This window comes from Salmo trutta, chromosome 3, assembly GCF_901001165.1.
Source record: "Salmo trutta chromosome 3, fSalTru1.1, whole genome shotgun sequence".
Classification (NCBI taxonomy): Eukaryota; Metazoa; Chordata; class Actinopteri; order Salmoniformes; family Salmonidae; genus Salmo; species Salmo trutta.
Genome location: NC_042959.1, coordinates 52,811,731 through 52,869,056, shown reverse-complemented (window position 1 = coordinate 52,869,056; position 57,326 = coordinate 52,811,731). Strand labels below are relative to the sequence as shown.

Sequence of the window (57,326 nt, the reverse complement as noted above, 5' to 3'; positions counted from 1 at the left end):
ATAGCTCCTTGGTCATGTGACCTGGTGACTTCAAACAAAGTTCAGAATATCCAGTCAGTGGGCCTACACATTGCACACCCTTTAGTTTGTCCATTTTCACCTCACATGATTTTTCATGAATTCTTCAAAGTTTAGAATTTCAATAGCTCCTTGGTCATGTGACCTACTGACCTCAAACAAGGTTCAGAATGTCCACTGACTATACCTTCATATTGCACATTCTGATGTTTGTCTACTTTCATCTCATGCTATTAGACTTAAATCTTTAAGCTTTGCAGGCCTTCATTTTACATGGGTGTTAAAAAAAATGTAAGTCAACAAATGTTCCATCCTCGCAATAACTATCTTTCACATGGACACTGAAAAGATCCGCAAATGGCTGTATGTGGTATGGATCAAGGACAGGAGAGGTGTTCAAACAGAGGTGCTTAAAGGAAGGCGCACAGGTAGGCCTCATGAAAAGCAATGTTTCATATGCTCTTTTTAATCACAGTAATAGGCAGGGATTTGTCAGTCAGAGTGAGCTTGATAACGTGAAAGAATCCTTTCCATAGCATCACTTTCATATCCTGTACATTAAGACAAATCCTTCTACGTTGCGTATTAGAACGCAGTTTACCTGATAATGACTTCATATTTGAGTGCATTCATAACAAGCCACCTGCAGACAACTTACAAAATGCAATAGTGCATTTGAGGGTTCGTTTTTCTGATGAAAATAGTTATTCGATGCATGGCCTACTATTTCTAACTGGAAAAAATAATTCAAAGTCTTGTTTGAGTAAAATCCTTTTTCCAAAATTGATGTAGGTACATTTTTGTGAAGAGGTATGAGGGTTGTGATATGGGTCATTTAATAGTACAAACATTTAAGGGATCAATACATTTCTATATTGCTTCCCCAGTATCTGCATGAACCATCAGGCCAAGTGTTTTTGGTTGATCCTGCTGGACAGAAAGAGAAGGAGGAATCGGAACACGCTGCATTCAAATTCAGGTCTTAGTTATTCCAATGTACTGGATCTAATTCACATTAGCATTTTACATACATTCATGAGTGTAATCATTTTTTATGACATATTGTGAAAAACTCTCTTGGCTGCTGGCTCTGTCACTTTCAGACATGCGCAGAGCAGACTGAAAGGGGAAGGGTAGCTCTTGACTTGAACCACAGGGGTTGTCTGTAAAGAGAGAGTAATCCAAAAGGCACAGACACACCACTTGACTTTCAATTAGCACCGCTGACCTGTATGTATTCTCTCCTGATTGGCTCTGTGGTGCACAGTCTGGCAGTCTGACTAAAGTGCCAGAGGTATGAGGAGAGACATCCTCCTTTGTATTTATGGGAACAAATATTTCCTAACACTTTGGATCCTATTCTTGGACAGTTAGAAGACAATGCATCAATGCAAAAAAAATATAATACTACTAATTACTGTCCATGAGTAACCTCAACCTTAAAGTGCCAACTCAATTCTACCACTGACTAGTCTCTCATGCCCCTATGAACGGGGACACAGGGCAATAGTTTTTAATCTAACCCAGCTCTTTTTTACTGGAGTACACTAACCCCTAATTGGGGCTCTTTTCTTGACACACAGTAGCAGTTTACCAGATAAGAAGTCAAGAAGATCAAAAAGTAGATTGTTGTAAGGGTGTATTACGTCCTGTGCTGGCCCCATTGTCATATCCATTCTGGATTCTGAGTGGTAAAATCATAGCTGAAAAATGCCTCTATGTATGTGTATACATTTTCCGCCAAGACAGAACTGCCAAAAGGGGTGGAGTTGCAATCTACTGCAGAGACAGCCTGCAGAGTTCTGTCATGCTATCCAGGTCTGTACCCAAACAGTTCGAGCTTCTACTTTTAAAAATACACCTTTCCAGAAATAAGTCTCTCACTGTTGCCGCTTGTTACAGACCCCCCTCAGTCCCCAGCTGTGCCCTGGACACCATATGTGAATTAATTGCCCCCCATTTATCTTCAGAGTTTGTACTGTTAGATGACCTGAACTGGGATGTGCTTAACTTCTTTGGGATAGGGGGCAGTATTTTCACGGCCAGATAAATGTACCCAATTTAATCTGGTTACTACTACTGCCCAGAAACTAGAATATGCATATAATTAGCAGATTTGGATAGAAAACACTCTAAAGTTTCTAAAACTGTTGGAATGGTGTCTGTGAGTATAACAGAACTCATATGGCAGGCAAAAACCTGAGAAGAATTCAAGCAGGAAGTGGAAAGTCGGGGAATTGTAGTTCTTCTTTTGATTCTCTATCGAAGCTACAGGGTCTGTGGGGTGACGTTGCACGTCCTAAGGCTTCCATTGGCTGCCTAAAGCCTTCAGAAAGTGGTTTGAGCATTCTCCTGTCACTGGGCAGAGTATAGGAGCTCAGTTACTGAGTGGTCTGCCTGGCAACAAAGGGATTGGATATGCGCAGACACACGAGCACGCTGTTCCTTCTTTTTCTTCTTGAATGAATATGCTATTGTCCAGTTGGAATATTATTGCAATTTTACGTTAAAAATACAATAAAGATTGATTTTAAACAGCGTTTGACATGCTTCTAAGTACGGTAATGGAACATTTTTGACTTTTCGTCTCTCGTTCCGCGCTCGCGCGTTATGCCTTTGGATAAGTGATCTGTATGCACGAACAAAACGGAGGTATTTGTACATAAATATGGATTATTTCGAACAAAACCAACATTTCTTGTGGAAGTAGCAGTCCTGGGAGTGCATTCTGATGAAGATCAGCAAAGGTAAGAGAATATTTCTAATACTAATTCTGAGTTTAGGTTGCCCCGAACTTGGCGGGTGTCTGAATAGCTCACCGTGATAGCTGAGCTATGTACTCAGAACATTGAAAAATGTGCTTTCTCCGTAAAGCTATTTTAAAATCTGACACAGCGGTTGCATCCAGGGGTAGTCTATCTATAATTCTTTAAATAATTGTTATATATTTTGTCAACGTTTATGATGAGTATTTTTGCAAATTGATGTACACATTCACTGGACGTTTTGGTGGGAATACATTTTCTGAACATCATGCGCCAATGTAAAATGCTGTTTTTGGATATAAATATGAACTTTATCGAACAAAACATACATGTATTGTGTAACTTAATGTCCTAGGAGTGTCATCTGATGAAGATCGTCAAAGGTTAGTGCATAATTTAGCTGTGTTTTGGGTTTTATTGACACATGTCCTTGCTTGGAAAATGGCTATGTGATTATTTTTGTCTATGTACTCTCCTAACATAATCTAATGTTTTGCTTTCGCTGTAAAGCCTTTTTGAAATTGGACAATGTGGTCACATCAAGGAGAAGTGTATCTTTAAAATGGTGTAACATAGTTGTATGTTTGAGAAAGTTTAATTATGACATTTTGTTGTTTTTGAATTTGCCGCCCTGATATTTCACTGGCTGTGTGACGCTAGCGTCCCACGTAGCCCATAGAAGTTAAGCATCAGCTATCAGAGCAGCTTACAGATCATTGCAACTGTACATAGCCCATCTGTAAATAGCCCATCCAACTACTTCATCATCAAATTGTTATTTATTTTATTTTTATTTATTTTTGCTCCTTTGCACACCAGTATCTCTACTTGCACATTCATCTTCTGCACATCTATCACTCCATTGTTTATTTGCGAAATTGTAATTATTTCGCCAGTACGGCCTATTTATTGCCGTACCTCCCTAATCTTACTTCATTTGCACACACTGTATATAGACTTTTCTATTGTGCTATTGAATGTACGATTGTTTATTCCATGTGTAACTCTGTGTTGTTGTTTGTGTCACACTGCTTTGCTTTATCTTGGCCAGGTCGCAGTTGTAAATGAGAACTTGTTCTCAACTGGCTTACCTGGTTGAATAAAGTTGAAATAAAAAAATAAAAAATACTGTATGTGCGAATGTCCGTCCTATTTGTAGTGTTGGTACATGGAATATTCCTCAACTGCATATATCATAAATTGCTATTGCAAATAGAAGTATTATGTTCAACAGCTGACATTTTCAGATATTATTTTTACAAACACACTTTGGTGCTGACAATTCATTCTCTATTGTCATAGATTTGGTGGACACTGTCATCTGTGATCTTTGTGATATGACTTTCTTTAAGCACGTACTGATGAAACTGTTACTTAATATTTTTTTCTTAAAGTCTACAAACGCTTTACATTCATTCACTCTGTGATAGGGTTGCATCCTATATGCTACTTTTATTATTGTCCTGTTGTAACGGCCATCTGAGACCAAGGTGCAGCGGAGGATGTGTTCATCTTAAATGATTTTAATGACCGAATGAACACTAGCAAAAGAAAACACGAAAATGACAGCCAAACAGTTCTGTCAGGAATAACAAAATACTAGACAGAAAACATTCACCCACAAACCCCAAAGGAAAAACAGGCTGCCTATGTATGACTCTCAATCAGCAACAACGATCTACACCTGTTCCTGATTGAGAGCCATACACGGCCGAAACAAAGATAACCACCAACATAGAAAAAGAAACCTAGAACGCCCACCCATGTCACACCCTGGCCTAACCAAAAATAGAGAACAAAAAACCCTCTCTATGGCCAGGGCGTTACACCTGTAAATGGTTTAGTGCCTGGAATTTAGGCTGTGTGTAGAATGGGGCATAAATGAAATTACCTCTACTACTAAATTACTACTAGATTATAGTGATAAGGAAAACAGCATACACATTTGGCTTGTGTATTCATTTGCCTATAACTAATCTGAATTCCATTATGTTTACATAAAAAAGGGAATACTTCAAAATGAGAAGATCCTGCCATGGAAAAGACGACTGGGTGGAGATAAAGTGGAAAGGAGGGGAAATAACTCACACCATGCAGCAGGACACCTTCAGCTGCGGGGTCTTTGTAATGCAGGTTTGATAGTTATATTTTCAATAATGAATTGTTATGTGACAATTAGGTCAAAAACTCTATTTAATTTTTTGGTGTAGATGGCCAAGGAAGTTGCACAGAACTTCCCCAACATCCCCTCCCAAATTGATATGGAACCTTCAAAAACACATGGAGCAACTGTGAAAAAAAATGACTGAGGATATAATAAAAATGTCTGGTATGTAATGACATTTAATTCAAAGTAAATGTAAATTCTTTATGTTTATGTAGTTATCAGTGTGCCACTGATAAAGAACCTGGATGTTGCCCAAAGACTGACTGGGTTAGTAACTTTATTTAACATGTTTATAATCTTTTGACAACAGTGACGGCATGTAAGACAATTTATGATATAACACAATGGATGGCTAATTCGTCATACTGCATTGACATTTGATATTATTTATAACGTGTTACGCTTTGTTTTGTTTAGATTGAATGTTTTGCATGGCAACGGTGGTTCCATGTGCTGTGCCTAGGAATGAAAACAAAAGAGTTCAACAGAGTAAAGAACACAAACTGGAAGTGCAGTCTTTGTTGTTGAAAATGTATGCTATACCCCATCCACACTGAAGAGGCTCTGAAATGTACATCAACCAGGGATAAAGAGAAAGTTAACACTGTGAAATGTTTCATACTTAATTGAAGTTAAGTGTCTGTTAACATGTTGGAAAAGATTAAAGGTCTACAATTTCTGTTTAATTTGTCAATATTACATTTGTATTAATTGATTTACTGGCCACCATTACTGTGGTTACATGTTCAGTATATGTGTTGACCAGCAAACCCACTGCAGCCTACCTCACTATCTCACTCTCCATCCCCGCTTTGGACATTTAATAGCATGACTCTCGTACTTTGCCCTTTTCCTTTATGTTTGATATTAACGACGAAAGGAGATATGATCTGTCTCTCTCCTATTGTTTACTGCTGTTAAATACTGTGGAAAAATAAAAAACTGGGAAAAGAAGTACTTAGAACTACCAATTATTATAGATAAATATTAAAGGAAAGACTAAACACAACACTGGACTGAATCCCTTAATTGTCAAACTAATATTAATGTACAACGGGGTGGCAGCGTAGCCTAGTGGTTAGAGCATTGGACTAGTAACCGAAAGGTTGCAAGATTGAATCCCTGAGCTGACAAGGTACAAATCTGTCGTTCTGCCCCTGAACACTGTTCCTAGGCTGTCATTGAAAATAAGAATTTGTTCTTAACTGACTTGCCTGGTTAAATAAAGGTATAAAAAAAATAAACAACAACATAGAATAGACATGACTAAAGGTTATGCAATATGGGTGTATATTCACTGCATGCTTCTTAGGTGTGTAATTGACACGACCAAGGAACTATTGAAATTTTACATTTTGAAAAGTTCATGTAAAACCATGTGAGATGAAAACGGACAAACTAAAGGGTGTGCAATGTGTAGGCCCACTCAGTGGACATTCTGAACCTTGTTTGAAGTCAGTAGGTCACATGACCAAGGAGCTATTGAAATTTGAATGTAAAAATAGTTTGTACTTTGTTCACGCTCCCTAACTATTTCAACTAGGAAAACAAAATGCTGCTCACATTTCCACATGTTTATTAGCTTTGGAAAGCGAATTAACGCTCAAATCATGAAAATAAGACTTGTGCAATGTTGTGCGCAATTTTTCCAACATCATGACACTTATTTGGAGTCTGTGGCTCAAGTGGTTTGATAGCTATTGAGGTTTGAAAGTGCGGATATCCGTTGAATATCCAACTTGAAACTGTCTTTACCTCGGTTGGGAACCATCTATTTATTTAAATGGAAGAGCATATATGACCATAAAGCAAGCCGCGAACGTATGATACATATTTATTGGATACATATTTAATGAACAAGTGTGTTTTCCTTGCTGTTGTCCACAATGGTTGAACAGTTTAGGGATGGAGTTGATACATTTCCACTGTGCTGTGGAAAATTAATCCACAGCACATATAGGCTAGCCTAACAGCCCAGTTGTCTAGAGAGGTTGGTTTCTGTTAACAGCACTAGTGCATTGCAATACTGTAATGTAAATGCAGATATCTTTCGTTTTATAAATTAATAATGAATATTGAGTGGTCCAGTAGACAAAGGCTGAGGGACTTTATCGTAAGCGTTCTCAGGGAACAACTAGAAACACTCTTGATGCAAGTCAAACATTTAACACATAGTTTATTCTCGTGAGGAGCTGTATTCAAATATAACATGGAAACACAAACACTCTCATTCATACTCATTTACTGCTGTGCTCGGCAAAACTATTTCCCTCATATTGCAATAAACACATTTAAAGCACCCCAAAGCTTAGGGGCATTTTGAATATCATCCAAATTATTGTGCAGTCAACATACAAATCTGCCCACTCTGTAAGCTTAATATCAGACAACAAACATTGGAATTAGTCTCTATAGCATTATGCAGCTGAATTGACACCTCTATTATTCACATACAATTTTTTTGTTAAATTACTGATGCAGTCATCGATACAGATGGTACTGTCAGCTCAGACCACAACAGAACAAAATGGTCATGCCTGGTCTGGCCAGGTGAATAAGAAGCAAAAGCCATTGCACTATAGGGCTACACCACATGCTCTGAGCCATTTGAGCCCATCTCACCAGCATGTGTATCTCTCAGGTTCCCAGAATCCCAGGCAGCTCAGTCCTCTGGTCCTCCATGCGTCCTCCCTGGACACTCAGCAGTAAGGAAAAGAAGTCTTCATCATCCATAGGGCCCGGGGCCGCACTGCGCTGCTCCTCCAGCCTACCCTGGGCCTGAAGTACAGAGACAGACAGAAACACCACATAGCTTGATGCCTATTTTACACTGGACCTGAGGTACGGAGACGAGACATTACAGCTACGTAACACCATATGACATGATATGTTGTTATACCATACAACATAATACCTAATGCCCATGTTACAGCACATGACACACAGGTGTAGGATATTCATTTGACCAGTAAAATAATCCTGCAGCAACAGCATTTGAATGTTTAGTCCATAACGTTGCATGATCGGTGGTTAGGCTATAAACAGGCCAAAATTAAGCTACATGAAAAGGACAATACTGTTAATATAACTGTGTGTTAGTGCGGGTTTTTGTTCATTTATGTAAAATCACGAAGCTCATCTGCATTTTCTGGGGTGCAGGAAAATTCTCAGCAACAACAGAGTGATCAAATGAAGATCCTTCATCTGTAATGACAATGTAGCACTGTAACACATCAACGTGACACCATATGACATGATGCCTACATTATATTTTGCTTATGACAAGAACAAAATAATGTTTTGGTCAAATTGACTACTGGCAGCTTGGGTGATTACAGTTATTATTATTTTTTATTTAACCTTTTTTTAATTAGACAAGTCATTTGAGAACACATTCTTAATTATCATGACGGCCAGTTACTTACCTGCGACATGAGAATCATATTGTACAAGTCCTCGTTCTGCACTGCAATTGGAGCAGACTTTTTGGGCTTTGTATCTTTTACGCTGCTCCTCTTCTTATTGGCTTTCGGCTTAGGGGGTGGGGTGTCATGTAGTTCCGCCCGCTGGTCGTCAAGCCGACGGCCTTGGGAAGTAGCCAGCAAGTCAAAGAACTCATCTTTCTGCAGCGAGGTCATTGAGGAGAAATGCACTGTTGGGAATGGAAGGGGAGAAAAGAGAGTGGAGACATGCTACATTTAGTGGCCTAGTTCATTTGGTGTCCTAGTTAATCATTCAAGCAATATTATTTCAATATTTCACTAATGTACAGAAGACATCCTAATATCTGTCCCTGCCACAGTTATATGATAGAAGTGCTTCAATGGATGTTGGTACCGTACAGTTATTTACAGCTTTTCCCCTTCATGAGTCAGCATGTTTATGGAGAAACAAGGGAAGCTAATTGCAACAGCTGTTATGTTTACCACAGTCACTTAGTTAGTTATCATTACAGGGAGTTGTTTTCACATTCTATCACCTCTGTGGGCTCTGTGGGCTGGACTGTAGGTGTTGGGTTCAGAATGGCACCTTCTCCTTCCTCTGAACGAGCACCGCTGGTCATTGAGTCGTCTTCCTTCTTGCAGAGTAAAAACCAGGTCATACAGAGCGTCTGGGAAGTAAGGGGTTAACCGTTGAGCCTGAGAAAGACAGGTGGCAGGTGGCAGAAAGAGTAGCCATTATCAAGGATTTCAAAATGGGTGGTATCACTACTCATTTCAAACACGCTGGCATTTCCACACCTACAAATTCTGTAACCACAAAATGAACCCCTCATTCTTCCACCACTGGAATGTTGTTTGTTCTTTTTATATATGTGAAAGAAAACCCTTCTACATGAAAAACTAATGCTACATCAAAATGTTTAGACTGGTATTCGGTCACTAACGGAATTATTGTAATTGTGGGCACAAGGGAAATTGCTGTATTTTTTAGTGAAAGCAAATGTTATAAACCTGTTTTTGGGCATGCTCTGGGCTCAGCGTATCTTTGGGCAACTGGTCAAAGGGAAGATGTATATTTGTGCCAACTTGTAATCCTTGTGATGGTTTGTCCGTCTCCAAATCTTGTTCTGCTGTTTTGTATTTTTCTGTTATGTCCACCATCACCATCCCGTCTTTCTTGCAATCTATTTTCTGTCTATCCATTACCAATTCATCCATCCTTTTAATGAGCTCAACCCCCTCCTCTGTCCCAGTCTCTCCTTTTGCTTGATTTATTTGGTTATCCTTTTTTCTTTTGTCTCCATCTCCACTTTCAGTGTTGGATTTTCCAATCTGTCCATGTCTGGCAGTGGCATCCTCTTCCGCACTGGAGTCTTCATCGTTGCTCTTGCCTGTTATTGGCTCTGTCCCTCCCTCAACAACTCTCTCAACATCCCCCTCCTTAATAATGACTAGATCCTCCAAGTGCTCCTCTTCAGCTGTTTCAACTTTGACCCCTGGGTATTCCATGACCACATCCATTTACGTCTGTCTCAGTGTAAACCTGACAAAAATTAGATAAGACAAATATATCAACTGAAGTTCTATTGTACATTATTAGGACTGTGTAACTGGTTGTAAGAAAATGTTTTAGGTAATCTAATAGAGTTTCTTAAAATGTTAACTCGCAACAACACATGTAGAAGACTTCTAGCGTGACACAGACTGAACGCCCACTGTATCTGTAAGCATAACATAGTATAATCTCAAGAGGGGTGTTTATGAAAAACCAGGACTGGTTTCCTGCTCACTTCTTTAAGGCACTAAATTCCTATCCTGGATTGTACTTGCCCGCCTGCTAATCATTACCTTACCCACCCACGCTCTGAGTAAGTCTATCGTACCTGTGTTTTCCTGGAGTTCAGTTTCTGATAAACATCATCTTCTTGTGTCCACACTGATTAAGGATGGCATCACTGATTCACGACAGTTTTCTTCATGAGAACTAATTGCTATCAGTTATGCTTCACATATCACCGTGACGAGCTCTTTCTCGCTCTCTCTTTCTCTGCCTGCCTGTCAGCCCTCTAGTCTCTTCCTGTTCCTCTTACCCCAACCCACCCCTATTTATTTGTCCCCTATCTCTCTGCGTCATTGCATTATGAAATATTACTTTAAAAAGTGAAGTGGTGTGATGTTATAGCCAGTGGTGCGATGTTATCAAATAGCCTTGTTTTTAACAAAGCCAAAACTCATCATTTGAGATGAACATCAGAAAGGGGGAAATTACTATGAAGTTTTGCTCTGCTCATGTTGCATTTTCAGCAGAACAGCATACAGTCAGAAACAGCAACATGTTGAAACAGGCCCACTGTTTTTCTGACAGGGGCTGTGGTTTGACATACTTCCTGTTGACTTGCAGCTAAAGGAGAAGTAGACAAAGTGAGAGAGAGAGAGAGAGAGAGAGAGAGAGAGAGAGAGAGAGAGGGAGAGAGTCAGATGTGAGATGTTGATTCTTTTTGGTGAAGTGAGAGAACAGAGGGGAGGGTAATTGTTAATTTGTGTATATTCATATATGACTTGTCTGAACTATTCTGTAGTTCAAAAAGTGTTCTGCTGTTTATCATCCATTGATGTATGAAACTTGATCACTGTGAATTAATTTGTCAAATTTGACAAATATGTTAATATCATGAAGTGCATGTATTGTCCCGTGTGGTGAGAGTAGGCAACAACACATCTGCCACGCTGACCCTCAAACTCTTTTGAGGGTCAGCGAAGTCGGAAGTTTACATACACCTTAGCCAAATACATTTAAACTCAGTTTTTCACAATTCCTGACATTTAATCCTAGTAAAAATTCCCTGTCTTAGGTCAGTTAGGATCACCAGTTTATTTTAAGAATTTGAAATGTCAGAATAATAGTAGAGAGAATGATTTATTTCAGCTTTTATTTCTTTCATCACATTCCCAGTGGGTCAGAAGTTTACATACACTCAATTAGTATTTGGTAGCATTGCCTTTAAATTGTTTAACTTGGGTCAAACGTTTCAGGTAGCCTTCCACAAGCTTCACACAATAAGTTGGGTGAATTTTGGCCCATTCCTTCTGACAGAGCTGGTTTAACTGAGTCAAGTTTGTAGGCCTCCTTGCTCACACACGCTTTTTCAGTTCCGCCTATACATTTTCTATGGGATTGAGGTCAGGGCTTTGTGATGGCCACTCCAATACCTTGACTTTGTTGTCCTTAAGCCATTTTGCCACAACTTTGGAAGTATGCTTGGGGTCATTGTCCATTTGGAAGACCCATTTGCGACCAAGCTTTAACTTCCTGACTGATGTCTTGAGATGTTGCTTCAATATATCCACATCATTTCCCTACCTCATGACATCTATTTTGTGAAGTGCACCAGTCTCTCCTGCAGCAAAGCACCCCACAACATGATGCTGCCACCCCCGTGCTTCACAGTTGGGATGGTGTTCTTCGGCTTGCAAGCCTTCCCCTTTTTCCTCCAAACATAACAATGGTCATTATGGCCAAACAGTTCTATTTTTGTTTCATCAGACCAGAGGACGTTTCTCCAAAAAATATGATTTTTGTCCCCATGTGCAGTTGCAAACTGTAGTCTGGCTTTTTTATGGCAGTTTTGGAGCAGTGGCTTCCTCCTTGCTGAGCGGCCTTTCAGGTTATGTCAATATAGGGCTCATTTTACTGTGGATATAGATACTTTTGTACCTGTTTCCGCCAGCATCTTCACAAGGTTCTTTGCTGTTGTTCTGGGATTGAACGCACCAAAGTACGTTCATCTCTAGGAGACAGAACGTGTCTCCTTCCTGAGGGGTATGATGGCTGCGTGGTCCCATGGTGTTTATACTTGCGTACTATTGTTTGTTCAGATGAACGTGGTACCTTCAAGCATTTGGAAATTGCTCCCAAGGATGAACCAGACTTGTGGAGGTCTACAATTTTTTTCTGAGGTCTTGGCTGATTTCTTTTGATTTTCCCATGATGTCAAGCAAAGAGGTAGGTTTGAAGGTAGGCCTTGAAAGACATCCACAGGTACACCTCCAATTGACTCAAATGGTGTCAATTAGCCTATCAGAAGCTTCTAAAGCCATGACATAATTTTCTGGAATTTTCCAAGCTGTTTAAAGGCACAGTCAACTTAGTGTATGTAAACTTCTGACCCACTGGAATTGTGATACAGTGAATTATATGTGAAATAATCTGTCTGTAAAGAATTGTTGGAAAAGTTACTTGTGTCATGCATAAAGTAGATATCCTAACCGATTTGCCAAAACTATAGTTTGTTTACAAGAAATTTGTGGAGTGGTTGAAAAACGATTTTTAATGACTCCAACCTAAGAGTATTTAAACTTCCGACTTCAACTGTATGTGTAAATATTCCTGTTACCTCCTAGTAACCCCTGCATGTCAACTCAACAGGATTCAATTCTCGGGCCGACTCTTTTCTCTGTATACCGTAAATTCCGGACTATAAACTGCAATTTTATTCCCAGGCTTTGAACCTCGCGGCTTAAACAATGACGCGGCTAATGTATGGATTTTTCCCGCTTTCAATTTTTTTTTCCCAAAAAAACACATTCTGTGACGTGCTCAGTTTTTTGGCGGCATGAAGCTTTCATTAGACCAATGAAATTGCCGAACGGGTTAAGGTCAAACAACTTTTTTGTTTACTGTTTAGATTAAATTGAGCGCTCTCAAACTTCCCATCATTCTGATTACGGTAGTCATTTTGTCACCCTCATCATGGCAAAGACACGGAGAAATGCATATGATGCAGCTTTCAAGTTGAAGGCGATTGATCTGGCTGTTGGAAAAGGAAATAGAGCTGCTGCATGGGAGCTTGGTCTTAATGAGTCGATGATTAGACGTTGGAAACAGCAGCGTGAGGAATTGACTCAGTGCAAAAAGACAACTTACTGCTAATTTTTTATTTTTTGTTACAAGCCGTGTTTCGTTAAAGCCCATTTATTTTTGTTACAAGCCGTGTTTCGTTAAAGCCTATTTATTTTTGTTAGAAGCCGTGTTTCGTCAAAGCGTGTGTAAAGTTCATTTGTTTCAATGTACCGGTAGGCACCTGCGGCTTATAGACATGTGCGGCTTATTTATGTTCAAAATAATATATTTTTTAAAATTCAGTGGGTGCGGCTTATATTCAGGTGCGCTTAATAGTCCGGAAATTACGGTATATCAACGATGTCGCTCTTGCTGCGGGGCATTCCCTGATCCACTTCTACGCAGACGACACCATTCTGTATACATCTGGCCCTTCTTTGGACACTGTGCTAACGAACCTCCAAACGAGCTTCAATGCCATACAACACTCCTTCCGTGGCCTCCAACTGCTCTTAAACGCTAGTAAAACTAAATGCATGCTTTTCAACCAATCGCTGCCGGCATCCGCCCGTCCGACTAGCATCACTACTCTGGACGCTTTTGACTTAAAATATGTGGACAACTACAAATACCTAGGTGTCTGGCTAGACTGTAAACTCTCCTTCCAGACTCATATTAAACATCTCCAATCCAAAATGAAATCTAGAATCGGCTTCCTATTTCGCAACAAAGCCTCCTTCACTCACGCCGCCAAACATATCCTCGTAAAACTGACTATCCTACCGATTCGGTGATGTCATTTACAAAATAGACTCCAACACTCTACTCAGCAAACTGGATGCAGTCTATCACAGTGCCATCTGTTTCGTCACCAAAGCCCCATATACCACTCACCACTGCGACCTGTATGCTCTCGTCGGCTGGCCCTCGCTACATATTCGTCGTCAGACTCACAGGCTCCAGGTCATCTATAAGTCTTTGCTAGGTAAAGCTCCGCTTTATCTCAGCTCACTGGTAATGATAACAACACCCACCCGTAGCACGCGCTCCAGCAGGTATATCTCACTGGTCATCCCCAAAGCCAACACCCCCTTTGGCCGGCTTTCCTTCCAGTTCTCTGCTGACAATGACTGGAACGAATTGCAAAAATCGCTGAAGTTGGAGACTTATATCTCCCTCACTAACTTTAAACATCAGCTATCTGAGCAGCTAACTGATCGCTGCAGCTGTACACAGCCCATCTGTAAATAGCCCATCCTATCTACCTACCTCATCCCCATATTGTTTTTATTTACTTTTTTCTCTTTTGCACACTAGTATTTTCTACTTGCACATCATCATCTGCACATCTATCACTCCAATGTTAATTTGCTAAATTGTAATTACTTCGCTACTATGGCCTATTTATTGCCTTACCTCCTCGTGCCATTTGCACACATTGTATATAGACTTTTTTTATTTTATTTTATTTCTTCTATTGTGTTATTGACTGTACGTTTGTTTATTCCATGTGTAACTCTGTGTTGTTGTTTGTGTCACACCGCTTTGCTTTATCTTGGCCAGGTCGCAGTTGTAAATGCGAACTTGTTCTCAACTGGCCTACCTGGTTAAACAAATGTGAAATAAAAATACATAAATAAACTCTGTACTGGTAACCCGTGTAAATAGCCAAGTTATCGTTACCCATGGTGTATTTATTCCTTGTGTTATTATTTTTCTATTTTTGTCTCTACATTGTTGGGAAGGGCCTGTAAGTAAGGATTTCACTGTTAGTCTACATCTGTTGTTTACGAAGCATGTGACAAAGGTCCCGAGAGTAGGGATTTCACTTTTAGTCTACATCTGTTGTTTACGAAGCATGACAAATAAAATGTGATGAAAAAAATAGTTGATGATTTGATTGGTAAAGACCTGTGACCTTATTATGAAGCTGATGCATTATTACATTAACTGATATGAAATCAGAAGATGATCCCTCCCCCCATCATGTTGCAAATGCTCAATGTATTAGGCTACTTGCAGATTGAAAGACCCCCCTCTTCTCTCTTTTTCTGTTTCTCTCTCTTTTACACATAGGCCTACACACACCGTTGCCTCGTAGTTGTTCATAATAATTACTTAGTTTAAAGGTCATAGCTATGAATATCCCTAGTACAGTAGCCTATGGGCTCTGTCTGGAGTACAATTCGAATTTTATGAACATTCTTGTTCGAGACTTTTTCTTTGTCAATCGCTAGGGGACTCTAGTGCAGGCCTGCTCTAGTGTTTGAGTTTTGAAGGGAAAGTGACTGTGATTACTCGTCGGCGCCACTGTGTGCCGCTCAGGATGTTGCAGCAGCAGCCTCTCACTGGCAACGGGCCCTCTAACGGCCGGGGCCTTGGCCTGAGCTCTCACCCCGGTATGCACCCTCTAAACTCGGTTCATCCATCTTCCCACCACCGCTCCGAAGGAGACACGGGCCACGAAGGCGCAGAAAATGGACATGAAAGCCGCAGAGACATTGGCGACATATTGCAACAAATCATGACCATCACCGACCAAAGTTTGGACGAAGCACAAGCAAAGTTAGTCACAATTGTTTATAACTTATTCAGATTTAGCTACACATTTCTGCAAATTTGCTCAATGGCCAAGAGTTAGCTAAAGTTTTCAGAAGTTTTCAATTTTATCTACTTTGAAGTTTTTTAATAAGCTAGCTAGGTAGCCAACGTTGCTAGCTAGCTAACTGGCTTTGTGTCATGATACGTTGTTTATTAAATAGTTATTACTTCTTCTCCTGGCCTATTTACACGCATGTTGTTGTTGTGAAATGTATAAAAACCGAAGTTGTTTTTGTGGCTAACTCGATGAAGAGGGTGAATTCTTGCTAAGCTAAAACTGGCCAGTTAGCTAGCTATGCTCTATTGCTTTATTGTTAGCTTGCTAATGTGTTACTACTAACGCGTTAGCCGGTTAGATTTACATGTTAGTGAATAGCAAGATATTATAAACGGATTGTGGCCATAATCTTGGCATTATCCATGTCATGCTACATTTGTTCTACGAATAAAATGTTAACATATTAGCTACATATTGTAGCTGCTGCTAGCTAGCCATAGCATTACGTAGCCAACGTTAGCATAGCAGGCTGCAGTGAACTCCAGTCAAAAGGTCACGAACAACAGAGCCGATGTTTGTTGTTGTGTATGACATCTAGTTAACGTTAGCTAGCTATATAAAGCGTGTGAAAGCAGGGAGCTAGCTAACTAAACAAATATTTTGTTGGTGCTAATGGCTCGTTACTAAATAGCTGGCTAGATATACAGCTACAGTAGCTAACGTTAGTTAGCTAATAATAACAATAATATTTTTTTCCAATCGTCAGAAAACACGCATTGAATTGCCATCGAATGAAACCAGCTTTGTTCAGCGTCTTATGTGAGATCAAAGAGAAAACAGGTAAGTTCATTTTCACTAATTGAAACCCTTTGTTTGATTTTAAACTTGTTGCTAATTCGTTTAAAAGTTTCTGGCCATCTGTGATGAAAACAGAAGATGATGTTGACTCCATCACAATAATAATGAGTTGCGCATAATCCATGCAGTTAGATGACAGTTAGAAAATTCTCTAGCTATTTTACATTTTCAACAAAGATGTATTGTGTATGATGACTTTTCAAATATTGCCGCAAGATGACCCTTCCTTTATATGTTTCATCCACAAAGTGCTTCTCCAAGTCTGTACCTCAGAGGGATAATATTTTAATATACACTGAACAAAAATATAAACGCAACATGTAAAGTGTCCCATGTTTCATGAGCTGAAATAAAATATCCCAGAAATGTTCCATATGCATTTATGTGCACAAATTTGTTTACATCCCTGTTAGTGAGCATTTCTCCTTTGCCAAGATAATCAATCCACCTGCCAGGTGTGGCATATCAGGAAGCTGATTAAACTGCATGATCATTACACTGGTGCACCATGTGCGGAGGACAATAAAAGGCCACTCTAAAATGTGCAGTTATGTCACAGATAACTTTAGGTAGTGTGCAATTGGTATGCAGACTGCAGGAATGTCCACCAGAGCTGTTGCCAGAGCAATTAATGTTCATTTCTCTACCATAAGCCGCCTCTAACGTTGTTTTAGAGAATTTGGCGGTACATCCAACCAGCCTCACAAAGCAGACCATGTGTAACCACGCCAGCCCAGGACCTCCACATCCGGCTTCTTCACCTGTGGGATCGTCTGAGAACAGCCATCCGGACTGGTGATGAAACTGTGGGAATGCACAACAGAAGAATTTCTTGACCTGACTTCAGTTCGGCGGTATAATTGACTTCAGTGGGCAAATGCTCACCTTCGATGGATATGGCACGCGGGAGAAGTGTGCTCTTCGCGGATGAATCCCGGTTTTCACTGTACCGGGCAGATGGCAGACAGTGTGTATGGCGTCATGTGGGCAAGTGGTTTGCTGATGTCAGCGTTGTGAACAGAGCACCCTATGGTGGCGGTGGGATTATGGTATGGGCTACGAACAACGAACACAATTGCATTTTATCTATGGAAATTTGAATGCACAGAGATACCGTGACGAGATTCTGAGGCCCATTGTCATACCATTCATCTGCCGCCATCATCTCATGTTTCAGCATGATAATGCAAGACCTCATGTCACAAGGATCTGCACACAGTTCCTGGTAGCTGAAAATGTCCCAGTTCTTCCATGGCCTGCACAATGTCACCCATTGTTTGGGATGCTCTGGATTGACGTGTACGACAGTGTTTTCCAGTCACTGCCAATATTCAGCAACTTCACACAGCCATTGAAGAGGAGTGGCACAACATTCCAGAGGCCACAATAAACAGCCTGATCAACTCAATGTGAAGGAGATGTGTCACGCTGCATGAGGCAAATGGTGGCTACACCAGATTCGGTCGGGCTGGTTTTCATATCCACTCCCCTACTTTTTTTGTATATCTGTATTCCCAGTCATGTGAAATCCATAGATTAGGGCCTAATGAATGTATTTCAATTGACATATTACCTTATATGAACTGTAACTCAGTAATATCTTTGAAATTGTTGCATGCTGCATTGATATTTTTGTTCAGTGTAATAGGAGACATTGTAACTCTTAATTTACCATGAATCAGATTGACAGACCTCTCTTGTTGCAGGCCTATCAATGCGAAATGCTCAGGAGGAAGAATCACAGGACCCACAGCTGGTGCGATTGGACAACATGCTGCTGGCGGAGGGTGTGGCTGGGCCGGAGAAAGGTGGCGGGGCGGCAGCGGCGGTGTCCGCAGCGACCAGCTCTGGAGGGATGTCGCCAGACAGCTCACTGGAACACTCAGACTACAAAAGCAAGTTGAGCCAGATTCGCAACATCTATCACACTGAGATGGAGAAATATGACCAGGTACTTTTCTAGTTGTTGTTTTTTTCAAGCAGGGGGGCAGTCCCAATCCTTTTGTATTGTTTTTTTGCTTTATTGAAGAGATAGTAAAGTGTTGGAAAGACGGGGAAGATAGAGGGAGGGTGAGTCAAAGAGCAGTGGGCCGGATTCAAACTCATATCGACTCTGACATACATGTGTGCTGGGGTCAGTGGCTGTACTTGATTTGAGGTGGAGGGACTTGACACTTTGCACACACTGAAAATTAAACCCTTTAGCGAAGTAAACTAAAATGAGGTGATGTTTTAATTTAGGTGAGATAATTGAACATGAACATAAATGACCGACGTCAACAGTGTCGGCCCGCTGTTGACTTCCATCCTTTGAGCTCAACTGACGGTCATATCTGTCTCCAATCCCCCCTCTCTCTCGCTCTCCGTGTCTCCTGTAGGCCTGTAGTGAGTTCACTACCCATGTGATGAACCTGCTGAGGGAGCAGTCACGAACGCGGCCGGTGTCACCGAGGGAGATCGAGCGCATGGTGGCCATCATCCACCGCAAGTTCAGCTCCATCCAGACTCAACTCAAGCAGAGCACCTGCGAGGCCGTTATGATCCTGAGGTCCCGCTTCCTCGACGCCAGGTCAGCGTGTAACACTGTTATTGGGGTGACACAACACCTGTCAAAACCTGCCATGACAGTGAATGACAATTCATGTACAGGTAGTATTTTTAATGAAGAGTAAAACATTCCATAAATGAACAGTGGTTCATGGTCATACCAGTCATATTTACAGTGCATAATCATGTTATTACAGTGCAGGTTGTGAATGACTATTGTGTGTCAATATCAGTTGTTACTGTAGTTGTGAAATGTATACCTCTGCCTGGGTTGCATGCCCACTCTCAACACACTCACCTTTGTGTTGTCAGGCGTAAGAGACGTAACTTCAGCAAGCAGGCGACGGAAGTCCTGAACGAGTATTTCTACTCCCATCTCGCCAACCCTTACCCCAGTGAAGAGGCCAAAGAAGAACTAGCCAAACAGTGTAGCATCACTGTCTCTCAGGTAACCTTGTGTCATAAGTATAAGTATATGCGTCATATATTTACTATTAGCTCACCCATTGATACGCCCATATACAGTTGACTCCATTGACCATCCTCTTACTGGCTCGTTAACTGAACAGGTGTGCAACTGGTTTGGCAACAAGAGAATCCGCTACAAGAAGAACATTGGGAAGTTCCAAGAGGAGGCCAACATCTATGCCATGAAGACGGCCATCGTGGCGACACAGAACGAGGACTCTCCACACACGCCCAACTCAACAGGTAAGAGCTGAGGAAAGGAAGCCAGGCCTAGTGATACACACTGTTTTGAGTGTATGGTTCAATTGGTAGTAGAAATTGATGGGTTGTTAGTGTTTTTGTGTTACGGATCAGCAAGGGGAACTGCCCCTCCGTACCTTCAGACTATGCTCAAAACTTACACGCCAACCCGCTCTGTCACCTCTGGTCTCTTGACGCTCACACTCATCCCATTCAAAGCTCTTTTCTTTTCATAAATACTTTCCTACCCTAAATAATCTACAAGATCAGAGTATTTTTTTAAACCTACCAATTGGTGCTGAAACGGAGACGAATATGCATATATTTAGATGTCTTTCTTTGATTGATCCCTAATATTCCGTACCAATTCTCTCAATATATTCTGTTGAGTCTGTCAACAAAATTCGAACTTAAAGGTACACCTTATTGAAAGGGATGGCTTAAAATAAATGTGCTGAAAACCCTATTGAATGAAAACTCCACAAGAAAATCTGTTGACCAGCAAGTGGGAGGATTTTCAGCGGTTGAATTACATTTAATCAGCGCACGCAAGGGAACCATGTCTGCAAAGCCCGTTACGCAACTGAATAAGATACGTCTGAATTACAACTACTGAGAAGTGCGTAGGAAAGGCCTGCGTAAGAAAGGAGTCATTTTCTAAGTCGGAATTGGGCCTTTTGTGCTGTTGTGCCAACTCCTTGCCCAACAATAGAAGTCGGTTTTACAGCGCAATCAGATCTGGGACCAGGCTGATGTTGTAGGCCTAGTAGCCCCTATTAAAGACGTCTCCCCTTTTGTTCCTCCACAGGATCGGGGGGCTTCTCACTCACTGGACCAGACCTTTTCCTGGGTGTTCCACCAATGAATGGAGAGCAGCCTGTCTTCATGGGAGCACAAGTATGGAACTTCACTGTCATTCACTTCATGTTACATATCATCTTTATTTTAGCTCGTATCTAATTGAGAGCACATTCTCATTCACAACAACAACCTTGTGGAGGAGTTGCATTGGAGTGGAGAGGGGTTAATGTAGGTTAATGCCACTACAAGTCACCACATGTCTTTTTCTCTTTGGCAGACTAATGGGAACTGGCAAGGGCAAAACACTCCCCCCTCTGCCACTTCCCCAGGAAACGACCACTCAGGAGACTCTGACTGATGGCCTCGCCCACTTTGTGTTGATGACATAGATGGAAAGATTGACAACGGAAAAAGACTGAAAGAATGATATCACTCTTACTTGGCTGCAGTTTTTGTATGTCTTTTCTGTTTCTTATTGTCCAATGATACTGTTCATTATGTTTGTATGAGCTGAGTGTGTGTGTGTGTGATGTTTTGTATTGGGATCATGGGTTTTGTTTTCCACTACTTTATATGTTACTGTGGTATGTGGGCAGGGAGGCTTGGGAAATTGCATTACCATTGTTTTATTAGGCTATATTATTAATGCTGTTACAAATATTTTAGGATTTTTGTTTAAAGCTCAGATATAGTTGCATTTAGAGGATGTGGGGGCAATAGAGAAAATCCAAAGATTTTGTGTGTTTGTTTTCTCTTTTCTACTGGGCTGTTTTGTCTGTGTGTGTCTATATCATGAATGAAGTGTGTGTGCTGGTTATGTTAACAGTTTGAATGAGTATATCAACAGTGCTGTCATTCTGTACAGTGAGTGAAAAACACCTGTATTCTCTCTACCTCTTTTACAGTAAAGACTCTGTATTCACAGTCAGTTGGTTTGTCTTGATTGGTTGATATTAGCATAAGAGAGACAGGTCACCTCCTAATATGGCAGAAGAAGAAAAAATGGAACATTATTAGTTTATTGATTTAGATATTTAGAGTAAATTAAGTTACTCATTTATTGACTGAGTTTATTTCCCGTCTGTCAATCTACTGTTATTTAGGGGCAATGGGCCTTTTACAGAAAATGTAAACAGCACATGATTGACATGATGGTATTTGGGGTAATTTCAGCATGATATCTCACAGCAGAGCCCTCTCCCTTACAAAGCTGTTTGGTTAGAGTCAGGCATGTGGTTATTTAGCTTCTCACTTCGGGCTTTCTGGTCTGCCTTTTTAAAACTCGCTGCCTCAATCTCTGGCGCTGCCCTGCTGGGGTTGTCGCTACTATCCACTATTGATCTGCGATCTGATTGGGTGGGAGCATCTGTAGGAGGGACTACGGTCACTCTTTCTATGGGCTCATTGGCTATTTTCTCTGATAAGGCAACATATGTCGGTTCGGGCTGCTGTGAACTGGAGCGACGCTGCAGTGCATTCTGGGTACAGGAGAAGGACCGCTGTCGAGGAGCAGGCTGGGGTAACAGGAAGTGCGGCGTCGCTGCTCTCGGGACTTCCTGGGGCATTTCGCGATCTTCGTCCTCTGAGGTAATCTCCTGCAGAGTGCTGATTGGCCGTGGTGGACGCCCCATGATTCTTGGGGTAACCAATGCGGTCGCTGATTGGTTGAGCTGTGGCCGCCAGTTCTGAGGAGAAGGGCACTGCACTCTGCCCATTGACCAATCACTGTCAAAAGAAGAGGGAGATCATACGAGTAGGCAGTGATGAATTTGCCTTATCAAGATGAGTAAATTGCTAAATGTTATTGTGAGTAGATGTGCCAAATGCCACAAGACTTTACCTTGGTGGAGGCGAAGACATATCCCAATGCCCTATGACACCAGAGAAGGAGGCACTTCTCCCAGGGAGCCCAGGGGAATTCACCCATTGGCTATACAGCAAGGCACGCTCATCCCACAGCATATCATTGGCTTGCTCCATAGGAATATGCCCTCTCTGAACCCTGTGAGCCAATAGGAGCTCCAGGACTTGATGATGCATGCCCTCTCGGGCAACATCCAGTGCCCGGCGTCCTCTCCGATCAGACAGATCCTGATTGGCCCCGTTCAGGAGCAGGAACCGAGCGGTGTCGTAGCAACCATGGAGGGCGGAGAGGAACAGAGCAGTCTCACCCTATCAGATAATGGGAGTGGTATATATCAGAGAATGGGAGTGTCAAAGCAATAATATTAGAGTACCCTAAAGTTGAACCATTCTACGCAGATTTAACTGAACATAGTTTCTTCAAAGTTCCTCTTCCTAAATCTTCATACAAGTATGTGAAGAATCATAAAAGCAGAGGCTTCTGCTGGCCTTGGTACCTTGTTGTCCTGTAGGTCCACCGCAGCACCGTAGCGAGTGAGGGTTCTTGTCAAGGAGAGGTGGTTAACTGAGCATGCCCAGTGGAGGGCTGATCTCCCTGGGAGAGAGAGTGTATTTCAAGTGGAGGAAGGTGAGGGAAGGAAGGTGGGAGTTCAGTACAGAAAGAGAGGGAGTAAGTCAGCCAGTGAACAAACATTATACAACAGAGTCAAGCCCAAAGGGTGAAAGATGGGGAAGAGGGTGATTTTGAAAGGGAGGAAATGAGAATGAAAATGATGGTGAGGGACTAGGGAATCAGCCCGAGAGGGAGAGAGCGAGAGATAGTGTGAGAGAGAGAGAGAGAGAAGAGCAATGAAGGTTAATATGGTACATCCACACTGCCTGGGCACTAGGGCACATTAACTTCTGTATCAGTTTGAGAGGGAGGCAGCAGGGGTGCTGTAGAGAGGAATGGAAGGGAAGAGTGGGAAGCCATGGAGGTTTTACCAGAACAGAAGTGAAGAGAAGGGACACATGGGGAGGACCAGAGAGAGATGAGGTCAGTTACACTGGTTACTCAACCCCTCAAAGTAATACAATATAGTAATATGTATGTGAGGCAGTGTGTTTATAAGCTCGTTATTACACCCATGGAAGCTACATAACATTTATGGACATTTGTTCCATGCAATATTGATTTTTAAAATACATTTGCACAATAATCCTCCCATGACACTCTACAGGGAAGTTCCGTTTACTTGGTTTATTTTACCGTCTCGCCTACATTTTGGTTAATAATGTAATTGGGAAATTGGGAGAGTAAAGTGATACCAGTGTGGTCTGTGTTGTTGACCGGCACCCCAGCTCGTAGCAGCTCCAGTACCACACGGTCAAGCCCACTCCGGACCGCACGAATCAGGACCACTGACCCATCTGGACCACACCATTGAACCGAAGCAGACTGTCAAAATAATGTTTGGTACGCTCAAAATATAATACTGTAAATAATAACCAGTGTTATCTACAATTTAAACAAACATATTGACATTTATGTAGAATATTTATGAAACTCACTTGATTGGGTGTTCTGTGATGTGGCGACGGGACAGCATTTCTCTCCCGTCCTCTTGGGGGAGCTAAAAGTGGAGCTGAAAGTCAATTTAGTTACATGCTTAGTTACGTTGTGCAAACCGTAAATGATTCTGTGACACATGAATGTAAAGGAATAATGAATCATTTTACAAGCCTATTGATACAGTATGTTAACCGTGATCAGGTGATCTTACGTTGTATGGGGGATTGTGGGGGGCTGCGGTAGTGCTTCTGCTCTTGCGTTCGGTGGTCACAGATGGACCTGTTGATGTCCTCCATAGAACTCTGGGTAAAGTCAGTGTCACTTCCAATATCCAGGTCCTTTTTCAGGGGCCTGAAATCATACGTTTATGCTCTGAATAGCAGTACTTTGTGCAGACTTAGTGATATGACAACAGTATCACTAATATTGTGTAAAATAGAGGTAGTCCAACACAACAGTTTTATCTTACAGACAGAGTAAAACTTCAGTTAGTTTAAAGTGACCCTAATGGAAACAACTGAAAGCCATACAACCCATTACAATGAAGCAAACTGTTATCTGATGACAGCACTGTTGATTTACTAGAATGAACATCCTCTAACTTCTCCCATAATCATTCATCTTCGCTCACCGCAGTCGAAGGGCATCCTCCCCCAGTGGCTCTCTGCGTCTTTTCTTCTCAGCCTCCTTTGCTTTCTTCTTCTTTATCCCATTCCTGTCTTTCTCTCTCCCTGTCCTGCCCCTCTGCTCTCGGTGGGGTGCGTGCTGTGCCCATGCCTTGGCCACATTGGCTCCGCTGTCATTCTCAGTGACAGTGGATCTGTGCCTAACCCTCTCTCCTCCTCCCTCCCTCTCCGCTCGTCGTCGTCTCACCCTTCTGATCACCAAGACAACCATCAACACCAAAGCCAGTACCAGGCCCGTTGCCACTCCGATCACAGCCCATAGCCATGGAGGTGTTGCTCCTGTGTGGAGAAGGGGGGCAGAGATATTAGGTGGTACTCACATTTACACACACACACACACACACACACACACACACACACACACACACACACACACACACACACACACACACACACACACACACACATACACACACTATGTAACAGGATACATACCATCATTAGTGTCCTCTTTTTCCTCAACTGGGTCCTCCTCTCTCCCTCCTATTTCCTCCCCAACCCCTCTTACACTAATAATGGCCTTTAATTCTGGGTGAGAGGGGACCGACACATGAGTCGAGGACGTAGCAGCCCGTAGGAAGTTAGCTGCTTCGATGGCGTATGGGAAACAGGTAGAAGGAAGACGGGAGCACGGCCTGTTATCCACTTGCAGGAATAGGAGAGAGCTGTTTTAGAGAGATGGGGAGTGAGGACATTGATGGGATGTTAACAAAAGAGACTAGGTTAAGGTAAAAAATTAGGGGAAGCAAAATCATAATCTCTTTATAGTTACCCATTTGAGTCATCCGAAGAAGCTTGAGCCAGCAGGTCTTCGAGCTGCTGGGGATTAAAGGTGAAGAGGTCCTTGCTGGGGTCAAGGGGCACCGTGCCGCGCAGTTTGAGGGGCGTCTGCAGGAGGGTGCTGAGGGCCCAGAGAAGGGAACTGTTGGAAAATGTGCCGTGTTGCAGGGGGACGTAGGTGTGCAGGAGCAGGGTACCCTTAGCCCACAGAGGGATGCGGTGCCTGTGACAGTCACTCCCGTCCCAGCCACAGGCGGCGCTTTCACAGCCCTGGTCACAGTAAGAGTTGGCATAGTGGTCTCGGCAGTAGTGGATGTGGCCTGAACTGAGAGGGGGGATATTTGGAAGGATGCAGAGAAATCGTGAACCCCAGCTGAAACATCTGGATGTATACAAAAAGGAAAGTGAAAGACAAGGGTGGGTTTCATTCCAGGAAAATATTCTCTCCCCTCTGCTCTTATTCACTCCCCTCACCATGAATATGAGACTACTGGGTAAGAGTAAGTCACCATATTGCTTTCACATATCCAGTCCTATCAGATCCATGAAGGAGGGTGAACAAAGGGAAGAGGGGATGGAACATCTTCCTGGAATGAAATGCAGCCCAGATCTCCCTGCTGCTACAGTGTCTTACTTGCAGCGTCCTTTGTCTCTCAGACAGTCGAACCCGTCTCTCAGACACTCGGGCTCGGTGCACTTTTTATCACATGACCCATCTCCAAACTTGGCCTTACACTGTCCGGACGGACACTGGGCCCAGGGGTCACCACCAGGAGACGCTGCTGCTACATGGGGAGGAATCACACACACACACACGCACACACACACACACACACACACACACACACACACACACACACACACACACACGCACACGCACACGCACACGCACACGCACACACACACAAAGGTTGGATTCCCACTTGATACTAATATACTAACTTAAACTGAATCACTTTGGATAAAAGCATCCATTAATTACAATACTGTATTACTATATCAAGCAAGAACCTGTGGTTTGACCTACATTTTCAAGCTGTGTATTGTGTAGGCCTAGGTGTATCTATCACCACCAAGCATTCATTGTTAACAATGCTTGGTACCGTGCCAGCCAGGCAGGCTATGAAAGGTGTGTCCTTGGCATGAACCATGAAACGGGAAATAAGTGGCCTGACACAAACAGGAAGTTTCCAGGAGAGGCGAATAGCAACAGGAAATGGAGTGGGCTGAGACTGGATGAAGGTCGGAGGTCGTCACCCTGGCGATGAGGAATGTAATGGAATGGAACAATGGGGAGGTTGGCAGGTGTGTGAGGGACAATAAAATCATAGCACAGGAGAGTTGGGATTAGACATGGTGTACTATATAGCAGTGAACATTCAAGGAAATGCAGTACAATCTTTGACTCTTATGCAAGCAAAGCACTTTTTGGTCAGTCATATCTTTAAATCAGTGACACATTCACGCAGCATCTTATAAAGTGATGATGAAAGGATGTGAGAGCAGTATATGTCAAGTACGTCACAGTATTTTCTCCTAATGATATATCCTCAGAAATCTGTAAAACATAGAAGTGAGAACATCAATGTAAAAAAAAAAACGTATGTTTTGTTGCTGGGAAGTATCAAAATAAAGAAAGTCGCATACTCCATGTATAAACTCCCATCAACTTAATGGGTATTTATCAACGTTTCGGCATCACTGTGCATTCCTCAGGGTTGCTAGGAAGTACCATGTAGGACTTCCTCTCTTTAGTCGATTACCTAGTAGAGACTCTACCTCACTCTCACAGGTATCAAACATATCAACAAGATAATAGCTGGAAGATGGACTCACCTCGACACCACCTGCTCAAACCCAACAGAACAGCCGTCCACAGCACCAGCATCATTGAGCCAGGCAGGTCCCAGAGAGGATGGAGACGGCAGTAGCCTACTCTCTCTCACTATCCTCCCAGCTGTACCAGTGCGGTTACTAGGTCCAATGCCTTGGTCCGGCTATAGCAGGTCCGGCAGGACTGTACTCCGCTACAGTGTTGTGGGGTTTCTCTCTGGGTCTCTTCTGGAGAACTTACTGTCTCACTGCGCTCCTGACCGCGTTCGCAATGGGACCATGTGCACAGTTTATATCTAAAGTGGTACACCCCAACTTCCAGTGCTGCTACCACCTACCTCCCTTTCTCTAATTATTTTTCAGAAGCAATGCGGAAATATGTGGACAACTTCCTGCCACTGTGTGGAAAACAATAGGAGCGGGGTGTGTGTGTGTGTGTGTGTGTGTGTGTGTGTGTGTGTGTGTGTGTGTGTGTGTGTGTGTGTGTGTGTGTGTGTGTGTGTGTGTGTGTGTGTGTGTGTGTGTGTGTGTGTGTGTGTGGTCTTTGTGTGAGTCTGCAGTCTGCTTTTCTACTGATTATAATGCCTCAGGATGTAATCTTTCAAATGAACCAGGCCTTATATTCATGAGGCAATCTAAGTCCCCCCTGTTCATGCAATCATATTAATTACGTTAAAAAAGGCAACACATGAATACAGGCCCTGGAGTAGGCCTGCATATATCACTTTTTTAACTTCCCATGCAGGAGCATGCTCTCTGCATTTAAAAAAAATCATCTTATCTACTGCAAACGACAAATAAAACTATTTCAAAATCACAAAGAAGAGATAATAACCTCCAGGAATGTGGTGGGTCTTAAAATAGACAGATATAGCTGCAGGCCCATATGTCATCTGTCTCAAATGAAAGGATGGATCCAGGAACAGGAAACTATGAGTTTCTGCTTTCATCCTTAACCTCATCAATTGTGCCAAGACAAGAAACAGCCTCACAGCAGGTGGTACAACAAAGATTGTGTGCCTTTTCAAGTTTGGGGGGGGGGGTCTATTTCAGGCTAAGACATACTACTTACTCATTATCTGGGCAAAAACCTAAAATCGTTTTTTTTTTTATATGATGAGTTTATATATATAAACATTAGGCTATTGTGCATTGTCGAGGGGAATATGCAATAGATGATCATGGAAATAATGTTTCAATGATGGTAGTGATAATGATTATGATTATCATTGTGTAGGTCATCAAGCTTTCCACACGATGTCGCTATTCTATATTAGATTCCTTTCAAGTTCAAAGGTGAATCAGCCAGTAAGTAATTTACTGTACAACATTTTCATATATATCAAGCCCTTACACAGCAATCACCTACTCGTTTCACATGAAGTATAGCATAGTATAATTAATCTAAAATCGGCATTTGCCAATGTCAAGAGGGGGCGGGTCATTCAAAAGGGACTTTCCAGTTTATTTACTTTCGGTTTCTATTATGAAGTACAATCATCAACTCGAACGTGGTGTCAAGTCCAGTCGCAGGCTACTGCTGCATAACTCGAATAATACGAATATTGCCCTTTATATGATATGAGTGTGTAACATAGAACATAAACTAGATCTATTCTTAATAGATATAGGCTATCGTTTCCTTGACATTCAGAAGAAATTGCAACCTCAATCGTAAGAGCCCACATGCAAACGTGAGTAGTCTATATTTTGAAAAAGCTATTTAAACTTGTTATATTGTGTTATATATTACAGCATGTATTGTAATGTGTTGTTACAATTCGTCATATCCATCAAGAAGCCTAAACAACTTTGAAATTCACCTAATTGAAAGTGAAAGTCAAAATGAAGCATAAGATAAGAGTTGAATACACACTCTAGCACCCAATGCTGTCCCTTATTAGTCGGTCAGCTGTTTTTCATTAAATGGTCACACTCCCTCCAATATTTTCAGATAATCTATGTCCCAGGGGGTTAATTGGGATTTTGTGCGAACTAATTCCCAAATTGCCACTTTTTCCATAATACGCTATAACAGATCTATGTGCACATTTCATGTTCCATATGCTATCCCACTTAGACCTCCTCAATTTAACCCCTGGATATGATGTTCCTCAACCTCATTATCCGTCTCTCCCAACCTCCTGTTCTAGAGCCTGTTCGGAATGCCGAAAATGAACTTCTCTCCGCTGCTCTTCCTGTGCATGGATGTGTGTGTGGTGCAGACAGTCCGCTTGGCCCAACTCTCCCCTCTTCTCCTCCACCATCCCCTCATCACCTTGTGGGGTGGAAGCCTGCTCCGTGCCGGCCTCCACCTCTTTCTCACCTTCACATTCCCTGGAAGTCCCCCATGGATGAGCAGCTTCGAGGGGCTCCAGAGCATAGGGGTCCTCTGCTTCCATTGCCCACTCTACATCAGCCTTCTCTGGGCATGTGGCCAGTCCATCCTGGGGCAGCTATGGGGATGGCATTCCTGGCAGGGGGTGGGTGACAAGTCTATATTGCTATAATTATGTTAATATATATACCCTTTTTGTTTTAAAAATTGACAAACCAAACAGACTAAAATCACTTGTTTTTCAGCTCCTTCAGGGCTACTGCGTAACAGTCGTAGCATGTTTGTACTGGACACGCTACGTCCCTTCTCTTCTTACCAAGCCCACCAAGGAACCACAGAAGAAGACTGGCGCCTCTCTAGAGAAGCTGATGGGATACATGAAGCCTTATATCATACGCTTTGGAGCCGTGCTGAGTCTTGTCGTCATCTCTTCCCTTGGTGAGATGGCTATTCCCCACTACACCGGTCGAATGACAGACTGGATTATGAATGAAGACGAGCCTGAAGCCTTTACTCACGCCATCATGGTCATGTCTCTGATTACAGGCGTGAGGTATAGTACAGCATATATCAATAATTGGTGATACGATACTCTCGAGTCCTTCCAATTGATGCTCAGTGTTTGATACTACTGTTAATTTGAAGGTTTCAAGTGTCCTAATCACTTCCACAGGGCATTTATTGTAATGATACTGTAGTAACGTGTTTATTTGCCCTCCTTCTCCCGTCTCTATCATTCAGTGCTGTGTGTGAGTTTGTGTGTGATCTCATCTACAACATCACCATGAGTCGTATACACACCTCCATCCAGGGCCTAGTCTTCCAGTCGGTGCTGAAGCAGGAGATTGCTTTCTTTGACAAAGCACAGACAGGTGAGTCACATCTCATTGCAATCTACAGGTAACTGCCTAAATAAATTAAACACCAACATAAAGTGTCTTAATAGGGCGTTGGGCCACAACTAGCCACTAGGATAGCTTCAATGTACCCTGGCATAGATTCTACAAGTGTCTGGAACTTTATTGGAGGGATTGGCACCATTCTTCCACGAGAAATTCCATAATTTCTTATAGGGATGCACCGATATGACATTTTTGGCCGATACCGATATCCGATATTTTCCTTACCAAAAGAAACCCCGATACCGATAACCGATATTTAACATTTTAGCAGCCTTTTAAGCATTCTAGTACAGTTAAAATAGTTGAAACCAAGTGTCATATGTTCATTTGTTCAGTTAGGAACAGATTGTTTAATAACTTGTAAATTAGAAAAATGACACATCCATGAATGTATTTTATCGCACAACAGATATTCATGACACAAATATTTTAGCTGCCCCGCATTACAAAGATGGTTAAGTTGTTGGTGGCTCTTCTTACTATCCAGTCTTGGAGAAACTTAAATGCTTTGAAAGAAATATTGGTTTAAACTAAAATGCAGTTAATAATTTTAGATTTAACTGCTTGAAGAAATGACTGTCTCTAGGCTGTCATAAACTGCTATAAATGGCACAACTTAAACTTCAAATGTGCTCAACTGACTTGACTAGTAAAATGAGAACAAATGTACACCACATCATCTCATCTTTCATTTAGGAAATAAAAACAAAAATACACAACTGCTTTGTTTTAAATTAAATTAAAATGTTGACCGATACCAGCCATGAATGAACAACAGAAAGCAATTGGGCTTAGTAAATATTTTTCCAGTGACTCTAGATGGCTGGGTTACAATATGACTGCCCATTTACAATTTTAACATTTGGGGGAGGTTTTTCTTCACAAAGAGAACCTGCTCGGCTTTGTCACAAGAGAGTCGTTTCTTTTATCGTCTACAATGTGTGAAGCTGCACTGAAAAGGCGCTTACTGTCCACACTAGTACAGGGAGCACCAAGATACTTGCGCGCAGCTTTAGCTAGGATGGGGAAACGGGGCTTGTTACTTCTCCAGTGTCCAAGTGCATCTTCATTCCTGGGAATAGTAGGTTCTGTCAGGCAAATGTTGGCCGATGTAGTAACAGAAGATGAAAATCCAATGCGTCTCTCTCTCTCTCTCTCTCTCACACACACACACACACGCACTCACGCACGCACGCACACACACCAAAAAGTTATTTTGTTGGCATTTACGTATGTCCTCATTACCAGTAAACTATAATCAAAACCTATTTCTTTCACTTACTTGCTGTGCTTTTTCGTTGTTCATTTGTTCAGTCGTTTCATTCTCAACCATGATTTCATCACACATCACACACAGTTTCAGCCCTGTCTGTCCGTGGCCTCTTCTGTTGTGGGTCCTCTTCTTTGGTGCGCACTGTCACTGTGTCCGTTTCCATCTTGTCCATCTGTGTCGGTAACATTTCATGTAAACCCTGTTTCTTGTCTGCATCGAAGTAGTGGTCCTTGTACCTAGCATCGAGCATGTTGGCGACACAGTAAAGAGGCTCAGAGAGAATGCCACCAAATCGCTTGTTCACAGCGTCCAGTAGAGTATTTTTGAAAGTTTTAACCCCACTGTCTGTGTCGGAATTTCTGTTGAGCAGGCGTTTCAATGCCATGACAGAGGGTATAACGTCTGCTGCAGATACAGTTGAAGAACTTATTTCTCGAGTCAGTGGTTCGAATGGAGCTAGGAGTGTGTTCATGTTTTCAATGAGAGTTCACTGGTTCATACTGATTGCTGCAGGTAACTCATAGACAGCTGCATACATGCCAAGAACTCGTTTTTGTTCCAGCAGGCTCTCCATCATGTAAAAAGTACTGTTCCATCTGGTGGAAACGCCTTGCTTAAGCCTTTTCGTATTCACTCCAAGCTGCTCCTGAATTACTTGCAGGTATGCTAGCTGTGAGCGTTTAAAATGACCCACTATCTTCCTACCTGTTGCCACTGTGTCAGAAATGCTGCGTTGGGCCAAAACACCTTCGTTCACAGCCAGTTGCAACATGTGTTCAATGCATGGCAAACTGGCGACTCCGCATTCTTCCAAAGCCTTTGTCATGTTACGTGCATTATCACGTAGCACAGCGTGTACTTTGTTCTTGGGGATTTTCCAAGTTTCAAACATTTTCTCAAATGCCATTGAAATGGCAGCAGCGGGATGAGAACCAGCACATTCTTGAGCATGCAATATGGCTTTCCTCAATACTAAATCCTCATCGACCCACTGTGCTGTCAGACTCAGCATGCTCATGGGGCTGACGTCGCTGGTACAAATGCCAGTTGTGAAGCTAATAGCAGCGACGCCCATAGCAAGTTGCTCGTGGATGTGCGATTCAACAATACTGTGTAATTCCGGTAGGGCAACATCTAAAAAATAGCGTCTACTTGGTAGTGTGTACCGGGGCTCGAGGTGCTCGACCAGTCGGTGAAAGCCAACATCATCCACAACAGAGAACGGTTGATTATCAAGGGCAATGAATTCCATTATCTTAGCATTACTGGATTTAGCCTTTGAGTTGTCTCGCTGAAATTTCCTTACTCTTTCAAATGACTGCTCGACTTTATCTTTTTTTTCTGCTTTTGTTCCAAGTAGTCGCTGAACGTCTGGGGGAGATGCACTTTCAAATTAGTAATTAGGTTTGTGGTATTAAAAGATTTCACTTTCTCCCCTCCTCGGGAAATAATAGCAGCACAAACGTTGCATATAGCCTTTTTGTTATCTACCTTTGAAACGTCAAAATAGATTCACACCGCAGACATTGTGGCCTAGGTTAGGAATGCTGTGTTGAACATGTAGCGTTGTATTTTTCGTGCCATCATTATGTCACCTACCTACGTTATGTAGGTATGCACTTCAGCTTCAGACTACCAGAGGCAGAGGGGACCGTTCACACGGTCCCAGAACCCACGGGACTGAGTGTCTTTAATTTATCAAGCAAGATATTGAGCCCTGCCCATGTCTCTTTGCTCAATAAAGGGTTATCTTTTGTGCCTACAACACAGTGTAACGATTTTGACGTTAAGGTAGACATGTTTAAGTTTTTTAGAAACATCCGTTTAAGGGAATACTTTAGCTCCCCCAATCCTGATACTTCTATTGAACCAGTAGGTTACTTACCTGTACATACTCCGACTCCTTTTAGAAGCAAGAGTTATTTTGTACCTCCAGCCAATCGCAATCACTCTATTGAGACATATTGCAGACTTGTTGAAAAAGATGTTGCTCATCTCCTTAAGAATAAACAGGACTTCAAATCTTTCCATAATTTATCTAAGGATGAAAAAAAAGCTTTGCTTGATTTACAATCTGATACGTCAGTCCTTATTCGTCCTGCTGATAAGGGTGGGTCGGTGGTACTCATGGATAGGACAACTTATGTAAATGAGTGTCATAGACAGCTACTTGACAACACCTTTTACAAGAAACTCAGAAGTGACCCTACTTCCCAATTTCAGAATACTATCTTTTCTGTCCTAGATGGTTATTTAAATTCTGGTCAGATAACCAAAAAAGAATATGACTTTCTGGCCATCCAACACCCTAAAATTGCCACTTTCTATACTTTGCCGAAATCACACAAGAACGTTACAAACCCTCCAGGGCGCCCTATTGTAGCGGGCATTGATGCAGTAACGACCCCTCTATCTACTTTTGTTGACTTTTTTATTAGACCACTCGCAGAACAGCTCCCCTCCTTTGTAAAGGACACCAGCAGTATGATCTCAGAACAGCTCCCCTCCTTTGTAAAGGACACCAGCAGTATGATCTCAGAACAGCTCCCCTCCTTTGTAAAGGACACCAGCAGTATGATCTCAGAACAGCTCCCCTCCTTTGTAAAGGACACCAGCAGTATGATCTCAGAACAGCTCCCCTCCTTTGTAAAGGACACCAGCAGTATGATCTCAGAACAGCTCCCCTCCTTTGTAAAGGACACCAGCAGTATGATCTCTATCATTGAATCTCTTGATCCTCTGCCTGAGAATACCTTGTTAGTTACTTTTGATGTTGAGTCGTTATACACAAATATTCCGCATGAGGGCGGTATTGAAGCCATAGAACATTTTCTTCTGCAATGTGACCCTAATGAGCTACCTTCCAGTGCCTGCATTGTAACGTTGGCTGAAATAGTACTCACACACAACTACTTCATGTTTCTAAATGATTTCTTTATTCAGACGAAGGGTACTGCTATGGGATCTCCCATGGCTCCTAACTATGCTAATTTGTATGTGGGTTACATGGAGAAACAATCCATTTTTAACCCTCTCAAAAATGTTTTCTTGCCTAACATCATTATTTGGAAACAGTATATTGACGATATTTTTGTTCTATGGAGGGGTGATGCAGAACTGCTCAAGTCTTTTTATGCTTTTCTTAACTCCAGTTCTGAACATTTGAGATTTACTATGCAATCTGATACACGTCAAATCAGTTTTCTTGATCTTCTGATCTTGTGTGAAGATAATGTTTTATACACTGATCTTTACAGGAAACCTACTGATCGTAACAGTTTGTTGAGGGCTGACAGTTGTCACCCACTTCCCTTGAAAAATAGTTTGCCCTACAGCCAATTCTGTCGAATCAAAAGAATTTGCATTAAACAATCAGATTTCGACAGAAATATGGCTGAGACTAAGGATAAGTTCAAGGAGAGGGGGTACAACAATGATCAGATTAATATTGCCATTGAGAAAATTCAAAACGAGACATGACCTTTTTCAAGGTCAGTCTCGCAAAAAGACGCATTCATGCGTTCTTACTACCCGCTATTCAAAGTGCTCTGAACAAATTAAAGGAATCGTTCACAAACATTGGCACATTCTGAAATATGATGATAGTCTTGGTAATGTGTTTTCTGATCTTCCCCTGGTCGTATTCTCGCGGGGCAGAAATCTCAGAGACCAATTGGTACACTCTGATTTACCACCCCAAGATATTCCTGAACAACGCCTATTTGCGCCCATACTGGATGGAAATTACAAGTGTAATGGCTGTGCTCAATGCAATGGCACTTACAAATGTAGATCCTTCAAACACCCCCAAACAGGGAAATCTATCCCAATTAAAGGTGTTATTACGTGTTCCACTAAGGCAGTTATTTACCTTATAACTTGTCCCTGTGGTAAAAATTATGTGGGTAAAACAAAGCGTGAATTAAAAGTACGTATCTCAGAGCACCGTAGCACCATTAGGTGCAAAAACCTGACTTACCCAGTTGCGGCCCACTTTTTGGAGGCAGGCCATTCGATTTCGTCTCTGCGTTATATTGGCATTGAACATGTCACCCTCCCGAGGAGAGGGGGTGACCTTGATAATTTATTGTTAAAACGAGAGGCTGCCTGGATCTTTAATTTAAAGACACTTGCTCCCTTCGGTCTCAACATAGACTTTGATCTGAAGCCATTCTTGTGATTATTGTGATTTTGCCATTGTAATTGTTTGTTAGATACTTTTTAGACTACAAATGCTATGATCATATGTTATCCATTTGTTTGTCTTTTTGTATGTTCCTTGTATACCATTTTTTTAATATTTCAGTTAACCAATGATATTAGGCCATACTTGGCCATGATTACAAACACCTGTGTGTCTCTTGACACTATATAAATGACTCATCTCTCAGTGTTTGTGATGATACCCTGATGAAGACAGCTTAGCTGTCGAAACGTTGGTTATTAAAATTTTTGCATCTGAGCTCTTAGAGTGTGCGGCTTTCCTCTATTTTCTAATGCACTTCAGCTTTGACATCGGCGTTAAACTAGACATCGGGCCGATGTCGATGTTGGCATTTTTGGCTAAAATCGGCCAATTCCGATATTCTCACCGATATATCGTGCATCCCTAATTTCTTGTTTTGTTGGTGGTGGTGGAAAACGCTGTCTTATGCGTGCCCAATTTGGTTGAGATCTGGTGACTGAGACACACACATACCCTTTAAACCTTCTATGCTCTTTGAGACCCCTCTTTCAAAGTCACTGAGATCTCTTCTTCTAGCCATGGTAGCCAAAATAATGGGCAGCTGGACATATTTATACATTTACATTTTTACATTTAAGTCATTTAGCAGACATACATGACCCTAAGCATGATGGGATGTTCATTGCTTAATTAACTCAGGAACCACACCTGTGTGGAAGCACCTGCTTTCAATATACTATGTATCCCTCATTTACTCAAGTGATTTCTTGATTTTGATCAGGTTTGAAGGTAAGACCCAGATGCAGACTGTGTCAGAGGATCAATGTTTATTACAGCAACAGGGCAGGCAAACGACAGGTCAAGGCAGGCTGGGGTCGATAACCAGAGTAGTGGGGGAAAGGTACAGGACGGCAGGCAGGCTCACGCAGATGTTGGTAGTCTAGAGGTGGGGCAAAGGTACAGGATGGTAGTCAGGGTCAGGGACAGGCAGAGTGGTCCGGCAGGCAGAGACCAGACAGGCAAGGGTCAAAACCAGGAGGGCGCGAAAAAGAAAGACTGGGGAAAAGCAGGAGCTGAGACAAAAAACGCTGGTTGACTTGACAAACAAGATGAACTGGCAACAGACAAACAGAGAACAGGTATAAATACACAGGGGATAATGTGGAAGAGGGGCGACACCTGGAGGGGGGTGGAGACAATCACAAAGACAGGTAAAACAGATCAGGGTGTGACAATTTTGGCAGTTACCTGTACTTCACCTTTCTTAAATATATTTTTTTATACAGTTGCTGGGTTACTAATTGATTACGCTAACTGATAAACACATACTGTATGTCCAAAGGATATACCCTAGGTATTTTGAAGTGAAAAGGAGAGTATCTTAATAAACACAAGTGATCATGTCAAGAGTATTGTGCAGGTATTTCTTCAAAGTGAAGAGGATACCTTTATGCTATATATTTATGCTTTACGCTACATATATGATATATATTTGCACACTGTCCCCTCCAAGGGGCTAACTTAACCTATGACCTTTGTTCCAGGTGACCTTGTGTCACGCATCACCACGGACACCAACGACATGAGTGAGTCTCTGAGTGAGAAGTTGAGTCTGCTGATGTGGTACTTCATGCGGGTCACTTTCCTCTTCCTCTTCATGCTCAATCTCTCCTGGAAGCTGTCACTCTTCACCGCTATGGGGCTTCCTATCATCTGGGTCATACCAAAGATATCCGGCAAGTGGTACCAGGTACAGGAAATCAGACCTTTTCTAACGTATTGTAGTGGCCTGGTCCCAGATCTGTTTGTGTCTTCTTGACAAAATGTACGGGGTGACAATGACAATAAGAGTTGGCTAGACAGCATAAACAGATCTGGGACAAGGCAATAGTGGGGGTAGTTTTGTGAACTACTGAACCCTCCCATGAGTAACCTTGTCTGAGAGTTGCAGTTTCGTGTTTGCATACATCTTGATTCTACAAGTTACAGTCACCAAAAATAGCACTACAGAGCAGACAGAACGTTACCTGGCCAATCAGAAGGTAACTGTGAATATTGTTTTTGTCCCAGGAGCTCGGTGCGAAGGTTCAAAAGTCACTAGCCCAGGCCAATGACGTTGCCACGGAGACCTTCTCCTCTATGAAGACAGTACGCAGCTTTGCCAACGAGGAGGGTGAGACGGAGCGCTACAGGAAGAGGCTGGAGAAAACCTACTCTCTGAATAAAGAGGAAGCAGCAGCCTACGCAGCCTCAACCTGGACCAATAGTGTGAGTCTCAGCTTCAATTGTAAACGGTCACAGGGTGAGAGCAATTTATCCAAATTCAGTTCCAAAGAGCTTGGATTGCACATTGACTCATGAGGGTACATGAATTTGTCTGTAATAAGGGCCCTGAGTTTTTCCTGGCCTTGTGAACTGACAAGGGAAAGCTCTGGGCAGTTGTTATAGACTATAACTACTGTAGGTCCCAGAGTTGTTCCTGGTTACATGATCTGGAAAACTCTGGGCCCTAGTCATAATCATCTGTCTCCCTCTCAGATGTCAAGCCTGTTCCTGAAGGTCAGTATCCTGTACTATGGCGGTAGTCTGGTGACAGGGGGGACCGTCAGCAGTGGGGACCTGGTGGCCTTTGTGCTCTACGAGCTCCAATTCTCCTCTGCTGTGGAGGTAAGGCGGTAGTCTACCGCCGAGATTAACAATCTCCATCCAATCTACCCGCAGCCATTTTATGTTTAATGCCTACTGCCAAATCCAAACAGACCTAAATGTACACGCCCTAACAAGGCACTGCCAAGTTGTTCTACAGTAAAATAGGGTTCAGAATGATTTATTAGTATCACAACATTTGAATCATAACTAGAGTTTTGAGTAGCAACATTTTGACAGTCACTTACTAGTGTTGCTTTTACACGTCCTGTCTGACAGGCCGTGATGTCGTATTACCCAAGTGTGATGAGGGCAATCGGTGGCTCTGAGAAGATATTTGAGTATGTGGACCGGCAGCCCCAGGTTCCTCCAGAAGGCACCCTCGCCCCACAGAATCTTGAGGGACATGTTCAGTTCAAGAATGTCACATTTACCTACCCTACCAGGGAAGATACACCTGTGCTCAAGGTATCTACAGTATATTCACAGTATACTGTATACACATATACTGGATATGAATTAAAATGACATATACATTAAATTACAATTTCTATTTATCTCTCAGGGCCTGTCTCTGGAACTGAGGCCTGGGCAGATCACTGCCTTGGTGGGGGCTTCTGGAGCAGGGAAAAGCACCTGTGTGAGCCTGCTGGAGAGGTTCTACCTGCCCCAGGAAGGCGAGATCCTATTGGATGGAGAGCCACTGCACAGCTACAAGAACCAATACCTACACGACAAGGTCATTATGAACAGCAATGGAAGCAATGTTACTCTTCTCCTAAGCTATATTAGTGCATAACATAATTAGCTACCAGCCTTTAAAGAAAAATACATGATCATAATGTTTGCCAAGAAGTTATTAACCAACAAAAATGCATTATCTAAATGAATAATTTCTCTCAGATCAGTGTGGTGAGTCAGGAGCCGGTGTTGTTTGCTCGTTCTGTCAAAGATAACATAAAATATGGCAGAGATGATGCCACTGATGAGGAGATATACCGGGCTGCTGAGCTGGCCAATGCCCACAAGTTCATCTCTGACCTGCCCAATGGCTATGATACAGGTATGTCCCAAAAGCTTCATTCATATTGACTTCATCCTGATAGGATTGGTAATATTGTTTCTTTGTTTAGTCCTTACTGATAGAAAGTTACACTTTTCTCTGCATAGCTTTGACTTTGAACTGTTAGTGCTTTTCCTTCCTTAAACTAGTGATGACATGATTGTGGTGGATGTGTGTTATCCAGCTCTACTGTTCATACTTAATTGTTGTTCTTTATTCCACAGATGCCGGGGAAAAGGGAGGCCAGGTTTCAGGAGGGCAGAAGCAACGCATTGCCATCGCCAGAGCTCTGATCAGAAAGCCTCGGATTCTAGTGCTGGACGATGCCACCAGTAACTTGGACACAGAGAGCGAGCATTTGGTAAGATAACTCTGAATCTTGTTATCTTTCACTGACAGGTCTATTTTTTGGGGGATTAACCAGTTTCTGTTGATCATTTACTCATAATATAACCCAATGGTGGCTGTTTCCTTCCCTAACATGAATACTTGATTTACAATGTATTGTAATCTCAGCTAATCTCTGACAGTTCAGTGGCTTTAATTCAAACATACTCGTCATGTTTCTCTCCATGTCCTTAGGTCCACCAAGCTCTGCTCAAGGACTCAAACCCCTGCTCAGTGCTGCTGATTGCTCATAAGCTGAGCACTGTGGAGAAGGCCAATCACATTGTCGTTCTTGAGGAGGGAAAGGTGCTAGAGGAGGGGAGCCATGTTGAGCTGCTGGAGAAAGGTGGAACCTATGCTGACCTGGTGAACAAGCAGAACACTGGCTTCCAGCGCAAAGAAGGGGAGGAGCTGAAAAACTAAAACAGAGGCTCCAATCCCATGACACTCCTCAATTTACACTGAAATCCCACTTCTGCCACCATCTCACATTTTCAACATTATTATCTACTAGTTCTACTGCATCACATATGCTTTGCAAATACTCTGAGATCATAGCATCAAACTTCAGTTAAATTATCTAAGTGATTTTGAGGTACTCAAAGAAAAAACTAATTACAATAACAGTCATGTAATATAAAAGGTTTCATGCAAAAAGCACATTTCTATGTTGAACTTTCTATTTGCACTATACTGCAACTTAAGTATTCTTAATGCCCCAAATGCCTTTTGTATTTATTTTTGTTGAATTGTTCTCCCACATTTGTGTTATAACTATGTAAATAGGGATCCCAGAGAATGTTGTTTTCTGTGTACATTGTCTTCAAGGCAGTACAATACATTAGCCGTTTTCTGTTCTGTGTTAATGACAATAAACATTCTGCTCTCTGAAATAAGTTCTTCATTTAGTATCTGAATGTGGGGGAATGGTTACATAATACCCGCAAGTTTGCAGTTGATCTGTATTACTGTGGGAAACCCCACATCTCCTGCTTTCACTTTTACTTTTCTTTGCTACAGGCCTAGATTATGATGCCAAAGCCGAATCGCATACAATGACCTCCAGCAATACTGTTACTGTTTAGAGGGTATTTCCAATGAAGGCAATAATGATGCTTAACACAGTGGCAGTTTCATAACAGTTGCAATAGCATAGTTTTAGGTCCACAAACGTACACACTGCTGGAGTAGCCAGATGCTGCAGCAGTAGCAGCACAGACAGGGGGAAACCCAAACATGTCACAGTGGCTGAACATCTGAAGCATCCGTTTAAAACGTGTCCCCACCAAATAAATCCAGTCGCTGGTAGTGGGAGAGGATGGAACTAGGTGAAAATGCGCTGCCATTCTGCAAATGTTCTCATCGATGAAACATCTGATCTCAACCCTTTTAGCGGTTCCCAAAACTGAAACGTTACGAACACAGTGCACTGCGTGTTATAGACTTGACGCTTAGCGAAAGATAAAAATAATTGCATTGTTTAGGAATGCACGGTCCAATTGAGTCTGTCTCGGCACATGCGCACTTCACCGAGGCGTACCCTAACGAAAATATGCAAATACATGATACAACGTGGCAATAGGATCTCGCTAGCTCATGCTTGGCTTTGCCCCCCTTGTTCTGCGCACTATTTCATTTGCTTACACTGTAAACGACTTAACTATCTTGGGTTAGTTATAAATATCTTTGGTACCGGGTCCGTCACAGCTAAACTGTCGTAACACCATAGCAACAGTATTTGTTTATTTGTTTCACCATTAGCTTTTGCTGAGGCAGAAACTATTCCATGGGGTCAAAAAAAAACACACAACATGAGAAGTAACAAAACACTAATACACTGATAGACAGTAGCCCACATTTTAACACAAAGATATATAAACAATAAAATTATAATAATTCAAACAATACAAGTAAAACAAATAATTTGTGTGTGCATGTGTTTGTCAACGCCGATCCACGACTTTGTTTATTCTTTTTTTAAAAGGTAATTTTGCTGTTAGCTTGAGTAATTGGAAAGTGGAAGGGATTTCCATGCAGTCCTGGCTCTGTGTAATACTGTGCATAGTCGTGAATTCGTTTTGGATTTGGGGACTGTAAAGAGACCCCTGGTGGCATGTCTTGTGGGTATGTATGGGTGTCTGAGCTGAATGTTATTTGATTATGCAGACAATCTGGATTTGGCGTATTGCTCTGTTTTGAGCCAGCTGTGCCTTTGCTAGGTCTTTCTTTGCTGCACTTGACCATATTACCAGACACTAATCAAGATGGGACAAGACTAGAGTCTGAACAACTAGTACAGTGATTTTTGAGTAAAAAACGCAGAACATCTAACATCTTTTCATAATAGACATACATGTGTAAAACCAGTTGCAAATAATTGTTTAAATAGGGAAGAGTAATGGCTCAATGCAACTGCCCTAAGGGACACTGTACTGTGATGCTAGAGAAGCTTCCACTGAAGAACACTCTCTGGGTTCTATTGGATAAATAACTCTCCAACCATGTGATTTCAGGTGATGTAAAGCCAAAGCAAGTGATGTTATTGATCATAAATAGTTATTGAAGAAACTCATAGGCTACACTGAAAATAATACAGCTCCAACTATCATATTATCCATTTATTTTAAGCAATCATCTGTTATCTGAGCCAGTGCAGTACAAGTTGAGTGCCCTTCTCTATGCATGCTGAAAGTCAGTAGTTAACTTGTTCTCTGAAAAATAGCATTGTATTTGGTCAAACACAATTCGCTCCATCAGTTTACTAAGAGCAGGCAGCAAAACTGATTGGGCGGCTATTAGAGCCAAAAAAGTCTGTTTTACTATTTTTAGGCAGTGGAATTACTTTAGCTTCCTTTTATGCCTGTGGACACCCTATTTTAGACTTTGGTTAAAGATATAGCAAATAGGGGTGGCAATACAGTCTGCTACCATTCTCAATATTTTCTCATCAAGGTTTTCTATACCTGTTGGCTTATCATTATTGATGATAACAATAGTTTTTCCAACTCTCCCACAATAACTTGACCAAATTCAAAACAGCCATCATTATTATACATTTTATACAAAAATATGATGGTTCACTGATCAATGTTTTCATTTCACTTCTGAGTTTTTCCACTTTACTAGTGAAACAGTCATTGAAATGATTGCCAATATCAAAAGGTTTTGTTATAAATTACCCATCAACTTCAATGAATGAATGCGGAGGATTAATTGGGTATTCTGCCCATGTAATTTAAGGTACTCCAAAGTCTTTTTCCACTGTGTTTTATGTAATTTATCTTGGTTTGGTAGTTTTTCTTTTTGTAAATTTCCCAATTTACAGTATGTCAACAAATCAGCTGATCAGCCTGACTTGTTTGCCACCTCTTTTACACCATTTCTTTGAACCATACAATTTTTCAATTCATCATCAATCCAGAGGGCTCCAACAGTTCTCACATTTAATTTCTTAACAGGTGCATGCTTGTCAATAATTAGCATGAATAACTTCCAGTGCTGCATCTGGATTCACTTCTTCATACACATCAGACCAACATACACTTTTTTTACATCTTCAACAAAATAGTCCTGAGAAAACACTTTGTGTGATCTCTTATAAATTACTTTAGGCCCAACCTTTGGCTTTCCTTGTTATTGCCACAATGTTATGGTCACTACAGCCAATGGGAACTGATATTGCTTTGTAGCAAAGCCCTGCAGCATTATTGAAGATATGACCAATACAAGTGGATGTCACAGATCCAACACTATTGGTATGCACTCTAGTTGGTTGAGTAATTAGCCTGAGTCATATTACAGGCATTAGCCACAGTTAGAAGCTTCCCCTTGAGAGGACAGCTTCCCCTTCAGAGCAACCAGAAAAATTCTTATCTGTTAACATCGTACACACCATCAAGCATTGAGCACATATTTAGATGAGGCAGATGAACTTGCAATCTTCTTATGGTCCATCTGTAGCTTTTTGGTGATTTTTCTCACTTTCTCCATCAAGGTCTCAAGTGGAGACTGGAACGCCATCCACAACAATGTTATTCCTCTTGGATTGTCACTCTAGATAGTCATCTGTAATAATGATTCACATACAGTGCTGTCATCATCTCACGTGGACTTAGTTTATCATCATCTTGCTGCAGTCAACTCGCATTGCTAAAATGCCATTGATTTACTTAACCAGGCAAGTCAGTTAAGAACAAATTCTTATTTACAAAGACTGCCAATTGTGCGCCACCCTATAGGACTCCCAATCACAGTCGGTGATTGAGAGCAGCATGGATTCAATGCAGCCTGGATTCGAACCAGGTACTGCAGTGACCCCTCTTGCACTGAGATGCATTGTCTTAGACCATTGTGCCCATTGATTGCGAAACCTTCAGTCTACCATAAGGACAAAGCCTGATTTTCCTTTCCTAATTAACCATGTGACTTTTGGCTAAATGTCAGGTTTAAAAACATTCACTTTCAACTTAACCTTTATTTAACTAGGCAAGTCAGTTAAGAACAAATTCTTATTTACAATGACAGCCTACCGGGGAACAGTGGGTTAACTGCCTTGTTCAGGGGCAGAGCGACAGATATTTACCTTGTCAGCTCATGGATTCAATCCAGCAACCTTTCAGTCACTGGCCCAACGTTCTCACCACTAGGTTAGCTGCCACCCCCAACTTTAATAGCCCTGTAAAAATATATTTAACTGCAAAAGCTTGTAGGCTACTCTAGCATATCTGTTCAATAGTGCAACTCATGGGAAAACCCTGACCTAAACTTTATGATAAACTGGCACATCCAGGGTTAGAATTATAGTATTGACTCTGGGCCAAGGCCCCTGCCAAACTTTAGAGTTGCAATGTATTGGATGCCCCATAGACCTTCAACATTGTTGGGAGGGATGTCCACAGTAATATTTGTCATATGGCTGATTTTGGGGTACGCAACCTCCCCTGGGTGCATCTTAAAAGTCTAGCAGCCTCAGTCCCCACTCCATCTGAAAACAGAAAAATATCACTGAAGCAAAGCTAACTGCAGGACTTGTTTGCAAGGAATTGGAGGCAAGAAGCAGCAACTCTATAATAAAAAGTTAGGCTACTTATCCTAGGGCCTATCCCTTTTGAATAATGTGAAACGAATTGAAAAAAAATCTAGCTGTCTGAAAAATTTGCCATGCAACATGACAAGATGTTGACAACAACTTCTTTAAATTTCAGAATCATGTTATGGCTGAACTGCCCTACGCTGCCCCTGATGTGACAGATTGCATAACTTCCACTTCAAATAAAAAAACCTGAGTTATGCTCCAACGTAGTGACTGAATAAAACCTACAACTGAGGCTGATACAGCCAATGATTATATATATATAAAACCCTTGGATACAGCTGATATACCCCACAAGAAAAAGTAGGTGCCTAAAAGCCTGGTGATTTTCTGGCTATTTTAGCTAGCTACCGTTAGCTACTTGGGGCTAAACATTGGGAAATAGTACGCAGTCATGACATGAGGAAGACCTACCACCGGTAATAATTGTTTTGTATTTAGAATTCGGAGTAGTTCGTAATAAGCATTCGGTTTCGTAAAGATGATAACGGTTATATAAACAAATCATCTGTGTTGTTTTTATCTAACTAGCTAGATTAGCCGCCTGAAGCTAAAGGAACAGGATATTTTTCTTGCAGGGTGTGGCATGTTAAATTACAGACAGCGTGGATAGCCAATCATAATCTAGCGCCTATGCGGAGTAGCCAATCGGAAGCAAGTATTACGAGAAACCCGACAGGAATTGCACGGAAACGCCACGTGATATGTTTATAAAGCGGCAGGCGGAAGCTTTTCGGCGCCATTTCATTGTAGAACTGTTCGGCTTTTATTTAGTAGAAACATAACAGTGGACAAATTTGGAACATAAAAAGAATCCGGATCCATCCTGATGGAAACGGCCGTTAACCCGCCCCTTGACAGGTACCTTTAGGAACATTGTACCTTCAGGGTCGGGTCGGAACTGATTTTGCAGGCTTGACAATTAACACGAATCGCGACTGAATGGCTAAACCTAGTATTCACTGTCGGTGCATCAGATAGCTAACTAGTCTTTTCTCAACTTTGACACCGAACAATGAAAATATTCCGTTGGCTAGTAAGATGTAAATATAGAGATGTCTTTGTTCCTTACGCCCCCTTAGTAAGTTATGTAGTGAGGATGGATATTGACATATTGTGGGTCAGCCTACTCAATAACTTAGTGCTGGGGGGATTGTTTAACATTGTCTGTGGTGATGAAACGCTTCATTGAGAGGCACTGCGCCACCGCCATTTTCCTGCTATAAATCTTATGACAGAGAAATAAACTGAGCTAGGGCCGCAGATGTGCATTTTATTTGTAGCTTATTCAGTTGCCCTAACCCGGTTGTTTACTTTTTGATGTTCGCTAGCAAACGTTAGCGTCCTGGCTAACTAGCTTAGCAGCTAGCTGGATTGTTGTTTACAAACGATGCGATGGTTCCAAGCTAGCCAGCTAAGTTAGCGTTTCCAGAAATGGGGTCTCACATAAACAAGCTAGTAACAAGAGGCGCTGATTGGATAGTTGTGCAAGGGTTTCAGTCACAGGAGTTTGAAGGTTTTGACTGAGGGTCTGTTTTGGCGTCGGTGTGTTTACAAACACTCATAAAAGGCGGGGCGACGATACTGACCCCACGCAATGACTACAAGCGCAGAAGCCTTGCCTCTGCCGGCTGAAATTATTGCCACAGTTAAGAATGAAAGCATATCACAATCTAAATAGCTAATGCCTTTGATTATTGCCTATTACCGGTTAACACCCACGAATCCAAGTTAATTCAACGAAAATACTTGGGAGGTTAGGCTAAGTATAACAAACACGCATAGAGAGAGCAGTAAACTGGTCAACATACTATCTATCTGTCTTTTTCCGGGTTATCAAGGAATAATATTACTAATGTGTTGACAGATACTCTGCAGCTCTTTCCCTTTTCTTCAAAGGGGTTAACTTAACAAAGCCATGTTGTGTTGGCGTGTAAAGTCCTGAGATGAAAAATCAGCTCATGAGCATTGCCTACTTTTGTGTCAGTGGGATGGAATGTGCGTGCTGTGAGCCCTGGGGTGACAGGGATAAAAATCATCCAAATCTGGTCCACACAGTGCAAAAGATAGAAGCGAATAGAGGGAGAACCTGCATGTTTTCACTATTCTATCACGGAATGCAAGTTTAACTGCCTTAAGTGCTGTACAGTACTGATGTTTAGTACAGTAGTGCTTCAATGCTGCCCCAGGGATTTTCCCATCCAGTGATCTGGGTTGCCGGGGCTGTGCCAAAAGTGGCAGCCTATTGATAGAATCCTCATTGCATTGGTGAGGGAGCAGATGGTGAAGGGCCTGTGTTTGCGAAGGGTTCCTTCCTAATGCTTTCCTGCTTGAATTGCATAGGCTGCACCTTAAAGTTTGTTGTCATGAAGTTTGGCTTCCTGTGCTTTCAATGCACAATAAGTTGACACTGACTGTAGGGCAATGATCAAATATCAAGCACATTGTAGCTTACTACTTTTGAAATGCCAGACCTGAGGGATAATTTTAGCATATGAATGAGTTTTCTGCCCAAATGTATCTCTCCCCTAATACATCCCTTTCTGTCTTCCCACGGCCTGTCCTGTCTATCCCACTACTTCAACCTCTCCCACCCTCTGCTCCTCTCTCCTGGTCAGCTGCTCTCTGGGAGTGGTGGGGCTGTCTGGCGGCGGGATGGAGCACCATGCCTCGGGCCCAGGCAAGCGCATGCGGAAGCCCTCGCTGCTGTATGAAGGCTTTGAGAGCCCCCAGCTGCCGCACGCGCCGCCCCCTCCCCCGGTCCAGCCCCCCGTCAGGGACCCCGGCCGGCAGGGCTGCATGACCAACCAGCTACAGTTCCTCCAGAAGGCTATGATCAAGTCCCTGTGGAGGCACCATTTTGCCTGGCCCTTCCATGAGCCAGTGGATGCCTTCAGACTCAACCTCCCAGTGAGTTACACTGTTTGTCTATAAACAAGTGTAGAGATTAGTGGTCACCAACACTGGTCCTAGAGAACCATAGGGGTTGCAAGCTTTTGTTACAACCCACCACCATGTAGGCCTACACCTATAAGTGTTTGTCCATAGTTGACATCCTTGTCACACCACCATTCAACAGTCATTACTCTCTTTTTCTATATTCTGTTCTTTCTTGCTCTACTAGGATTATCACAAGATCATCAAGCAGCCCATGGACATGGGCACCATCAAGAAGCGGCTGGAGAACTACTACTACCGCAGCGCCAGTGAGTGCATGCAGGACTTCAACACTATGTTCACCAACTGCTACATCTACAACAAGGTATGGCCATAATATTTACATGTGTAGGTCAGGCTGATGCATCAATGACAACGGACCGAATATGTTTATCACAAGGTCTTTCCATATTCACAGCAACTGTAGATGTACCGGTGTTAACTGGATGTTGATTCTAAAGTGCCTGTGGCCTCTTCTCCTCTCCCAGCCCACAGATGACATAGTGCTGATGGCCCAGTCCCTGGAGAAGGTGTTCCTGCAGAAGGTGGCCCAGATGCCCCAGGAGGAGATTGAGCAGCCCCCTCCTGCCCCCAGGGGCAAACCGGGCAAGCCTGGCAAAGGAGGCCGCAAGTCCAACGGTGAGTCACTCTGGAGAATGTGCTGGGGAAAAGAACGCAAGGGCAATGTTAAACGAAGAGTTGGTGAATGTACTGTCTCGTTTGGTTAAATATGAGTTGGAACAACCTTGTTTAACGTGTAGTGCACTGTACATTTTTGGCCATCATATTCTTGGTAGTATTACCATTATGTCTGTGTTCTTGTGTCTGATTTTTCTCTGTCCATCTTTCAGCTTCGAAAGCTCACCAGGTCCCTGCGGTGTCCCAGTCAGCATACTCCCCCTCCTCCTCTGACACGGGTGACTCAGACACCCCCCCTCAGACCATGCTGCCCAAGAGTCTGCCCCCCACACAGCTGTTGAGCCTGCCCCCCACACTGCCCACTGCCAAGGTGTCACACCTCACTTCACTAAGACCTGAATAGGAACTTGCTATAGTACTGTACATTGTGTTGATGCTACACACTTGTTGCTGCCTTCACACTATATAGGCTACAGAACCTCCATTGATAAACAGAATACCATACTGTGACTTCTCTCTCTCTCTCTGTGCAGAAGAAGGGAGTGAAGCGGAAGGCGGACACCACCACTCCCTCCACCATGATGACCATGCCCCTGGCCGTAGGAGGGGGTCGGATTGTGGGCCTGGGGAAAGGAGGCCACGGGCAAGGCCTGAGCCACGACCCCTCCAACCTCTCCCTCACCTCCCTGGGGGACATGGACCCCCCTCCCAGCCTGGTTAGAGGACCCATGGGCCCAGGAGGCCCCGTTCTGCTCCAGCCCATGATGGCCGGAGGCGGGAAAACCTTGGCTCGGCGCGGGGGCAGTGGACGCCCCATCAAGCCCCCCAAAAAGGATCTGCCGGACTCTGTGCAGCCCAAGGCGCCGCGGCGGGCCAAGTTGAGCCAACAGCTGCGTTACTGTAACAGTGTACTGAAGGATCTGCTGTCCAAGAAACACGCGGCCTACGCCTGGCCCTTCTACAAGCCCGTGGACGCCTCTGCCCTGGGCCTGCACGACTACCACGACATCATCAAGTGCCCCATGGACCTCAGCAACATCAAGGTCAGCTTGCAAGATAGAGATGTCGCACTGCCGTGACTCAATGAGAACTGAATGTGGCTGAAATACACAGTTCATAGATTATTACCTCATATCTTCTCAGATTTGTTTTGCGTGGATATCTGTCACAGTATGAAACCAAGGAGGCTTATCCCTATCTGGAGTCCTCTCCGTTATCTGTTGGAGTTTAAAACAGTCTCTTTTCTCTCCTATCTTTCTCTCAGAGGAGGATGGACAGTCGGGAGTACCGTGATTCGCAGCAGTTTTCCGCTGACGTCCGACTCATGTTCTCCAACTGCTACAAATACAACCCCCCCGACCATGACGTAGTGGGCATGGCCCGCAAGCTGCAGGTGAGCTCGGTTCCGTCACCACAACTCACCCTGGAACCCTTAGTTCACCTTTGTTGCCAGACCTCTATGTCCACTGCATGCTCAGTGGGTTTTACTTGCAATGACTGCGATATGTGGTCGTCTTACCTACCGTGGCTGAACGCACTGACTGCAAGGCACTCTGGATAAGTCTACTTAATGACTAATATGTAAATCGTTTTGCTCTCCATTTCTCTGTTCTGTCCCTATAACTTTGTCTCTCGTTATAACTGTTATTATTGTGTAACAAAACAAAAAGGGACATGATCCACAATAGAGTAAAAAACAAGCTCTCACTCACTCCGTTTTGTCCGTCTGTCCATCCAGGATGTGTTTGAGTTCCGCTTCGCCAAGATGCCCGACGAGCCCCTCCAGCAGGCTCCTCCCAAGTCCCGTGGCATGGGCGGCGGCATGGGCGCTCACGGCGGCGGTGACTCCTCGTCGTCGTCGTCGTCCTCCTCCTCCTCGTCGGCGAGCGAGCCCAGCAGCGAGAGCGAGAGCAGCCCCAGCTCGGACAGCGAGGAGGAGCGAGCACACCGCCTGGCCGAGTTACAGGACCAGGTGTGTACACAGGTAGACTCAACCCCCCCCGTTCACCGAACACACTGCACCACACACACACCTAATACACTGTACCACACACCTAACAGGCCTGCTTTCATCTACACATCACAAGCATAGACTGCATCAAGAGTTTAGACTTCTCTCCAACACAGGTTTTTCTAATATTCTGAGAAATCCATGCTCGTATACATATTTTCACTCATTTGGTGTACATGTTTATACAAGTACTCTGTCTGTGTTCAAACATGCATGTACATAAGCCTGCTATTTGCTGCATTTTCTCACTATTACACTAAGGTAGGCTGTCATTGTAAATAAGGATTTGTTACCAACTGACTTGCCTAGTTAAAAAAAACAAAAAAAACATTGCAGTATTCCTTCATGACCTAACCATATAAGTGAAGTGTATTTGTCCAGTTGAACACTCCACCTCTGGTCTGCCCCCCCGGTGACAGCTCCGAGCCGTACACGAGCAGCTGGCAGCCCTCTCCCAGGGCCCAATTGTCAAGAACAAGAAGAAGAAAGACAAGAAGGAGAAAAAGAAGAAGAAGAAGCCGGAGAAGCGAAGCCGAGGACGGCCCAGCGCGGAGGTAGGGGGTGAGGACTGGGAGATGCCGACGGCCAAGCCGGTGAGGACTACGAAGAGTAAATCCAGTAGCAGGAGCTCTGCTCCCGCCTCCTCACAGGGCAAGAGAGGTCCCGGCAAGAAGAAGGGCAGCAAGTAAGCACACACTGACCTCAAACATGACCTTTCTCTTTGCTTTTACTCAACTTTTCGATCTGTGATCCATGTCCTCTATTTCTCCTACCTTGCTTGTTTCCGTCTCTCATTTTGTAGACTTTCACATTGCTTCCTCTTTCCACCTTTTCTGTTTCCTCGCTTTGCTTTTTTAAAGTTTCTTACTCCATTTTATACTTCCGCTCTTTCATCACATTCCAATTTCCAACTTTACCTGTTTGTCTCTCTAGAAACTGCAGTGGGGTCGCAGAGTACAGATTATTGTATGGGACCGTATATCAAGTTCATTTTGATAAGAGATGAAAATGTAATTAATTGAAGGTGATTTGTTGATGTAAAAATGTAAATGTACCGAAATGTAGGTTGTCATTATATTTTGGGTGGGGGTCACGATGATAAATTGTGACAAAAAATGATAATTGGGTCCCCACAAGTTCGAGCGGGAAAAAATTGTCTCCCTGCTGGAAAGGTTTGCATACAACTTCTTTAGTACTACTCCACGGTCTCTAATCCCCCCCCCCCCCCTTTTAGAAACACCAAGAAGTCCCAGGCTGCTACCATGCCCTACTACGCCCCGCCTACTTTCTCCATGCTGCCCCACTACGACTCCGAGGAGGAGGAGGAGGAGACGTCTCCCATGTCGTACGACGAGAAGCGCCAGCTGAGCCTGGACATCAACAAGCTGCCCGGCGAAAAGCTGGGCCGCGTCGTCCACATCATCCAGTCCCGCGAGCCCTCGCTGCGCGACACCAACCCCGAGGAGATCGAAATCGACTTTGAGACGCTCAAGCCGTCGACGCTGCGCGAGCTGGAGCGCTACGTCATGACGTGCCTGAGGAAGAAGCCCCGTAAGCCCTATGGTGAGCGGGAACAGATAGCGATAGCTAATGCTAGCTTTGGTTAGCTAGTATGGTGTGAAAGGGAATGCATCATATTGTCACTGAAGACACTTGCTAATGTTATGCTACAAATAACTGATGCTACGAACTGGTGCTGTGGTGATAAAATGCTACATGCTAGCGCTCTGGTTGACTAATACCATACAAAAGGAACCAGTCTTTCACTATGGAATGTTTTTATATGTATGTGTGGGCTGAGTATGTAACCTGTCCTCCTGTCTGTGTCTAACAGTGAAGAAAGGCGGCCCCGGCAAGTCCAGAGAAGAACTGACCCTGGAGAAGAAGAGGGAGCTGGAGAGGAGGCTGCAGGATGTCAGCGGACAGCTCAACTCTGGCAAGAAACCCCAGAAACCCAAGGGTGAGCACCACAGACACACGGAGCTGCTTTTGCACATGTAGCATTTAGCATTGAGATAAATGCTAATCCTATTCCTACTTTGTCTCTCTCTCGCAGCGGAGAAGCTCAGCGGCGTGGAGCCCCATGCCCAGCCCTCCCGCCTCAGCGGCAGCAGCTCCAGCTCAGACTCTTCCTCCTCCTCGTCATCCTCCTCTTCTGACACCAGTGAATCAGACTCGGGTTGATGAGACAGTGGGATAGGGAGGGAACCCCCCGTAGAGCTCAGGGACATGCAGCAGCCCCAGGACGAGGTCTCCTGGGACGGTCAAGGGAGGGAGAAGAGTGCCCCTCCCTCGAAAGGCACCCCAGCACGAACACTCCAAGATGAATGATGATGGTGGGATTTGTATGCAGGGTGGAGGATGCGTGAAGGTCACTAAGGATACTCAAGACCAGAAACATAGAGTTCAGCCAGGTTTAAGAACAGCTGCCATGTTAGCGTCTTTATCCTCAATGTTGGTAATGTAACAATACGAGAGCACCTCTGACCGTTCCCTATGAAATTACCATTCAGGATAATGTATATCCAAGTCTTTACTGTGTTGTAGTGTCAACAAGTTGCATATCTGCTTTCACTGGACATCTTCATAGGTTTTGAGACTATCAGAAATAAACAGCACAGCGGAGAAGCGTCTATCACTTAGCAACGGCTATGGAGGAGGAAGTGGCTCTCAGAACGTTCAGACAGAAACCGCATCGGCCCAACTCTTTGACTCTGCTCAAGACCCCCCAACACAAATGCCTTGTTATCCCTCTCCTCCCTGTGTAAATACTTGTATAATTTATCTACGTTTCTTTTATAAAGAAGAATTTTATGGCGATCCCCCAAAGAGGGAGACTGCGGAGTAGTGAAAGGATGCGAGATGTGCCCAGCCCATGTTGGACACTTCTTGATGTGCACTCATAGATTGATAAGAACTGAATGGGTATAAGCAGTATGGCAGAAACCCCACTTGCCCTCCCAGAAAGCTATGTGGAGTGAGTATTTTAATGCTTACACTTATCTGTTCTTTCACAACGAGGACGTCACTGTCAAGTGATTGATTTTCACATCTGGTAGTTATGTCTGTTTTGTCAAGTCTTATAGCTGCAGTCACGAGTCAGTACATTTTTGTTGCTGTCTGTGTTTCATTTTACATCTGTACTTACTGCTAACAGACCTACATTCAGCTGGACATAAAGTTCAGAGGCAGAAGGAGAGTTTTATTTCCATTCCATATGTTACTCTTAAGAGATCTAACTACTGAAACTTTTCCTTGACAGTGAGATTTGTCATACATGTACGGCACTTACCATTTAAGAAACAGCCCATGTGTCATTTCTCAGGAAAGGAGTAGGTTTCTTTATGGTGACACTGCAGTCTTACAATCACAGCAGTCATAGAAACTGATTGGTCTTCAGTTCTAAGCAATTCCGTTAACTCTATGCTTAAAGGAAAATAACAATCAATCATTTGGTATTTGTTTCGTTAGTCCACTGTTGATGCAGTTCCACAATGTTTTGCATGTCAGATATCAAGTTTTCAACAGAACTTTCAAAATACAGGAAGTGTCACAGTGTGATGCGCTTTGCAAGCTAACTGTTGGATGTTAAATCCCCATGTATACAGGAGTAGACGTCCTAAGTTGAAGTTTGGACCAAGAGATACACCAGATGAGATGTACAGAAGCTAGGCTGTTAGATATCTAAGGAAATTGTGTGTGTGTATGTGTATATATATATATATATATAGTACTGTATTTCAGTGGTCAAATGATCATGTTTCTTTCTACCAGTGAGTCTTTTTTCCCTGTCTTGCTTTTCTTTTATACTATGTTTCTCCTCCTCTTAGTCATGCTTTATTCCAGAACATGTCCTGAACGTTGTTTTGCCTCCTGGTTGACTGGATTGCTGCCTCAGGAGCATGCCACTCATTTGAAAACTGTATATATTAAAATGAGACCTCTTCTATAAAGCCTTTTATATTTCTTTGTGATAATGTATACGCAGTACACCCCTATTATTTATACAGTGCCTATGGAATGTATTCTGACCACTTGACCTTTTACACATTTTCTTACAGTACAGCCTTATTCTAAAATTGATGAGGGAAAACAAACAATTTAATCAATCTACACACAATACCCCATAATGACAAAGCGGTTTTTAGAAATGTTTGCCAATTTATAATTAAAAAAATAAAAATCACATTTACATAAATATTCAGATCCTTTACTCAGTACTTTGTTGAAGCACCTTTGGCAGCAATCAAGTCTTCTTGGGTATGACGCTACAAGCTTGGCACACCTGTATTTGGGGAGTTTCTCCCATTCTTCTCTGCAGATCCTCTCAAGCTCTGTCAGGTTGAGTGGGGAATGTTGCTGCACAGCTATTTTCAGGTCTCTCCAGAGATGTTTGATCGGGTTCAAGTCCAGACTCTGGCTGGGCCACTCGGGGACATTCAGAGACTTGTCCCGAAGCCACTCCTGCGTTGTCTTGGCTGTGTGCTTAGCGACGTTGGCCTGTTGGAAGGTGAACCTTCGACCCCTGTCTGAAGTCCTGAGAGCTCTGGAGCAGGTTTTCATCAAGGAACTCTGTACTTTGATCTGTTTGTGTCAAAGGAATTTTTCTATCCCAATGATAATTAACAATCAATAAGCCTTGACTAATCCCCAAGGTTTGTAAGACAATGGGTTAATAATTAGGCAAGGACTCAGCTTTCTGCAAAAGGTTCGTACAGTTTATTCAGAGAACGTTCTGCCCAGCATTAACAAAGAATTTCATTTTATCCTCTCCGCTTACGCACACACCTCCATACCAACAGTAGATAACCTACGCACACACATACACACGAACAGTAGGTGAACAGTATGCCTCCCTTGACTTCCCACCACTGTTAATCACTATCCAGCGCTGCCTGTTCCTTTCCCCCGAGATTAGGGGGACCTTGAAAGCTACTCTCGGTCTCCACACACACATTTCTCTCCCTTCCGGGTCTCTACTAGACCTTATGGAACTAACGTTCAGTACTTTAATTATGCATTACCCATGCTACATAACTACTAATTAATAATGGATTATTGATTCATTTACCTTTATTAGATAATTCTCTTATCAGTTTGTCTTTGCCTCAATCCTGACTAGTCTGCCATTCCCTGTTGCTGAAAAACATCCCCACAGCATGATGCTTTACCGTAGGGATGGTGCCATGTTTCCTCCAGATGTGACGCTTGGCATTCAGGCCAAAGAATTCAATATTGGTTTCATCAGACCAGAGAATCTGGTTTCTTATGGTCTGAGACTTTAGATGCCTTTTGGAAAACTCCAAGTGGGCTGTCATGTACAGTTGAAGTCGGAAGTTTACATACACTTAGGTTGGAGTCATTAAAACTCATTTTTCAACCACTCCACAAATTTCTTGTTAACAAACTATAGTTTTGGCAAGTCGGTTAGGACATCTACTTTGTGCATGACACAAGGCATTTTTCTAACAATTGTTTACAGACAGATTATTTCACTTATAATTCACTGTATCACAATTCCAGTGGGTCAGAAGTTTACATACACTAAGTTGACTGTGCCTTTAAACAGCTTGGACAATTCCAGAAAATGATGTTTAACGATTTTACTGAGTTAGAGTTCATAAAAGGGAGTCAGTCAATTGAAATAAATTAGGCCCTAACCTATGGATTTCACTGGGAATACAGATATGCATCTGTTAGTATGGGTCAGAAAACCAGTCCGTATCTGGTGTCCACCGTTTGCCTCATGCTGTGCGTTTTCAGGCTGTTGATTGTGGTCTGTTGTCCCACTCCTCTTCAATGGCTGTGCCAAGTTTCTGGATATTGGCGGGAACTGGAACACGCTGTCGTACACGTCGATCGAGTGCATCCCAAACATGCTCAACGGGTGACATCTGGTGAGTATGCAGGCCATGAACGAACTGGGACATTTCCAGCTTCCAGGAATTGTGCAGAACCTTGCGGCATGGGGCTAGGCATTATCATGCTGAAACATGAGGTGATGGCGTTGGATGAATGGCAGGACAAAGGGCCTCGGGATCTCGTCGCGGTATCTCTATCAGTGGAGGCTGCTGAGGGGGAAACGGCTCATAACAATGGGCGGAACTGTGAAAATGGAATGGCATCAAACACCTGGAAACTGTGAGTTTGATGTATTTGATACCATTCCACTGATTCCGCTCTAGTCATTACCACGAGCATGTTCTCCCCAAATGAAGGTGCCACCAACCTCCTGTGCTGTGCATTCAAATTGCTAGCAATAAAATGCAATTGTGTTTGTTATCCGTAGCTTATGCCTGCCCATACCGTAACCCCACTGCCACCATGGGGCACTCTGTTCACAACAAACCGCTCGATCACACGACGCCATACATGCTGTCTGCCTGGTACAG

The 57,326-nt window shown here is 42.9% G+C and overlaps 5 protein-coding genes and 1 long non-coding RNA gene across 14 annotated transcripts; 3 read left to right on the top strand and 3 right to left on the bottom strand.

The window, feature by feature from the left end:
* Window positions 1-5,210: 5,210 nt before the first annotated feature.
* Window positions 5,211-10,491, bottom strand: gpsm3 (G protein signaling modulator 3). Of its 2 annotated transcripts, XM_029739415.1 has the most exons (6): window positions 10,277-10,491; window positions 9,405-9,936; window positions 8,930-9,089; window positions 8,376-8,602; window positions 7,573-7,728; window positions 5,211-5,409 (listed from the first exon to the last, which is right to left on the bottom strand). In XM_029739415.1, exons 2-5 carry the CDS (start codon window positions 9,912-9,914, stop codon window positions 7,588-7,590), a joined length of 1,038 nt encoding a protein of 345 aa, XP_029595275.1. In that variant the 5' UTR covers window positions 9,915-9,936; window positions 10,277-10,491; the 3' UTR covers window positions 5,211-5,409; window positions 7,573-7,587. The 2 variants fall into 2 exon arrangements, with proteins under 2 accessions (XP_029595275.1, XP_029595268.1); XM_029739408.1 differs by lacking the exon at window positions 5,211-5,409 and having other exon boundaries at window positions 6,768-7,728.
* Window positions 10,492-15,485: 4,994 nt separating this feature from the next.
* Window positions 15,486-21,670, top strand: LOC115178278 (pre-B-cell leukemia transcription factor 2). 2 transcript variants are annotated; one of them, XM_029739395.1, is made up of 9 exons: window positions 15,713-15,798; window positions 15,888-15,889; window positions 16,599-16,672; window positions 18,397-18,641; window positions 19,069-19,259; window positions 19,550-19,685; window positions 19,807-19,948; window positions 20,754-20,842; window positions 21,024-21,670. In XM_029739395.1, exons 3-9 carry the CDS (start codon window positions 16,624-16,626, stop codon window positions 21,102-21,104), a joined length of 933 nt encoding a protein of 310 aa, XP_029595255.1. In that variant the 5' UTR covers window positions 15,713-15,798; window positions 15,888-15,889; window positions 16,599-16,623; the 3' UTR covers window positions 21,105-21,670. The 2 variants fall into 2 exon arrangements, with proteins under 2 accessions (XP_029595249.1, XP_029595255.1); XM_029739389.1 differs by lacking the exon at window positions 15,888-15,889 and having other exon boundaries at window positions 15,486-15,798.
* A 97-nt stretch (window positions 21,671-21,767) lies between these two features.
* On the bottom strand, window positions 21,768-27,804 carry notchl (notch receptor, like). 3 transcript variants are annotated; one of them, XM_029739376.1, is made up of 11 exons: window positions 27,464-27,804; window positions 26,262-26,412; window positions 25,620-25,952; window positions 25,283-25,512; window positions 24,793-25,126; window positions 24,373-24,512; window positions 24,161-24,222; window positions 23,918-24,047; window positions 23,107-23,204; window positions 22,587-22,918; window positions 21,768-22,471 (listed from the first exon to the last, which is right to left on the bottom strand). In XM_029739376.1, exons 1-11 carry the CDS (start codon window positions 27,516-27,518, stop codon window positions 21,949-21,951), a joined length of 2,388 nt encoding a protein of 795 aa, XP_029595236.1. In that variant the 5' UTR covers window positions 27,519-27,804; the 3' UTR covers window positions 21,768-21,948. The 3 variants fall into 3 exon arrangements, with proteins under 3 accessions (XP_029595236.1, XP_029595219.1, XP_029595230.1); XM_029739359.1 differs by having other exon boundaries at window positions 24,161-24,234; window positions 27,464-27,803; XM_029739370.1 differs by having other exon boundaries at window positions 24,161-24,234; window positions 26,262-26,409; window positions 27,464-27,803.
* A 1,127-nt stretch (window positions 27,805-28,931) lies between these two features.
* On the top strand, window positions 28,932-41,148 carry tap1 (transporter 1, ATP-binding cassette, sub-family B (MDR/TAP)). 2 transcript variants are annotated; one of them, XM_029739342.1, is made up of 12 exons: window positions 28,932-29,154; window positions 29,614-29,943; window positions 30,044-30,351; window positions 30,540-30,670; window positions 37,704-37,909; window positions 38,230-38,427; window positions 38,698-38,826; window positions 39,085-39,273; window positions 39,371-39,544; window positions 39,709-39,868; window positions 40,093-40,229; window positions 40,451-40,678. In XM_029739342.1, exons 2-12 carry the CDS (start codon window positions 29,626-29,628, stop codon window positions 40,676-40,678), a joined length of 2,178 nt encoding a protein of 725 aa, XP_029595202.1. In that variant the 5' UTR covers window positions 28,932-29,154; window positions 29,614-29,625. The 2 variants fall into 2 exon arrangements, with proteins under 2 accessions (XP_029595202.1, XP_029595207.1); XM_029739347.1 differs by lacking the exon at window positions 28,932-29,154 and having other exon boundaries at window positions 29,626-29,943; window positions 40,451-41,148.
* A 4,010-nt stretch (window positions 41,149-45,158) lies between these two features.
* LOC115178240 (uncharacterized) lies at window positions 45,159-45,960 on the bottom strand. Its single transcript, XR_003872568.1, has 2 exons — window positions 45,762-45,960; window positions 45,159-45,239 (listed from the first exon to the last, which is right to left on the bottom strand). It is a non-coding gene; the product is annotated as an uncharacterized LOC115178240 (long non-coding RNA).
* Window positions 45,491-54,887, top strand: LOC115178211 (bromodomain-containing protein 2). 4 transcript variants are annotated; one of them, XM_029739332.1, is made up of 12 exons: window positions 45,491-45,650; window positions 47,966-48,257; window positions 48,472-48,609; window positions 48,773-48,923; window positions 49,136-49,293; window positions 49,457-49,966; window positions 50,188-50,316; window positions 50,662-50,907; window positions 51,354-51,619; window positions 52,169-52,497; window positions 52,769-52,894; window positions 52,991-54,887. In XM_029739332.1, exons 2-12 carry the CDS (start codon window positions 48,003-48,005, stop codon window positions 53,116-53,118), a joined length of 2,436 nt encoding a protein of 811 aa, XP_029595192.1. In that variant the 5' UTR covers window positions 45,491-45,650; window positions 47,966-48,002; the 3' UTR covers window positions 53,119-54,887. The 4 variants fall into 4 exon arrangements, with proteins under 4 accessions (XP_029595192.1, XP_029595172.1, XP_029595178.1 ...); XM_029739312.1 differs by lacking the exon at window positions 45,491-45,650 and adding an exon at window positions 46,051-46,208; XM_029739318.1 differs by lacking the exon at window positions 45,491-45,650 and adding an exon at window positions 46,055-46,208 and having other exon boundaries at window positions 47,969-48,257.
* Window positions 54,888-57,326: the final 2,439 nt, after the last annotated feature.

Coding starts and splice junctions, on each gene's coding strand:
- LOC115178211 (XM_029739312.1), top strand. CDS start 46,177: ATGGAAACGGCCGTTAACCCGCCCCTTGACAG. Junction 48,924..49,135: donor AGGAGGCCGCAAGTCCAACG/GTGAGTCACTCT, acceptor TCCATCTTTCAG/CTTCGAAAGCTCACCAGGTC. Junction 52,498..52,768: donor GAAGCCCCGTAAGCCCTATG/GTGAGCGGGAAC, acceptor TGTGTCTAACAG/TGAAGAAAGGCGGCCCCGGC.
- tap1 (XM_029739347.1), top strand. CDS start 29,626: ATGCCGAAAATGAACTTCTCTCCGCTGCTCTTCCTGTGCATGGATGTG. Junction 38,827..39,084: donor AATTCTCCTCTGCTGTGGAG/GTAAGGCGGTAG, acceptor CCTGTCTGACAG/GCCGTGATGTCGTATTACCC. Junction 39,545..39,708: donor ACCAATACCTACACGACAAG/GTCATTATGAAC, acceptor AATTTCTCTCAG/ATCAGTGTGGTGAGTCAGGA.
- notchl (XM_029739359.1), bottom strand. CDS start 27,518: ATGATGCTGGTGCTGTGGACGGCTGTTCTGTTGGGTTTGAGCAGGTGG. Junction 25,513..25,619: donor TCTTCGGATGACTCAAATGG/GTAACTATAAAG, acceptor TCTCTAAAACAG/CTCTCTCCTATTCCTGCAAG. Junction 23,205..23,917: donor CAACAACACAGACCACACTG/GTATCACTTTAC, acceptor TCTCTCTCCCAG/GGAGATCAGCCCTCCACTGG.
- gpsm3 (XM_029739415.1), bottom strand. CDS start 9,914: ATGGATGTGGTCATGGAATACCCAGGGGTCAAAGTTGAAACAGCTGAA. Junction 8,603..8,929: donor AGCCCACAGAGCCCACAGAG/GTGATAGAATGT, acceptor CATTCCCAACAG/TGCATTTCTCCTCAATGACC. Junction 7,729..8,375: donor ATATGATTCTCATGTCGCAG/GTAAGTAACTGG, acceptor TCTGTACTTCAG/GCCCAGGGTAGGCTGGAGGA.
- LOC115178278 (XM_029739389.1), top strand. CDS start 15,560: ATGTTGCAGCAGCAGCCTCTCACTGGCAACGGGCCCTCTAACGGCCGG. Junction 18,642..19,068: donor AGATGGAGAAATATGACCAG/GTACTTTTCTAG, acceptor TGTCTCCTGTAG/GCCTGTAGTGAGTTCACTAC. Junction 19,949..20,753: donor ACACACGCCCAACTCAACAG/GTAAGAGCTGAG, acceptor GTTCCTCCACAG/GATCGGGGGGCTTCTCACTC.